This window comes from Lepisma saccharinum, chromosome 26, assembly GCF_977018435.1.
Source record: "Lepisma saccharinum chromosome 26, izLepSacc3.1, whole genome shotgun sequence".
Lineage (NCBI taxonomy): Eukaryota > Metazoa > Arthropoda > Insecta > Zygentoma > Lepismatidae > Lepisma > Lepisma saccharinum.
The window spans coordinates 27,550,590-27,622,678 of record NC_139254.1 but is presented as its reverse complement, the minus strand read 5'-3'; the positions used below and the strand labels follow the sequence as shown (position 1 = coordinate 27,622,678).

General features: G+C 38.7%; 2 protein-coding genes across 2 annotated transcripts; both read left to right on the top strand.

Moving 5' to 3' along the window:
- The first annotated feature begins 47,770 nt into the window (after positions 1 to 47,770).
- Positions 47,771 to 59,086, top strand: LOC145979606 (doublesex- and mab-3-related transcription factor 2-like). Its single transcript, XM_083112571.1, has 2 exons — positions 47,771 to 47,991; positions 58,942 to 59,086. Exons 1-2 carry the CDS (start codon positions 47,783 to 47,785, stop codon positions 59,084 to 59,086), a joined length of 354 nt encoding a protein of 117 aa, XP_082968697.1. The 5' UTR covers positions 47,771 to 47,782.
- Positions 59,087 to 60,092: 1,006 nt separating this feature from the next.
- LOC145979689 (uncharacterized) lies at positions 60,093 to 70,411 on the top strand. Its single transcript, XM_083112661.1, has 2 exons — positions 60,093 to 60,164; positions 69,721 to 70,411. Exon 2 carries the CDS (start codon positions 69,780 to 69,782, stop codon positions 70,374 to 70,376), a length of 597 nt encoding a protein of 198 aa, XP_082968787.1. The 5' UTR covers positions 60,093 to 60,164; positions 69,721 to 69,779; the 3' UTR covers positions 70,377 to 70,411.
- The last annotated feature ends 1,678 nt before the right edge of the window (positions 70,412 to 72,089 follow it).

The following is a 72,089-nucleotide window of genomic DNA, read 5'->3' as shown; positions in this document are numbered from 1 at the left end:
TCTCTGGGTATGACGCCATATTGTCTATCTTACCATAGGGCTGGAACAACGGATATAGTAACAAATTCGCATATGATACAAGTCCTTTAATTCACTTGGTATTATATAATAATTAAATATGTTTGCACACTGAAGAAATACAAAAAGGCCCACATCCGATAGGCTAGTTGAAATGTTCTCCCGCTGCCGCGAGCCGACATGCACCATGCCGTGCGTTCGAATATCACGCTCCCAGAATTCCGAGTTCTTGCACGAAGCTCCCAGCGGGAGTAAAATAAAAACAAATGAGGAGCGGAAAGCAATATACTATTTACAATCTTCAACAATTATAGAATAATTTGCGTTTTATTATATGTATATACAAATAATACTATATGGTGGGTCAAAAAACAAAACAATCGGAACATGGAAATGAGATAAAGTTGGTGATTTATGTTAGTGCACAGGGAGAAAATCATCGTCCTGTTTCATGCAGATTCACAGACATTTTGTGATCTGAATAATCTGGATTTCCATCAGCAAGTCTTCCAGCAAGATGGTGCCAACACACACATAGGCCTCGGGAACAGAGCTCTGTTAGAGGAACTGTTTCCAGAACGTCTAGTGTCCAGAGGGACTCTTTCCAGAACGTCTAGTGTCCAGAGGGACTGTTTCCAGAACGTCTAGTGTCCAGAAGGACTGCCTTCCCTTTTCCTCGGAGTAGTCCGGACCTAACGATGTGTGATGCGTTTCTGTGGGGAATGTTGAAGGAAAAATGTTTCTCACCAGTACCACGAACTCTGAAACAACTACGTGAGAACATTGACTCAGTGCTGGGAGATGTATTTCCTGAACAGTGCTCCCATATGGTGTCTAAACTCATCGAACGCAAGGAACTTGTTATTTGCAATGACGGCAAGCATGTGGAACATGTCATTGTGCGATGAATACACTCTCCTCACGGACATGACTTTGGTTAACTTATTTTTTGCCCCACCCTGTACATACATACATACATATATATATACGACGCTCTTCATGTAGAATATAAAGGCTACATACGAAGTATTAATGTTAAATATAAGGTATCCCCAAACCCAAAGCAGGCAAACCGTCCAACCAACAGCCATTGAGGAGGCCAAGACCTACTGACTGAATGGCGCCTAGTTAACGTGTCGAGTCTCATCATTGCTTTCGGGTTTCTGCACAGGATAATAATATTTGCACCAATAGAACATCCAAGGTTAAAGAATACTTATTATTTTTTTTCACAATTTTCATTGTCGACAGGAACCTGTGCAGATAGAAAATCGACGCACAAAATTTTGCACACAGAATTTGCCTCAAGTTATTTGGAAAAACAAGACATTTCTCAGCCTGACAGTTTATCACCTTATTTAATATGACCAGTTAGTTGAATGTGTATAGTTCGGGATTTCACGATTTCCCCGAGTGCGATATATACGAGGAAGCGGGAGGGGGCAAAATGCCCTTGTATCGGATGCAAGTAAAACTGTAGGACCGTTCCCGAAAACATGCGTCTGTAAAAGAAGACAAACTTGACCAAAAACTTTCACGGCGTATAGCTTCCACTCCTTCAGTCGCCGTTTATCCATGAGCTGCGGGTCTTTTGCCAGTGCAAACGGGAAGGGGGAGGCACACGCCCCCATTCAGGCGAGATGGCGGACTCGATCACTCTACCATTTCCGCTTGGTTCGGAGGCGTCGTTGGAAGTTCCACCTCGAAGAGGCTCTACGTGCCCCGTGGTGTGATAGTACACGAAGGTTCTCCGAACTGGAATTAGCCCTTCGGCACTTGAATCCTTCCCCATCGGGAAGGTCTTGCATTTCACTCAGCATCCGTTTGTTGTTTTGCTAAGGTAACACTGATGAACTTGCCACAGTGTGATTATAATTTCTCTCCCACTTTCTTTAATGTTACAAATTTCGAATGTGCATTTGATATTGTGAGTAAACCATAAAGCCTAAATGCTTCGTACTCGTACAATTACTAGCACGTGTATCCTTATTTTTCGTTTCAATGTCTGCAGTCGACCAACTTGGGTTTTTCCTATATCATTTCAGGCAAATGTTTGTATGCAATGTAAGCTCATGTACACAAGTCTTCCTTTTGGGTCTGCGAGATAACTCAAGCTACAGGGTGTTCCAGTTAAAAGTAGCCAGATTCCGATCAACAGTTACATGCCAAGGATCATGAAAAGAAATGAAGTGTGTGTACTTACTGATTACAGAAGATGCTGAAAATGATGGCCTGCAGAATCAATACACATCTGCTGCACCTTATGCAATTCTGGCACTACAATACCTCGGATGGTACGGCGTATGTTTTCCTTCAGGTCATCGAACGTGTGTAGGTTGGTGGCGTAAGCCCTGGATTTCAAATTGCCCCAGAGATAAAAGTCGCACGTCGGCAAGTCACAAATCTGTGCTCACTGTTCGTTCTGCAAGGGGTCCCGGTTTCGACACCCTGTGGAGGCACGTAGTGTTAGGGGTTCGGATCCCACTTTAAACTGTAGGTCCAGTCCCTATTAGCCTTACTGTGCATAAAGTGAACTTAAACATCAAATCAATGTTCGTTCTGCAGAGAATGTATCATGAATTGATGGAACACTTCTGCCAGGAAACGTGTTGATGAAGATGCCCTGTGTTTCCTTAAATGAACTGGAACGCACGAATGCCTCCACAATGGCAATTCTCTCTTGCAGTGAACGATGATACCATTCCTCCACCTCAAACCACTCTGCTCCACTGAATGACTGCAAACACGGCACATACAGTTCCTGTGCCTGGCAACACTCATCACGACTGTGCGACGCCAGTGCCTGATTGTGTACTGATGCTCTTGAGTACCTACCACGGTTCACGTTACAATGGACTATTCCATTTCACTGGTGCAATATAGCCGTCATTTGTCCTTGAGCCGGGCTACTTTTAACTGAGACACCCAGTAGTAGGTTAGGGTAGGGAGCCGATATTCCAATGGGCTTTCTGTAAAGTATTCATATATTTTAGCAGTTGCAGACTCAAAACGAAATATTAATTCATGTTGTATAACAAGATCCGTCGCCGTGAAAAGAAAGCGTGGATCTTGCCATACACATATGCAGTCGACATATGTCTGTCCGTTGCGGTTGGTTCTCCGGCGCAAGGCTGTACGGTACAAATGACCTTGCGTCCCTCTACCAACTAAAAAAAAGAGGCCCTCACATATGGTAGAGACGTTGACGGCGTTGTGGGGCTTTCCACCAACATCTACCTGTACCAAAAGTGTAGATATCATTACAGGAGCCAACCTAGCAGTTTCTCGCCTGAAGCAAATCAACATCTTTCAGCAGACGTGTAAGAGGAAAAACCTCACAAGTCACAAACTCGGATGTGCAGTACATAGCGGCGGAGATCTTTGTCAACAATCAAATAACATAATTGTGGTGAACAGGTGTGCGTCAAAAGTTTATTTGCAATGTTTTATCCCATCTAAATATGAATACAAATATTAAATCCGCGTAATTCGCTTTTCCATTTCGTTGCCGACACTGAGACAGCCAATGGAATGGGAGGAGGGTATGGGGTAACATGCAGCTTCAAAGGTGACGGCGACTGCTAGCATAAGTACGTGTAATGACCGTACAAGTCAGAGGCGTACCCAGGATTATGAAAAGGGACTTTTTTTTACTAGTCAGCCCTCATTTTGCTATATTTTACTGCGTTTGACGTTCTTTCTTTAAAAATACTTGACCAAAAGAAGGAGGGGTTATAACCCCCCCCCCCTTGGGTATAACCACCATTTTTGAGGATATTAAATTTTGAAAACCTGCACGTTATACGCTCAGAAATATGATGTATTTTATTCTTATACAAGATTTTTCACCGCAAAATGTTTTGAAATCCGCAATAAAGGCGACAGTTTGCATTTTATGGGAAATTCGCGTTATTTCACGATATTGAATGTATGAAAAATGTGTTTAGAACATGTCACTATACATACATAAACTTTTTTTTTGCAACAAAAATATTTGTCTGTGGTAAAAATTACCAACAACAGAGGAGACTTCCCCCTCATTCCCCTTCAAATACCGCATACGCTTATTATCATCAAGAGGATGGCAAGATTTCAGATTTGCACACTCATCTACAAGACAACAGTTTATATAAATATCGGCTGGGTAAGATCGTCGGCATTTTATCTTCATGCACTTGTGTTTGATTGCGTTGATATTTCTTATTCCCGTGGAACTTAAGTGCTGGCTCATCTCTCGCAAGAGTTATTAATTCACAAAGGAGTAAAAAATAAACGATCCCTGAACTTTCTGAGATGTTTCTTCCTATTTGCTGCATGTAACCGCGACCGAAATGCCTTATTTCCACGCCCACAAGTTCATCTGCTTCTCATCATAGAGAGTTTCTCTTCCGAGAAGCTACACGTTTCTGTCGACAGGTGGCACGCAGATCGCTCCGCAAATGTATTTTTCCTTGACAATGATGGACGAGAGCATAAATCATTAATAACCATCCCGGCTGAATTGGAAGGGATCCATGCTTGTCCTTCGAGCTATGTTTTACCCCTTCCAGAGCATAAAATACCAGATTGAACTCAAAACATGGACGATGTAATCAATCAGTAACATGTGCTACGACGAAATGTTTAAAATGGTCATGATCACTTATTGAATTACAAATTAAACTGTTCGGAACATGTGCAAGAAATCCTGAAGATATATACAACTGGCACTACAAGCCCAGTTAACGATTTTGTAAATAAGCCACTGGACCAGTGGCTTGCCAACCGGGGGGATTGTGGGACCATTATGACAGCCTGTCAGAAATAGTTCTAGTTTGACGGAACCTGGCTATTAATCTTGCCACTGTGTCGTGTTTTGTTAAGACAATTCTTACTGGTAATCACAAAACAAACCATATTTGTAAATTTGATATCTGATTGTTTGCGAAACACTTTCGCCTAGGCTTAAACCGATTGCGTGTCTGCTGACATTCTAATGTGCTTTGATATGTCAAATGACTGTCTCGCCGATGGCGTAGTGGTAACGTCGTCGCCTTGTAATCAAGGTGTCCCGGGTTCGATACCCGGTGGGGCACATGCAGATCCTACTTTAAACTGTAAACTGTAGGTCCAGTCCCGATTAGCCTTTCTGTGTATAAAGTAGACTTAAGACAACAATTCAATCAATATGTCACATGACTCCACCCTTCCATTCCAATTCACAAAATTCAACCCACATCCAAGATGGCAGACTTCAAGATGAGGGCGGTTACTTTGTGTGTCCTCCACTATGACGATACATCGAGATTGTTCGTAACTATACGCGTCCTCACACGCTCTGGTTAGAGAGGGGGGAAGGGAGTTGGGATGAAAACTTAGACGTATTTAATATTGTTGGTTGCGCCATCTTAGATAACACTCTTTCACACTAATAATATCTCACAGGAAAAGCAGCAAATATTCAGCACTTTACAAAAAATTGTATGTGTTGCATTTGAGGCAGTGTCTGTGTGTCAGAATCATAGATAAGGAATAGAAGGAATAAGCGCTAAAAGTTTAAGCACAAAATTAAGTAAGAGCGAAAGGAACAACTGCGAAACGGATTAATAGCGAAACCAAAATTAAAAACAGACTTATGCGCGAAAGGAACAACCGCGAAACGAATTAAGCGCGAAACTAAAATTTAAAATCGAATGAAGCGCGAAAGGAATAACCGCGAAACAGATTAAGCGCAAATGGAATTAGAGCGAAACGGACTAAGCGCGAACGGAATATGAGCGAAGGAATAACAGCGAAACGGATTAAGCGCGAAAAGTTTAGGGGGTGGTGGAATAACCGCGAAAGGGAATAAGCGCGAAAAGTTTAACCGCGAAACGGATTAACCGCGAACAGAATAAACGCGAAGGAATAAGAGCGAAAATTTTAAGCGCAAAATTAAATAAGAGCGAAAGGAACAACTGCGAAACGGATTAATCGCGAAATCAAAATTTAAAATCGAATGAAGCGCGAAAGGAATAACCGCGAAACAGATTAAGCGTGAAAGGGATTAAAAGCGAACGGAATAACCGCGAAGGAATAAGCGCGAAAGGAACAACCGCGAAACGGATTAAGCGCGAAAATTTCGCTTTCGCGCTTAATCCCTTTCGCGTTTGTTCAGGCGACCCATTAGGAGTTGGATATGGAATTTAAATATGAGACAATATCTCCAAATATATCACGAATTGAAATATTCTCATGTGCAAAAGCAGTCCATTTGTGGTTGAGGCTATTTCTTAATAGCTACTATTATACTCTTTCTAATTAATCTCTGGAGCAAAGTCACGCATAATGGTAGAGAAGGGGAAAAGCGAGTGGGCGCAGCGATCACTAGCTCCAGAGATTCCCTGGACGGAGTATAGGGATTGCAGTGCCTTTGCGCACGCCTGCAATATCTAAACAAGACCACACATAACGACAAAGGAGGGGGAAAATGAGTGGGCGGATTAAAGCAGTACGCACTGCTGCAAACGACTGGTAGCTACAGTCGCGTTGTCCCTCCATGCACTCACTTTCATTCTCACGCGTTCTTTGATCTAGTCCTCTCGAGTCTACTTGAGTAGAGGACGTTTTCGTACGCTTGCTATAGATATTTCCGGGACAGATTGTATGTCCGTAAGTATTCATATTTGAGAACTAGAAAGACTGCCAATGAACTTGTGAATCACCCTGTATTCCCCAACAGTCAGAGCCAAGTAGTGATTTACCGCTTATTTTTCAAGATCCTGGGTCTCATTTCACACAGGCTCTTACGCCACACTCTGCTCTCTCACCTAAGAGTTGCTCAATCCCTTTCACAACCTCATGGCAGCCACCCAGCCAATAAACAAACGAGGAATCTAACCATTCAACGTCAGCCAATGAGAAAAGATGTATCGTCTCCGGAAGACATATTCCGAAGTATTCCTGTCAGAAATCAATGCAACAACAGAATACTTCGTTTGTCACGCTTCGTGGCTCTTGAGGTATCCTGTGACGGGCTCTTTTGTTTTGGCGCTTGTCGTCCAAACGAACAAGATGCCAAAATCCGAGCAGGAGGGAAGATCGGGTTTCCGCAGCAAATGGCCCGTTTCTCAGTGGAGCGTGACAGATTCCAGGGATGACACCGTCTGCAGCTTCCTTTTTGTCTTTGCCGCGTCAAGACAGCATCCTTCGTTGCCTCTGGCTAAAGATAGAGTCTTGGTGCATCCGAGAAGGCGGTGATGAAGTTCAACGTGAACCGGAAATCTGACGGTCAAAGTTGCCTTCATATTGTTTCTTTGCAGGATATTTGACCTGTATCTGAAAAGTAGATTTCCAAAATAACCTCTCCCTTCGAGAAATCAATCGACCTAAAAGGGATGAGGAGACAGCTGAGTGGAGAAGGTTACATAATTTAGAACTGCACAATTTGTATTCATGTCCAGATATTGTTAGAATGATTAAATCAAGAAGACTTAGGTGGGCAGGCCATGTGGCACGAATGGGAGAGGAAAGAAGAGTTTACAGGATTCTTGTTGGGAAACCTGACGGTAAGAGACCTGTAGGAAGGCCAAGACGAAGATGGAAGGATGAAGTTGAAATGGACCTAAAGGAAATCTGTAAGGATGGAAAAGATTGGATTGATCTTTCCCAGGATAGGGCCAGACGAAAGGCTTGTGTTGCTACAGGCATGAACCTTTCGGTTTAAGAAGGTTAGAGAGTTTGTTAGTTCGAGAGACCGCTATAATATTCCAAATTCTCAAAAACTACATATTTTCTTCCTCTCTAACGCTCTTAAGCTTTACAGACTGTTAGAATTCAATGGTATGGTTCAAGCCCTCATTGAAACGCCAGTACGGAATCTTTGACTTAGCTCGAGAGAAAGCTGACTGGACGGTTATCTGGTTTCCAGCCAGCGCCTGTTTTTCTGAGAAGCACTGTTGTCACTTTTACCTGCAACGACGTTGCACTCCCAATGTCTCCATATTGTATTTTAAAAATAGCACAACACAATAACACAACCCAGCAAGGATAACCGCAACCTCAAGTCATGAAATTCCTAAGGAATCTCAATTGGCAACATTTCATTTACTCCACATGGAAAGGTTTGAGGGGTGGGACTTGACATATGGTCGTCAGAGGAACTTTGTTAAAGTGCTGTTCCAATGACGTCTGGGACTATAGAATTTGTACAGTCACCAACAATAACAATTGGGCACTTGAATCCCGAAACACTCGCCTTATTGCATGGCGTTATGCCTATTGCCTAACTATACGTCGATGAAGGAACCTCAATACCAAATATTCAAGAGAAAACGCGCTCCGCCTTAGGGTTAGGCAACAAACATAACACATAATGCAGGGAAGCGAACATTTCAGGATCTACAAGTGCCTCAATACTTATAACGTCGTTGTGTTGTAATCAAGGAATCCCGGGTTCAATACTGGTTGAGGCACATATAAGTGGTTCGGATCCAACCGGTCCATCCATACTAGCCTCTGCATAAGTGGGCTTAAAAACAAACTCAACAACAGCAAAGTCTAACAATGTAGATGAGAAATTGTTATTTTTATAATCTCCCCCCTCTCTAACACACATACATACACACATACATAGCCACATAGATACACACACCCCTATATACACACCGTGGGTCAAAAGCCACGGTCGTACATGAATAGTGCAAAGAAGGTATTATTTGCAAGCGAAGTTCACGTTGAGAGGTATGTTAGAAGGAATCCTCGTCACATACGTTGTGTGGGAATAATTCGTCTATTTTCCGATAGAAGTTAGTCAATCCCAATACAATGGTTAGGAGTAGTGTTGGGCGATATATATCGTCCAAACGATATATCGCGATATTGAAAAAAAATCGTCCATCAGATAACAACTAAACGATACATCGTCACGATAGTTTGACCATATATATCGTGTCGTCGATATATCGTCACGATATTTGGCGATATATATCGTGGAGACGATATATCGCCGATATCACGATGCGGAAAAAACAAGTTAGGAGTCAGGTTTTTCCATAGAGGCCCGTTGGAATGCTGCGGTTAAAAGCAACGTTGTGTGGCGTGCGTTATTTATGCGTTTGGTTATTTGCCTTGTGTTTCCGAGGTGACCGTTATTTTGTGTGTTAAAAACAATGGAGGATACAAGCGATTTAAAAATGATCGTCAACATACTGAAATTGGACCTTGCCTTGGGAGCTGCACTGCCATTAATCTTAGATACATTCTCGTCCTATTTCACTCCTTAATGTATCTTGTTCGGTTCAATACAGTTTCCGATTGATTACCACAATTTTCTTTCACAATAATAAAGGGTGGCGCACGAAAAACCGTACCCTGCCACGAGCAGATACAAACAAGAAATAAAATAAATAAAACAAATAAGAAATGCAAAGGTCTGCACTCTCATCTTTCTTTCTTTTTTCCTTCTCTGAGAGAAAGAAGGAAGGAAAGAAAGAGAGAAAGGAAGAAGAAGGAAGGAAAGAAAGAGAGAAAGGAAGGAGAAAGAAGGAAAGAAAGTAAAAAAGGAAAGCAGCTTCTTTCCTTCTTTTTCTTTCCTTCTTTCTCTCTTTCCTTCTTTCTTTTCTTTCTAGAGAGAGAGAGAGAGAGAGATAGAGAGAGAAGAGGGAGTTCTTTGTTTCCTCTTTTTGTTTCAGAGAGAGGAGAGAGAGACAAAAAGAGAAAGAGAAAGAGAAAGAGAAAGAAGGAAAGAAAGAGAAAGAAAGAAGACAGAGATGAGAGAGAGGGAAAAGAGTAGAGAGAAAAGGAAAAAGCATCCCTAGGGGTGGGTGTGGGAAGGGGGTGGTGACTCTCTCTCTCTAGAAAGAAGGAAATAAAAGAGAGAGGGGGTGGGAAAGAGAGAGAAAGAGAGGAAGAAGGAAAGAAGGAGAGAAGGAAGAAAGGAGAGAAGGAAGATAGGAGAGAGAGAGAGAGGGAGAAGGCATTCTCTCCTTCTTTCTTTCTTTCCTTCGAGAAAGAAAGAAGAAGAGAGAGAGACTTTCTTTTTTATTTCTTTCCTTTCTCTCATTCTTTCCTTCCTTCTTCTTCCTTTCTCTCTTTCTTTCCTTCCTTCTTCCTCTCAGAGAAGGAAAAAAGAAAGAAAGATGAGAGTGCAGACCTTTGCATTTCTTATTTGTTTTATTTATTTTATTTCTTGTTTGTATCTGCTCGTGGCAGGGTTCGGTTTTTCGTGCGCCACCCGTCATAATATCAGTATGAGATCCTGATTTCTGGCCCACGCTGTACAGTGTACTGTCACCGGTAATAAAGATAGGACACGTAGATCTTGTAATACTCGCTTCTCTGCAAGGCGTTGTGTGTGCTGCCTAACACTACGACGGTGGTAGAGTTGCTATTGAAAATTTGCTATTAAGGCGAGGAGATACAGTTACGCACCGTATGTGCTTCTATTTGAATATCGTCGGAATGCGCAATGCTACTGAAGAAAAACGTGAGGGTACAAGAGAGTATGAATTTCTCCACACGTGGCAGGTCGAAGCGTTTTTCAAAGTTGATCATTAAGCTAGATACGACCTGTAAAAATATGACGAAAATAATTTTCGGAATCCCATGTATTCCTTATGGGGAATGAACTTCAACATCAAGTTACGGCTAATCAAATGGAAGTTTCGACTTTTCTGCTGGGAAATCACTTCTTCAAGCTGCCCTCTTCCCTTTGATATCATTTTCTATTCCATCGGAAGTTTGATATTTCCAAGATAACAAATCAAAAAATATGCCCAATGCATTTCTTCTTGCTTCCTGGCAGTGTTGCCAAACCTGGTGCGCATAAAAGAGCTAAATTTCACCTTAAATGGAGTTAAAACTGACATTTAAGGAGCTAGATTTACGAAGTGCTTCCTAGATTAATGTTAGTTGTCAAAAGGGAGGAGCGCTGCTATTACCGTTAACTCTAAATTGATGACAATTTATTCTTAGTTTTCACCATCTAGATCCGGCGGCATCACGCATCTCATGGTCGTACGAAATCGAAAATAAAGGATTCTTTGATAACAATATTATGCCAATATCACGTCAACACGGCGCTATAAAAAATAGTAGCTGGGGATATAAGAGGGGATGTGGCGACGCAGCCAATATAACAATATCACGTTACGTGCAAAATGTATAATCATGGCAAAAGTTGGTCTATGTGGGCCGGAACCAGTGATGGTATCATAGTGAGGCAGGGCGCCCCAGTTCACAGGCAAACGAGTGCACGAAAGAGCCAGATCTGGCTCCAAGATAGCTAAGTTGGCAACACTGACTCGGAGGGAAAAGCCGGGCGGAGACTGTCTCACATGCCCTTAAAATCCACTTATCGCCTCAGTTAAGCAACATACCTAGAAAGGAAGCGAGGATTTCAGGATCTAGGTTTCCTATTTTTATGTCGCTGACTGTATATAAATATCATAATAAAGACCAATTTGGAGACAACACAACGGAACATGTTCCTGCCAGTGATATGTAAAAACCAAAGTACAAACGTGTATATGGTTAAACATAAATACATTTCTACGCGAAGAAAAAGTTCTAGTTTGAAAACACCAACAGGTAATTACGGGGTTTGAAGTTGCTTGAGAAGATTGAGTGATGTCATGCTTATCATTTCTCACGATGATTCATGATCTTCGCCGCTTCTATTGTCTTTTCTTGTAACTCGGTCCACTTTCAGAATCGGAAGACGAATAGTCCCTACGTAAGAAAACAGCCTATGTTTTTCTTGGAACAAGTGTGTGGATATTTTTTGCAGAGCTAAGGGAAGGTGCAAATACCTAAACCATTGCTTAGAAATCAAGACCAGTACAAGACCAGATCCTTGGAGACTCGTAGCGATGAGAATGAGAACGAGAGGGGCGTCTGTTACGTCGAGACAAATTTTAGTCTCATCTTGTTCAACGCTTTTAGTAAAGCGCATTGCAAATCATATGAAAATATGTCCTAAACAAGGATTTAAAACCCTGAAACATCTTCGAAATAAAAGCACTTTGTGAATTAAGCTTTTTTGCTGAAGGGAGGATGCATACTTAGTGACGTATTGGCAGGGGTGCCCGTCCCCCCCCCCCCAGGGCCAATGGCGCACCCCCCCCCAAATCATATCATTCGAGCCCTCAAACCATACATCGTAATCCCCACAACGTATTTAATTACGACAGAGTGTCTTCCAAAAGTAACTTTCTCCTTAGCTTTACTGAACACTATACTTGATCTGCCCCTCGTCCCTAAACAGGGGGCCCATCACTCAAGAACACCCCTAAAATCGTGCATCATAATCGAGAATATCGCTTGTCTTGTAATGCAGGTATAGTAGAAAACTTCACATTCACTTCTTTAAAGCGGCAAACACGCATTCTAGTAACAGATAAATGCGAGCGAAGCGAGCAAGAAAATTTTTACATCCATGTCTTTGCAGGCTTTCAAGAATATTAATTTAATGGGATGTCAATATTTTCTTAACATCCGGAGATATTTAGTCTTTTCTAGCTTCCCTTTTGGCACTTTCGGGGTCGAAAACGTGTAGATGCCATATCCCTAAATACAGTCTCCAAATTTTCGAACTCTCTCTCCACTACAGAAATCCCTTGACAATCTAAGATTTAACACTTTATCAAGAGCTTTCTATCTTCCCCTTTAAATTTAATACTCAATCCTCCCACCAAAGTTTCCAGGCCAATTTTAGGCTTACTGTTGATATTGAAGAGTGGATATTGCCCCCTCCAAAAAATTAATTCTGTCTCCACACCAGAATTTTCGCAACAGTCTAAGACAATAGTAATATACAATAATTGGATACCCCCTCAATTTAAGGCTCAATCCCCCCTCTAACTAAAATACCCCCAATAATCTAAGACCTAGAGTTGGATACTGTTTCCCCCAAAGTTTAATTTAGAATCCCCCCCAAAACCCACGTGTCAATTAAGGCCTAATATGTAATATGTAAGATATTTCTCCCCCCTCCCCCTTCGATAATATCCTTAAACACTTTCTTTTCTTCATCTAATGGATTAAATATGGTACATTTAAGGTGTGAAATTTTTACATATATTTTGGAAAAAGATATAAATGTTGAATTTTATACTATTTGAAGGAAAAAATCCCCCCCCAAAATCTCGATGGCGCAACCTGTGACATAATCCCCCTCTCTGGGCACCCCTGCGTATTTATCATTTCATTTTTGGTGAAGGCTTTTTGGAATGCAAATTTGTATGTATGTTACCAGTGAGTAAAATAAACTATTGACTTGCTGTCCTAAGTACAGGTACTACAGCCAACAGCAAAGATAATAGTAGGCAAATTCTCCATTGCTATTTTCATTAATTAATTCTACATCTTGTGTTGTTTAAAGGAATGGATTTCTGTTCAATTCATTATCATCACAGTGTGGAAAACAAACTGAATGCAAATAATGATGGACAATTCGCCTACTGTTTCTTTTGCCGTTGGGTGTACCTTACAACATTGGTTCTAACCTGGGCCATTAAATCTTATAACATTTACACGTAATTTAGAAATATTTACTATATTTACATTCTCCCAAGCTCATGCACAAAAAAGCTTTCTAACTAGTAACATCGAGAACTTGACAAAAATTTTTATCACCAAGTTCAAACGTAATGTCCATCCACAGATAAAGGTATATAAGCAGATCTTCCTATAAGACAGGAAAACTGGTGCACGGACTTTTCATTGGGAATCGCCATTCGCAAGAAGTTTTGTAATAAACCGCTAAGAGGCGCTGAGAGCACCAGTCGCACTTTTGCTTCCACTTCTACTACCAAACAGAGTAAGAGATGTCGCTGCTGAATTGCACCGCTGTCTAGGTCAAAAACTGACGTCACCAAACTCCCCCTCCCCGGATATACATTTATCTGTGGTCCATCTAACCCACCTACAAGTTTCTTGTGAACATTTTAATACAAGTAAACCATCTGCAGCACTATGCCATGAAAACTTAAAGCAGAAAACAGCATGCTGTTGTCTCTACTCGTTGAGGTTGGCCAGTTGCAGAATGGTGTCCTCCTTTTAATCCACAAGGCTGCATGGTTTTTGTCAGGGAAATCTGTGATGACTGGACCATTAATGAACCGAATTATATACTACCATTTGTTTTTGCGAATTTTGAGGGGTGCATATTATGCCCTTTTAATTCAATTTAATTAAAACGTAGACTTTAATGTTTAAATTTCGTTTCATAATGTTTCTAGTCCAAAAATGATTTTTTTATAGTGCCTATAAATACATATTTTACGGGTTAGTGTGCCTATTTTGCGTAATCGTGCCTAAAATACCTATTCGCCATTTTTGCTTACTTCAGTTTTTTAAACGCGCCTTTGGCTTCCCCTATATTGAGAAGGTAAGCCTTTATTTATGATAAACTGACTGAAAGACTGCAAGATTTGAGAGTCTCAATGGATGTCATTGAATCAGTATAAGCAAATTAGACAACAGGTTGGTGACTCAAACTTGGGCAAAACGATTACAACCCCCCGTTTTATCCAACCTGAAAACTTGTAGGAGTCAATCAGTACTCATTTCCTTTATTGCGTGTGTGTGAAAGGAAGTAGGTAGTTAGTTATATGTGGAGATGATTCAAAATGCCAAATCACAAGAGGACCAGAAGTACATCAATTAAATAATGGATTCATGCTGAATCTTGTTTTACCACTGACGGGAAATTTTATTTTTGTTATTCAACGTTGCTTTTCTCCACGTTTGTCTAATCGCAACGATGAGAATGAGTGATAATGAAATTGATGAAGGTTACACTAACAAAGGACACCCATGCCAAGGTCGCGTTTCGAACCCGGGATCCCAGGCATCAGTGGCGACGTTTAGGGGGCGTAGGAGGCAGTTGCTCCCACTTTTTGCCACTTTTGCCCCCCGCACTATGGCCTCTTAACGCTAAGCTCTGTCTACCAAGAAAAGCAAACTGTCCTCCCCCCTCCAAATTTTCTCACCAAATCGCTGCTACTCCCTGGTAACGTAGGAGTGCTGTACTAACCATTCTGCCAAGGAGGTTGGCCTCACTTACAGAACAGTAATTTTCCGTGAAGCAGTTTTACATAATGGCCTCGTTCGATAGCCGGTGGAGGCACATAGTGGTTCGGATTCCACTTTAAACTGTAGGTCCAGTCCCGATTACCCTTTCTGTGTATAAAGTGGACTTAAAACACATTTAAATTCAAGTACCGGTGGAGGCACAAAGTGGTTCGGATTCCACTTTAAACTGTATGTCCAGTCCCGATTACCCTTTCTGTGTATAAAGTGGTCTTACAGTAATTTCTGGCTTCCCTGAAAATATTTTTCTACCTCTCGCGCAGGTACGTATCTACAAGGGAAGGATTCAAACCAATTGTCTCAGGAATAATAATAATAAATCTTTAATTAAAATGATTATATTGCAATTATATTATACTAAATAAATACTAAATAAAATATAAAAATTGAAGCATTCCACCGAATAACGCTGCATGGCACTGGGAATGTGCTGAATTACCAGTGGAATCATTCTGCGGCTACAGGCTACAAGCCAGTCACAAGGTCGGATGTTGCTCAAAGATTGGTACTGTGCTTGCCTAAGGTTTTATGTTTTTTTCTATTGTAATACAATAACATACTACAAGTTTTATCCGTTGTTCTCGCAATCGCTGAAATTTGCCATACAGCGTTATTCGGTGGAATGCTTCAAATAACTAATATTATATTGTTATTATTACAAGAATAGATAAACAGACGGTGTAAGAATATAGACATAACAGCACGTATTCATTATCTACATGATATTTCACCACTTCACCTGTAGTTAAGATCGTCATAACTTGTATAAAACAAATACCCTGACAAAAAAAAAACTTGTGATAAAGTGATAACTATCGATTATACAACAAATGCTAAAGAAATATATTCTCCTCATTTAATTTTAAAACTCAGTAAGTCTTTCGGGAGGTCAGGACCCCCTGGGCCTGGATCTCCCCTAAATACGTCCTTGTTCTCGCCTTATTCGAAGCAACGATAAATAGTGAACAACTGTGTCGAGACCTAATCTTACATTACCTCAGTTCGGAATACAATAATGCTATGTCAAAAACTTAGTGGCCTTGTGTTGCATTAGAGAATTATACTATTAAGCAGCGTTTGAAGTGGAATATGTTAGCTGGAGAGATGTTTAGTCGAGACTTAGGGTTAGCTGGGAGGATTCTCCTATGATCTAACATAGTGACATCCTCCTGCATCCCCCTCACTTCGAGCGTCAAACGATGTTATTTATTCTAAACTTTCATGTGCATAAACAGATAAGCACCTCACATACTCGTGAAAATAAAAACTTATGCAAGTGTTAAAAAATGTTTCATTTGTGGTCTTAAATTTACCTTATACAAAGAAGGCTAATCGGGACTGGACCTACAGTTTATAGTGGGATCCGAACCACTGTTACATGTGCCTCCAGTGGGTATCGAACTCTGAACCACTTGATTTCAAATGAGAATTTGATTCAAATTATTGTCAATTGATTGTGGAACATTTATGTGCAATTGTAGTACAATGTTAACACAATTCTCTTTCTTCAGAGAAATGTTTATTGGAGCATCCTTCAAAATATATATTTTATTTTAATGGTGGAATTTCTTTTTTCATCAGTTATTAACAATTATGCACACATCAGACGCGAGCAAAAGTTCTTTTTGTGAGAGTTACTGATTATTTCCCGCAAATGTGAATTTCAATCAAAATAATATTAATAAATGGTGAATCGTTAGCCTACTTATATATAATGTTAATAAAGTATAAATGTAAATTGCAAGAAGAAAATTGAAATAAGTTCATGTTCAATGCCTGTTTGAATATACTTTTCTCTTAATTTAGGGTGCCTTTTAAGTGCCTATTTCAATCATTTTTGGTGCCTATTTGACTGCCTATAAACCCGCACCCTAGTTATTAAATAAGCAAAGCATGGAATATTTTTCACGATTACACATTAAAACAATGGTGTGTCAAGAAGGGGTGAACATTCGAACTATCTTCGAATTTTTGGTTTTAGGGAGTTTTTTGCCACCTCAGTGGCCGAGCGCGTTCAGTGATCAGGTCACGATCTCGCCACCGAAGTTTTGGGTTCGAGTCCTGGCTCGGACAGGGTCTTTCTTTGTGTGAGTCTCATCATAGTTTTGCTCTAATCAGTATTTTTACCCATGTTCGTAATTAGTCTAAAAAAGAGCAATTGAAAGCTGTGTGGGTTAAGTAAAAGAAATAATAAAGACAGAACTGTGTTACGCAGCCTGTTATTCGTGACAACATCATGTCTGTTCCAACTTCCAACTCAACCTTTGATTCATTTTTTATTACTTAGCGTCGCTTTCTGGCACTTTTTGCTAATCGCGAATAGAATGAGTGATATTGTGATGAAATTCATGGGAGGACACTCACAAATAACACTCATACTAGGTTCAGAACCCCTGGCGGCATACAAAGCCACCCTTTATATTCATGTTAAAAAGGAAATTTTAACGTGGTGGGAATTCTTCCTGTTTTAAGTAGTACAGCGTGTAACAAAAGTCCGGGAACACTTTAAAAATATATATTGTAGCCAAACGAGTAGGCTTACAAAGTGACAAAGTACATCATTTCAAATAGTAAAGTTGTAAGTTTTTCTCATTGCAGGTGTTACGTGTAGTTCCATATATCGTCGCTAGGTGGTGTCATAATCAAGATGGCGCTTTCTGGAGCTGAAAAGGCTTTCTGCGTGCTAGAATTTGACAAAACAAAGAGTGCAATGGATGTCCAACGAAAATTTAGGATGAAGTAGGCGAAAACAGCACCAACCAGGAAGGCAATTTACAATTGGCATGTAAAGTTTGTTGAAACTGGGTGTTTGTGTGTCAAGAAGAGAAGTGGTCTGCCAGGTGTGAGTGAAAATGACATTGAGCGAGTGAGAGAAGCTTTCACAAGGAGTCCGAGAAAATCTATACACAGAGCTTCACGTGAGTTGGAAATGTCAACAATGACTGTGTGGCGTGTTTTGCGTAAAAAAATTAAACATGAAACCGTGCAGACTACAGTTAGTGCAAAAGTTATATCCTAAAGACAAAGACCAGCTCCAGAAAGCGCCACCTTGATTATGACACCACCTAGTGCCGATATATGGAACTACACGTAACACCTGCAATGAGAAAAAACTTACAACTTTACTCTTTGAAATGATGTACTTTGTTACTTTGTAACGTTTCTCGTTTAGCTACAATATATTTTTTAAAAGTGTTCCCGGACTTTTGTTACACGCTGTATATACTATTTTTTAGAATTTATGCAATTGTTCGACACCCCAATTTTCTTTAGGGAGCTTGGCGAATATATATCTTGCTTTTTTCCCACCTCCAAGCTCATTGTGTTTAGATCTTCCTGTGTACGATATCATGTGTGAAATTAAAAATTCAGTACAGTAGATAGTTAATTTTGGTAAGTATAAAAGCAAGAAGGATTTCTATTGCGGAAGGATATATATAACTGGTTCTGCTCACTCACCTAATATTATTTGCCTATTTCATTATGGTATTCGTCATTGTTGTGTCAAACGAAATTAGCAGTGACGTCAGAGGGTTTCTCGGATATGAACATTAAAAAAGTAGGTGTAAGGAGTGACCTTCCACGTAGAACACCCAATTGTCAACCTTACTTCCACTTTTTAAAGACTAACGAGGCTCTGGCGACTGGCTCTATAATTCTGTGCGTTGTCCGGTTTTTTGTCTTTATGTGTGCTGAGTGCTCCTTTACAGCCTCAGCTTTTAACCTAAGTCAGAATGTTTTACGATTTTAGTTATGCGACATTACAGCTATGCTATTGTTATGGTAAGGGGCTGGACCCTGTACATCGTGACGGGTGCAAAATAACCTAAATTCAAACATTAAAAATGTAATTATTTAGCACGTCTAGTTTCAAGATTAGAGTTCCCGCGTAGACAAATTGTTAGTACTCACACCTGTTGTGCGAGGTGTCCGTGGTTCGATCAACCCTGTGGGAGAAAAATTCACTGTCGACCCATCACACACGGGATGCTACTTGAATGTAATACTATTAATACTACTTGACATCGGTATTCAAAGCAAGAGCACAGCGACAAAGAGACTCGATGCGCTGACCAGGCGTTCATCTGAGAAAACCCGCTTGTCAGGACTTAGTCCACAAAAGACTTGTTACGCCAAGGAACAACAATTATTCGAAGGAAATAAAATTTTATAATTTCAATTTCTGCATATTTTGAGAGAGATATACACAGTTCTCTCTTTATTATTTCTTTTACTTAACCCACATAGCTCTTAGTTGCTTTTTTTAGACTAATTGCGAACTGATTAGAGTAAAATTAAGAGACTCACAAAAAGAAAGAACCTGTCTAGGCCAGGACTCGAACCCAAAACTTCGGTGGCGAGATTGTGAGCTGATCACTGAACGAGCTCGGCCACTGAGGTGGCAAATAAAACACCTTAAAACGCTTTCTTTCTCATCCTTAAAGACACAAATTTTAAATGCCCTACGAATGTACACCATTTCTTCTCGCACCCTTGTTTCAATGTCTAATCGTGAAAAGTATTTCATGTCTTGTTGATTGATTGAGTGATTTAGTTTATTTTACTTCTCTTTTCTGCCATTTTTAGCTAATCGCGAAGATAAGCATAATTGATGATATGATGGAATTGATGAAGGAACCCTCACAAGGAACACCCGGGCCGGGATTCTAATCCGGGACACCTGATCTTGTAGCGCGTTGTGCTAACCAGTCCGCTGCGGAGGCCGGTCCCATATCATGTTTTATTTCATAACAACTCCAAATCCGCAAAAGCAAATATCCATGCTACGGATAGATATTAGAATGTGTAATTGCTCATTAATGTCGTCTTGGCCGGTTGAATGGCTAGACCTAAGTGCGAAACGAAAATATGCGTCCCAAAGAGAAAGAGAGTAAGTGGTCAGTTCAACCGCTGGAAACAGCGTTGTCGGCAGAAAACAGCTTGTTGCTTTCTGTTTCTGCGCGGGTGGGCAGAACAACCGCGAAAGGGATTAAGGCGAGGAGGGACAATTTCCCCTTGGTCTTTCTCGCTGGGGCAGCTGCTGATCACTGTTGCCAACTTCGCTCTTTTGAAGCCAGATCTGGCTCTTTCGTGCACTCGTTTGACTGTGAACTGTGGCACCCGCACTCTGCCCCACTATGATGCCACCACTGGCTCCGGCCCATAAATACCAACTTTTGCCATGAGTGTACATTTTGCACGTGACGTGATATTCGTATAGCTATAGGCTGCGTCACCCACCTTTTGTTTCCTCCCCATGAATTTTTATATATAGCGCTGTGGCTAAGATGAAGATGACAATTTTGTTATCCGGGAACCCTTTCTTTTCGATTTTATATTAACATCATTGGATTATTGAGATGGGTGATGCCGCCAAATCTAGGCGGTGAAAACTAAGAAAGAATAAATTGCCATCACTTAAAAGTTAACGGTAATAGCAGCACCCCTACCCCTCTGACAACTAAAATTACCCTAGTAGGCACTTTATGCAGCCTTCGTTAATCTAGCTCCTTGAAAGTCCTCTTTAGCTATATTAATGGTGAAATTTAGATCTATTATGCACATCAGGTTTGGCAACACTGCCAGGATGGCCGTAGGAGGCAAGGAGAAATGCACTAGGCTTATGGGACCGTTATTTTATTCGTTCTCTCGGGAATATCAAACATCCGATGACGTAGAAAAGTACATGGACGGAAAAAGGACACGTAGAACTATGTCATAGCAGTAGGAAAAGTCGAAACTCCCATTTGTTGAGCCGTAACTTAAAGTTGAAGTTGATGTCCCATAAGTAATACATGGGATTCGGTAAATACTAATTCATCATATTTTTCAAAAATCGTATAAGGCTTAATAATCAACTTAGGAAACCGCTTCCACTTGCCACATGGGGAGAAATTCATACTCTTCATTTCTGGCGGAGATCTTTTTAGTAGCATTGCTCATTCCGACGATATTGGTATAAATGCATGCCTGGTGCGTAATTGTCCCTCTTCGCCTTAAGCACGAAAATGTAATTCGTTAATGCGTTTCGCTGTAATTCCTTTTGCGTTAATTCCATTCCGCGCTTAAACCTTTTTCGCTTATTCCGGTCGCGCTTAAAGACAGGCAAAAAGGCATTTATAATGTGGAATATAGGCACCAAAAAGCGAAAAATAGGCACATTAAACTGGAAAAGGTGGTAAATTTTAACTCACTTATAATTTCATTTAAAAAGTTAAACATGCAAATAGCCTAACATTTTCACTTTTCTTTGTCGTCTTGATTGAGCATAACCACTGGGTATTTCTTTCAACATTCATAGATAGGTGTCTGCCAGAAAGAATTCAGAACCGAAAACAAAACAATCTGTCTATACTTGGACAAAATTCGTTGGAGCATAGGTCTACATGAAACAGACTATTGCAACCGGATTCATACCGTCAAGAAATGATTTTGCACCTTTAAGAATGTGACAAATTGTTGTCAATTACACATTTGAATGGCTTATTGCAGAAAGGGACCTGAGTCACTTTTGCACAATTCTGAGAAAAAAACAAGAAAAATCGTATAATATTGATAGTGTAAGAAAGAAATGTGCCGTTGTTGGCTCACATTTTCAGCATAATGAATAGTTAATTTTGCAACCCTCAATGCGCCCCCCTGCAGTATGCTGCTAGCGACAGTGGAGATGAAAAGGTTGTAACTCCGATACCTCAAAAATGTGACTCAGGTCCCTTTCTGCAATAATCCATTCATTTGCACTTATCTGCGACAGCCTATTTTTTATGTTTTACTTCAATCACCTGCTGCACGATTTCTCGAGGATATCCGTGGATGATATAACAGTTTCACCCCTTTTTTCAAGCTTTGTAATTGTCTCTGATAAATAACGCTTTTGAACTAAAAATAAGTCACACACAATTTATTAAAAACATTCTAAAATTTCATTGAAGGTTGTAAAAAAGGCATTAAAAATAAAAATAAGCAGTAGGGTACAAAATAGGTAAAATGATAAAGTTTCCAAGACATTAGCAACAACATAAAACATACTATGTCAAGAAAGATTTTATCAATAAACGTAGCAGCAAAAAAAAGTCATTTTTGTCAAGCTTCCGGACTCTAATTATAAGCGTCGGAAATTTAAAGAAAATTTTCAAACTTTTATTTGCAGAAATACGGGAGCAACCACTTCACAGAACTGGAAATTTTCATATACATACACGCAGGCTTGTATTTGAAGGGGGATAAGGGTAATATTATTATGTTACAACCCTCACCAGACATGACAATGTACAAAAACCAAAAACAAGGCAACGATTCAAGTATCACACGAGTCCAAGATTGTATAATTGAGATGGAGACTCGTGCCGCAGACACTAGCGACATCTTCCAGCTGGGTCGATTGAGATATTACAGGGCTATCTTTTGTGAGCCCGGCGGCAGCTTTGATGACGTAACTGTATCTTGCAGCAGGCGCCACTGGTCTCTTCTTGGTTGCTGAAAGTAAACACAACCCTTGACGGTTTAGGATGAGTAATGATTTCATTCCCTCAGTCACTTCGCACGTTGAGAAATCAAACTGCAGAACATTCCGAGGAAAGGCTATGCAGAAATCATTTTTCACTTGTTTCTTCCATGATGTCTTCCTTTTTTTCTTCCTAGAGGGAGCTAAGAGATCATTAACAAACTTCCGGTGGTACACTTTGTCGTGTTGATTGGCGTCATCCGCTACATTTCCAGGGTTGCAAACTATCCACCAATAATTTCTACCACATTACATGTCTCCTATATAACGTTTCCAAAAACTATTGAGGAAATAGCAGTTTCGTGGAGAAGGCACTGCGGCTTCACTCCTGAGACTTCTCGCACCTTCTAGACAAGACATGCTTCAACCCTCGCTTCCTCCTTTCGTTCTGTTTCGATTATTTACGTCGCTTTTTTAGCATCTTGAGTTAATCGCGACGATGATAATGTAATTTGGTCACACATGCCTCACCCGGATTAGAGCTTGGAACCTCTGTCTTCGTAGCGTGTTACGCTGACCACTCCACCATAGACGTCGACGAGTTTCAACTCCCGTAAATAGCCTACCTGCATTTACTAAACAACTAACTAAATAATGTAGGATGTGCGTCTTTCCTCATCTTCACCGTGAGGTTTTTCTCATATCAGTATCCTGGTGAAATCTGTGCCAAACATGAGAGCCGAGATTTTCGAGCTTGCTTGATTTATCCTCGGGACTTCCTTTGTCTGTGTTCTTGCAGTCTTTTTTTCCCATTACGTTTCCGATTTTTATCAAAATATTCTACCTGGACAAAAAACAGAATAAACAGTGTGAATAGTTATCGGGTGTTAACGTCTCTTCCCGTGTACTTGTGCTATTTCATGATGAGCTACGTGTGTAACTTTCACGTCTTCATCCTTGGCTCTTGGTGTGAACTGAAAAATGTCCACTTTTCCGAACTATCAGCATTGACATCAACCAACTAGGTGAGCATTGGTTTTGCTGATGCCAGAAAGGTGTAACGAAGATAAAGCAGCATGGAAATACATGTACTTTTCATTCTAACATATTACGTTTCTACTTCCATCACTTTGTGAACTGACGAACTCAACTATTGTAAAAACATCAACATGTATATGCATCATTTGATGCATCAGAGTGCATCAAGTTCACTTTAGGTTCTGTGTGTATAGTGCCCCTGCCCTTCGGTTGAGACGCCCCTGGATGGAGATAATTCGATATTAATGAACATATTCGGGCGAGCTTGTTCATTCATCACTGCTATCAGGCGCCACGCCACAGTGCTCGTCAGATGGTTCTGACTTTCCTTTCGGATGCTGAAATAATGTCTAAATATAAATTATACTCCGAGCACAAAAATTCATATTACTAAACCAGGAACTTTTTCATGGGGTTGGAAACACCGAAATAGCAATACCCCATTTTTTTCTTCTTCAAGAACGCATGCAGAAACACTATACAAGAATCGTAATCCGACACCACCACAGCATCGAGCGTAGCAGGTTTGTTTACGTGGCCCCTGAGAGGAGTCGCTGTCTTCGTGCGCCCGAATCATCCATCACTGTCCTCCTGCAGACACGGATACCTCCATGTAAACCCTCATCTGTGCATCCTGGCCGATTTAAGTGATGCATTACTACATAAATAATAATAAGCGCTCGACTCCTCCCATGTGGAATCCGTCCGCCGCGGAGGAGGCCAAAATGTTGGCGGCCATTTGCCTTCCGGTGCTCCGGTCTTCATATGCACATTGGTAATTGCCAAAGGATGGGGCAACGGTTCCAATTTTGGATTTCCACAAGGTCCTTCAGGCAGTTAATACTTCTTCGCAGATCTGGCTGTTACAGAAAACCAATGGAATTTTGCCTAAAGTTCCAAATCAGTTAAATCTTATCTTTCAGTTGTGCTTGTGGATCTTCCGCAACAACAGCCTTGGTCCGTCTGTTCTCTTCTACTGATTTTACTCTTTCTGTGAAATATGATCCCTTCCTGTCAGAGAGTGTCCAGAGTTTCGTAAAGAATCGAAGTATGGCCTCTTTCTTTTATTAGTCAGTGCTATATTTTACGGTCTTGAACGTATCCGATGTTATTTATATGTTTAGAAGAGTAGCATACAAGAATTAAGTAGGTGGACGGCGAGAGACAGAGGAGCTTCAGAAAGAGAGAGAAGTGAGAAACAGAACAGATGCAAAGCTGATGAAAAGATAAGAGCAGAGATAGAAAGAGAGAGGGGGATAGGAGTAGGACACACAGAAAGAGAGAAAAGAGAGAGAGAGAGAGAGAGAGAGAGAGAGAGAGAGGAAAGAGGGCACAGAGAGTGAGTGAGTCCACTTTATGCGCAGTAAGGCTAATCGGGACTGGACCTACAGTTTAAAGTGGGATCCGAACCACTATGTGCCTCCACCGGGTATCGAACCCGGGACCCTTTGATTACAAGACGACAGAGAAAGAGGGGGGAAGGGAAGTAGGACCACCGCCCACACACACAGAGTGAGAGAGAGAGAGGAAGAACAGACCCACAGTGTTGCCACAATATGAGTGCACAATTTCCCGTTCCAAGGGGGAAAATTTCCCTTTTTGGACCAATTTTTCCCTTCATCTAAGCAAATCATACAATAATAAAGATAATAATAAGTATTATTAGTGGTAGTAGCAGTAACTGTAATTATAATTATAATTATAATAATAATTATTATTATTAGTGGTGGTGGTGGAAGCAGCAGTAGTAGTATTTCCATTGGTCCATGTCCGTGTGAATAAAAAATGTTAAATTTTTCGCATAAATGTCACTTTCATCGCTTCCTAACCAGATGTTCCAGGTTTGGATCCTGGTCAGGAATCCATTTAATTGGTAATCTACATCGTTACTATTATCCTCCGAAGGTGCAGAAAAGCGATGTACTCAACAGAAATATACTAAATAGATGCACGCTATATTCAAGGGAGCAGAAAAAATAACAGAAAAAATGAGAATGTGAATATGAAACTGGAACTTAACATAAACAGTAATAATGTAGTCAGATGTCTTAAAATTTCCCTAAAATTGTGGTATTTTTTATCGAAATTCCCTTTTCCCTTTTGGATAAAATTTCGGACCAAATTTCCCTTCATGTAGCAACACTGCAGCCCCGTAACTCAGTGGAGTCGCCGTACTAACCGGTGTGCCTGCAATCACAGTGCAGAACGGTTATTTTGAAAATTCTTGTGTCCTTACTGGCTGCTTTGTGGAGGGGGAATATTAACGTCGTCGGTTCTTGCAAAAGCGGTGGGGCTAATTGTCTGTTTGACCAACCGGGAGTTCCTTCACAGGTAAATGCGACAACTTTAGATACTTTGGCTCCCGAGGAAGGATTATGCCCCCCCCCCCCTCCCTCACTGCCAAATACCGACATTTTATGTGTGTCCTTAGATATTTCCTTTATTCCATGGTTTGTGATATTTAACCCCTACAAAATTTGAAATGAGTAAACAAAGAAAAAATATTAAAAAATAATATAGATTACATTTAAAGATTTGTAGTTTGCATTTATGATTTCAAAAATTAGCATATTTAAGAATACCACTTTGGGAAACAGAAAATTCCAGGAGTGTGTTACCAGAAAATACCTCTGCGAAGTGTAAATTTCTCTGTCGTATATTATTTGTTGTCTTAAGAAAAAAACAACATTGAATGGCGCCCTAAGCTTCAGCCACCCCTCTAAACGGGCCTGAGAGAGAATGAAGAGAGAAAGATGACAGAGTGAGTGAGTGAGTGAGCGAGAGGGAGGGAGGGAAAGAGAGAAAGACATATTATTTCGACATGAATGGAGTTAAAGGATGTGAGAAAGTTTTCTACTTTGAACTAAACTTTATCTTGTTTCGTTTTTCACTGTTTTTCACACAGTGGTGTTCACAATGTTTCAAGAGCAAAATCAACAGAGGTAACTGAAAGGCCATCGGAATAGAGATACGCAAAGGAAACCTTTCATGTTCAGGAAATTAGAAACTTTTATAAGAAGCCTATTGCGTTCGTCGAAATGTTATGGAGTACAATTTCGATCAAAAAATTTACGGAATATTGTACCACCATTCAAAAATGTTTTTTTGGAAGAGGGTCATGAAATCCTGCAGAATGTTTTTGTTTTTTTTAAGTTCGAATATGTTGAGAATCATGAATCATACAGAGGATATCTAAATACACAACTTGTTTTAATATCACTTATTGTCGTTGGTGTGTCCTTTCGGCTCTACGAATGTTTAAATAAAGCCCATATACGAGTACTGGTAACCCGATCAAACATTTGACCGCATCTGTGTCGTTTCTTTCTGTTGTGAAGGGACGTGTGGCACTGTTGCAAGGAACAACACACAGATATTCTACGAAAATGAGAAGCCACGAAACAACTTCATTTGTTTTAAAACGTAGCGAAGAATGTGTTCAGAGCTCCAACGGAAAGTAAACCAATGATACGAAGAACGATGGAAAAATGACATTTTCAAAACGAAGTGGAATCTGAGGTAGAAGGAAAAGAAACGAAATTGGCTTTTTTTCTTAAATATGTACATTTTATAGAGTGTCAATTATACAAACACAAAAGAGTCCCTGACGGTACATAAATAGATGAACTGTTTAATCTAATTCTTTCGCCATCATTGCATGCGAAATTTCGCATCTCACTCATGAACGGTTAAATTTCGAAATGTGGTTTTCCTACTTTCCGACAGGACACAAAAAAGTACAAACTATCCTAATCTATAAAGTATTATTTATATCAGTAAGATTAACTACAATTTACGTGTATAAGCTTCAATAATTCTTTCTCAGATTGCTTGAAAGGGAACAAAAATAAAATTTTAGTCCAATATTAAGTGCTGTTGCACAAAGTTTCGTGCTTTTTTGCCAATGTGGAAAGTTTACATAATTGTTTTGCATGTTTCCTCAAAACGTTCTAAAGCCGTAAGAAATCGTTAGTTCTAAGTGAGGTGTCAGGCGATTTCAACTTAATTGTTATCAAAGTGCAATTTATTTTATTTCATCTTTTGCAGGAGGGGGGATTTATAAAATTTAGGACAATCCTTCGTTTTGGGCCATGCCAACATCATCATCACTATTATTATTATTATTAATAATAATAATAATAATAATATTTATTAACGGTTTTGTTATGGTATTTCACTTCCACTAATTGGATGCTCTGTATTAATAGCACTTATAAACTTTAAAATATGGACGCATTTGATTAAAAATTAAAAAGATTAAATTAAATTAAACATTTACAGTACTAAAAATAGGATTATGATGTAAGAAGTTATTGAAACGCTAGCAATTATCCTTCCTTGTATCTTCTTTCATGAAATATTCAAGTAAAAAGACTTGACATAATGTTTATTTATTTATAGTCAATAGTTTTTGTCACTTCTGCCCCTTCAGCGTCTCATTTTGGTGGAACTGGAACCCTCCTGAATTTGCGGCTCTGTTATATGAAATTTAGCTGGTCATTCAGAAGTTGACAATTAGAGAGATTTCAGATAGAAGCGACACGCGATAGGCGACAAACGGACATTCCGAAGCGATACGACAAGCTGCACGTGTAGCTTGGACTGCGTCGTTTTCTCAATGGTGCTCATCGTGTCGCCTCGGCCTGTTGTTCACGCATGCGCGGTGAATGCCTGCTTAGACTAAATGGGCCTTTGTCACTTTGGTGTGAACCTCTGCTGTCGCACATCGCTTGTCGCCTGTCGCTTTGGTCTGAATTCTCTTTCAAAGATGTTTTTTCCCCGAAACGTTACAGAAATCTACGTTTGAACTTACGTTTTCAGCATGATGATAGAATCCTCTGTAATTTATTCGATCTTTTTATCGTATGAGATTTTGTACTTCACTGCATTATTTTTCGGAATTTTTAAAGCGTTATAAAAGTTTAAGGTTACTGATCCTGAAAGTGAGGTTATAGTTCTATTAGTTTTTTCTGTGAAATCATATGTTTATTCGCCCTGATTCCCAACGAATAGTTTTAAAAATATTTTTGTAATTTTTAAAAAAATGTTAAAAATTGGTAAAATAGTCGAATGCAAAGTTCTTTTACATCAGATTTTTAACTATCATTTAAAATATATGTGTAATATTTTTATTTCAATCATAATTCAACCAGAGTGAATGATGATGTTGTCATTTCATATCTTGATTTTTTTTAATATAGAATTTTCGAGGTTATTTTATATAAAAAAAAATTGAAACTTAGTTACAATTAGTACAAAATTCGTACTCTAAAACTGCAGAATATTCAGTTGTATCTGCGTTTATGATATTCAGTCCTTAACTTGTAACTAGTGTTGCCACGAGACGAGACTTTGGCCTGTCTCGTCTCGTGGAAATGCTGTCTCGTCTCGAAAATATTCGTTTGTCGCGGGACACATGGTCAATCTCGTCTCGTCTCGAATTTTTAAAAGCCTGCCCCGTCTCGTCCCGTGGAGAACACTACTTGTAACTAAAAATATTCCCACCTTTCTGGCTGTTTCCTATGAGCACAAAAACTTTAAATATCTGCACAATATAGTGTAAAAGTTGTACAATGTTTTGATATGTGTAACACAGCTGGAAACCAATAATGAGGTTCAGACGTTATACCATGAAAACCCAAAATTGACTTTTCTTATTTATTATTTTTTTCAATAGTATAAAAATAGTACAATATTTTGCGCAAAAGAGGTTCTAATGGTACAAAGCTATGGGTTTTCCATGTAACGGAGCCTTCTAAAACTGGTAAGAGAAATACAGGCATACAAAACCAAACAATAATTCAGGCGCCAGCCTTTTTTTGATTTCAGGAGGAAAGTTTTTTCTTGTTTTGTTTTTGCAAATATGGGCTAAGAATGACCATGAATCTAAAGATAAAGTTATACATTTGAAATGAGGCCTTAAAATACCTAATTTATTAATTAATACAAATTGGATAAAAAGTAAATAATTTTTAAGTGACATATCGAAATAGCCTTTTCGCTTCCAGTCATCATTGGTGTGTACATGGACGTTCGCAGATTTTTTTCCAGAGAGGGCAAGGAAGGTATTTTTTTTCCAGGGATGGCACATTTACCGCAATAATAGTGTTGTTTCCTCAAAAAATATTGCTTAAATTTGAATTTATCATGTTCGTGCAATAATTAATACACGTATTATTGTGGCTGAAATGAAATTTTTGGTTGACTCTCATTTTCCAGGGAAAGGGCCACGCCCCCTTGCCCCTCCTTCCGGACACCCATGTGTGTGTGTATTTGATTTTCCACCAAAATACAGAAAACACACAAACAAAAACATATACTGTACTCCGCCAGGGGTCCTAGTTCCAAGTGTTGCTGTCCCCTACATATTTTTAATGTGAAAAATTTTAAGCTTCAAACCTGGCTATACGTTTAGATTCAACGTGATTCACAAAAAAATAGAACAATTGCTTCAGCAGTTCCTAATTTACAAAGCTCCATAGCCAGTTTTTTGGACGATCGATTTATGCGGTCGACTTCCGATCACGTCACCGAAGTTTCCGGGTTCGAATTCCGCCAGGTCATGGGTGTTTATTGTGAGTGTTCCTTCATCGTATCATCGCTCATCCTCACAGTGGCGTAAATAACACCCCCGCGACCCCCGCGGCGCGGGGGAGGGGGCACGAACTTTGGGGGCGCAGTAAGAGTGATAAACATATATTTTTATGTTCCTACAACTGCCAACAGAAAATATTAATCACTAGAAAAGTAGGAAGTGAATTACCAAATTAGAAGAAAGCCATTAGCTGAGTAGTTCAAGTCATTGAAGGGTAGACGACAGGGAAGAAAATGCGCTGGCAACTCTACAACGAGATTTGCAAATAATTTGACATCTGAGATACATAATCAGATACCTTTTCAATACCTTGCTTTCCTACCATTTTTCGTACGGTTGGTTCACTTCCCGTTGGTCACCTGGACGCGTTCGTCGCTTCGTTTTACGACACATAATTTTTCACAAAATTTGTGTGTTCCTTGCAACCGTGCACTGTTTCACAGCAAAAAGTGACGTTACCGATGCGATGTTGAGTTGCCAGCATGCAAGCGGCAAAACAGTCTTTTTTTTTTTAAAATACTAGATCACTGAAATGACGCACCAACAACCGACAAAAGTTGTCTGCATTATTAAAATGACCCTGTATAATTTTTTACAGTTTGTCTGTTGCATTAACCTTTCGTACCAGTTTTTACATTGATTCAAATTACATGTATGTATTTTCATATTAGTATGTAATAGGCTGTATAGAAGGGAAAGCATTTTTTTTTAAGCGACTGAAAGTTTCGGTGGGGCCCACAGCGTGTTAGTGGCTACTGCATTCTTTCTTACCCTTTGCGATTAATCAAAAGTAGCTAAAAAGCTAAGTAAGCCAAAGCAAATCAATATGCTGTACTCGTTATGAAAATTTGTCAACGCGAACTCGATATGGAACCTATTTATAAAATATTTTTAAAACTATTTTTTTAAAATTCAGGAGCCAGGTAAAAATTGCGACAAGGCGTCCTGTGTTTTTCTACCCCTGAATATAGGGAAAAGATAAAAGCTGAAAAGTGATATAAATAATAAAAATATGAAGAAAAACATTTTGTTCTTACTCTGGGAGGGGGGGGGGGGTGCGGGTGCAACTGCTCTTTATGCATCTTCCACGAAATTAATTTCAAATAAGTCGACAGCCGTCAAGAATACAAAGTTGGTGTCCTCATAGGAAAATAAAACAAGGCATAAATTGCTCCGTATGGTTCATACCACGCCCCTTGTCGCTGAGGGCACGTGCCCAACTGAGACCCGCCCACATTCAGCCTCTGTAAACGCCAGGAGCTTTTTTTTCAGCCAATGACGATCGTCCAAGCTCCGCCCAGATCTTCAGGGTCTAAGCGGGCTACATCTGAGCGTTCCGTTCAGTATCTTGGTGATTTGTGTACGTGTTGGTTGGTTGTCGAAATTCTCCGTGGAGAAAAGGGAAGGAGACTGTGCCGAATTGCGCACTGGATATTTTTAACTTGAAAGGTAAAGTATACGGTTTTTTTCTTTTAATTATGGCTAGTGTAACCTCTTAGAGGTATCTCGGTATTTTTTTTTTCAAAATGTTCTCATTTCTCAGTATAGGAGCCAGACATTTCCAACTGCCGGCTGGATTCGCGTGTTCGAATCCAAGCCTGGGCATGGGTGCTCCTTGTGAGTGTCCTTTCATCATTTACATCTTATCATCACTCATCCTCATCATCGCAGTGAACCAAAAGTGAGCGGAAAAGACACGAAAACACGAAAAAAAAAGTGGCATACAACTATTCTGCATGCACTTCAATAACAAAGTAGATGTAAACAATACCATGTGACGTGTGCAAAAATAGTTAATTTTTCTGGGTTAATTCCTAATTCCGCCTTATACCTACAATAATATTACCCTACACCTACACACAGAACCCAAAACGTGTCAATTGACACATATACATTTTGATTAGTGTTGCTCACGGGACGGGACATGTCCCGTCTCGTCTCGTGTCTCGTTTCGTTTTCGAGACGAGACACGAGACGGGACAAGCATTTTGAAATTCGAGACGGGACGAGACGGAATGCCTTTCTCGTCTCGTTTTCGAGACGAGACACGAGACGGGACGGGACGGCTTTTGAAAAGTCTCGTCTCATCTCGAATGTCTCGAAAAAATAAAAGCAAAATTTTTAATCAGTTGCAAATACTTGTTTGCTTGGAATAAAATATTTCAATTAGAAACGTTGATAAGCGTATATTAAGTCAAAAGAAGACTACTCGTATTCTAGACAGAGTAATGAATGAAAACCTAAACTTATTTTCAATACTCTTTCAAAACACAGCATTACTCCCCATTTTTGTTTTTCAATTTATTCCAGGTTAATAACTTTATATTACGATAGTACTCCAGATACTAATACAATTCTGAATAACATCAAGTAAAAGGGCAGGTAGAGAAGGTGGAAGGAGGGGCCAAAAGATCGTGGAATGTCTGTGTCCGAGATTTATCTTGTAAACATAGTCTCAGCTCTATAGGTTGGAAAGATAAACGGACCGACGGATATGGCTTATTTTTATTATTTATTTTTTACATCAAAGGGTGTACAGAAGTGATTGTTATTAGGAAGTAGGAAAAGCATTGTAGGAAACATGGCAGTACAAATTGATAAGGAGTTGTTGGGAAAGTTATTAAGGAGTCCAAGTTATAAGCAAGACTAAGAGAAGGAGATAATTAGGGACAAATAATCTTGCATTATCCCACTCCGAACAGCTGAGAGCTAAAGAGGAGGAGAAAATACAGGAAATATGGAAATAAGTAATTTAGCGATTTTAGTGTTTACAGGGAACCACGACAAGATTTTACCACATGATTATTTGCACGGGTTGCGAAATCATTAGAATGTTATGGAAATTTCGGATATGTCTTTGTTGAGAAAATTCTTGTTGTTTCCCTCAGGCATTCTACAGGTGGTTGGATTGGATTTTTTTACGTCCGTTTGAAGATTATTTCCAATGCTTTTTTTATTTCTTTATTTCTTATTTAAGGAGAATACTATTCCTTGGATTGGAATAACGAAATACTGAGGCTGATATAGAATAATTTCAAATGAAGGAAGGGCACTAAGTTCTGTATAATAGTCGAACGAGGACACTTTGTTCTATGAGGGTGCTCTCCGATGGTACAGAGGTAGCGTCGTCGCCTTGTAATCAAGGGGTCCCGGGTTCGATACCCGGTGAAGGCACATTGTGATTTGAATCCCACTTTAAACTGTGGATCCAGTCCTGATTAGCCTTTCTGTAAATGAGATGAAGAAATGTTGTAGCTGTTCTTTTTATTCTGTAAATTTAGCCTTCAAGTTTATGAGCAAAATACATGTAGTATCTACTGTCTACATTTTCACTCGTTACTAAACACATTTCACAAAGTAGTTTTATCGAACTTCAAAGGGAAGCTGACAGCAATATCAGGGTGACGGGAGCTTGTTTACGGCCAGGGTGTATTCCGAGACTATTTTTCGCCGTTCCCCACTGACAGAAGTTTCGCTTTGAACAATGGACACCGTTGCTTCAGGGGGCAAACACCAAACATAGGGCGAGGTTGACCTGCAGTAGCGGTTACGTGCCATAAATCCAGGCCTAAAGTAGGAATGAAAGTTGATGCAAGGGAGGGGCAATAAAAATTCTGTAATTTGGTTTGCTTGCTGACAGGAAGTTTTGCACGACAAGCTGAAAAGGAAAACGGCAGACTTTGAATGAAAGAGGGATAGTGAACACAACTTCTTTGTATTATTCGCCGACACACAAGCTTCCATTTCGAAGGTGAGGCTATCAGCAGCGAAGTTATTAGAGGGTTGGAAGCAGTGACGACGCCAGAGGGGGGCAGGGGGACGCCCCAGGTCAGACACTTCGCCCCCCCTCACCCGAGCCCCCCAACTGAAGTTAATTAAATATCGAATAATAAGAGAGTTCATTTATAAGAGTATGACGATTTTCACCTTTTCAAAGTGGTGTATTCTGCATGATATCATTTTCCTGCTTATAATACCAACTTGATTAACAAATATTAATTTTTTTCGTCCAAGATTCGAGCGCCGACCTGGGCATAGGTGATTTCTCATTCATTTATGTCCGGTAATAGCCGAGATTAACCTAAGCTTTAACCAGACTTAAGAATTGGGAAAAAGTGTTGAATGTGGATGGTTTTAAAACATCACGAATATTTTCAGGACCACAAGACATCATCTGTAGTACGGGCAAATTATTCTAATCGTGGTTGTTAGTGACAACGCTAATTATTAAAAGACATTCAAAGTTGATTCAAGATTTGGTTAGTTGGTTGATTGATTTGGTGTTTTAAGTCCACTTTATACACAGTAAGGCTAATCGGGACTGGACTTATAGTTTAAAGTGCCTCCACTGGGCATCGAACCCAGGACCAAAGGTGATCGAAGAAAACCCGACACTACATGTCAGTTGTTGTGGATTCATCGCGGTTTCTTACTATTCACGGACTTGAATTTCGAGATGATGAGTCTGAGGAAACCTTAACAAAGGGAATTTCTTCGATACTCTTGAAGCTAATGAGGGGATATTATTTGGAAATGTATTGAACGTGAACATTAAAATGCAAATTACACTTAAAATTCGATTCAAAACATATCGCGGGCAGGTAAAAGAACGCTTATTAGGATTTGCCACTCTTCAATCATTAGATGCAGGTTCGCTCTTTCTCGTACATATCAAAATCGAAGAACTTTCATCCCACGAACTCCATAGGTGCCTGTAATTGGGTAGCACAGACATGCGTTGGAGTGGTAGAGTAAGAGTAAGTAATGCAGGGTCAGAATATTTCTTGAATTATGAGATAACTGTAACCTTTGATTTTTTATCCTCTGATAACATTTCCCTGAAAGGTGAAACACAAATTTTGACCAAAACTCTTCAGCGTTACGAAGATGGTTGTCCTTAAAATCTTTAAAAAGGCTTGCTCGAAACAGGATGCTGGATGCAAACTGCCTCATTTGGCTGTTCTTGCCATTGAGAAGAAATGTCAAGTCCTGGACGTACCAAAGGTGGGCAATATGTTCTCCAAAGCACACAGAGCAGAATTCTCCTACAGGAGAATTGCACTTCACTAAGTGCCTCACATTGTTTCTAATACTTAAGAAGATTCATTTCTTCAAACGTCACGTTTATTTTGCAAGAAAATTAAACTCTTCGAAGCATTATTTTTATCATTTATATTATTATCTTATAACTTAAATATTTAGGTATATCAGTAGTTTCATCTCAAGAAAGACGATGAATTATAAAATTATGAATGTCTTTCAATACTGAAATAGGCCACTAGAGACAACGCAACTTACCAATAAAAAAAATAATGTCTTTATTAAAACGAATCATGTGGAGATAAACTCGTAATCAAGAAGTAAATTTAGGCAGCAAACGTCCACTCTAAATAAAAGACAAACACAAAACACCATACATGAATATAATAATAATTATAATAATAATAATTATTATTATTATAAGTATTATTATATAAGTATATATATGTGTAGTGTTTTCGGGCGTTTTAATGTGACTGCCCCCTTACAATATTTTGTTGCCAGCCTTCCCTCCACCAGTCATATTTCCCTGGCGCCGTCACTGGTTGGAAGTAAATTTATTAGGACGAGGAAAGTAACATTAGCTGTTGACAGTGTTGCACCAAAGGACGTGATATGTGCTACTGTTTGTATAAATGATAGGAAATTTAAGCAAAAATTTATAATTGTTGAGACTTGAGAGTTGTTTCCTTCATTTGATCGTAGGAAGAGGTTTTCTGAGACAGAGTGGGATTATTTTCCACATACATGGGAAAGGGTGGTTGTTTAAAGATAGAGACGTATTTTGCACATTTTTTAAAAGTTCAGATAAAACGAGAATTTAGCCTTACTGTTATGAAAAGAAATAACGCAGTACAAGGAAATAATAACTTCACATTTCTCGCACCTGGTGGGATGCAACACAAGAGTATTGCATGAAGTCTATGAACGAGGATGAAGAGGGATATGTGAAATTTGACTTACCTGCGGGTGAATTAGTGGATTCTAATATTCTTAAGGTTGATATTGTTTTTTTTAGTTTTTTTTAAGTCCACTTGATTCACAAATAGGCTAAATCGCGAACCGACCTACAGTTTAAAGTGCGACCCGATCCACTTTGTGCCTCCATTAGGTATCGAACGGGAGGGACCCTTGATTACAAGACCTCGACGTTATTACTACGACATCGGGGAGGCACCCAATTTACACAAATATGTTGATTCCAATAACACGTTATATGCATAATCTGATAATGATGCACTTTCGGTGCATCTAAACATATTTTTTTCAACTATAGCATGTCTAAAAGAATCATTGACGTTGGGATTTTTATAACTTCAGGAGGCACGGCTCTGTAAATGTGCGATATAAAATAAATGCAGGTTTGCCTTCCATACGTGGTGATTTTGTCACGGTTCTTCGCTTCGTAAAACATACTTTTGCAGGAACGGCTTCTTGCATCCTCCTGGGGCCTTGCTCTAGCTAAACAAAAAATATATTTGTTTAGCATAATCGAGGGTTACATATTCCTGCCGAACTTACTAGAAAACAAAGATTCTATTGGGATCATACTGCTTTGAATGAATATTTATGTACGCTACGCTACTACTTATAATAATGAGCATAAAATATTAATCAGGAACTTTATTTTTCGTCAACTGGATGTAACATATTTTTTTGTTATTCAGCAAATATTCAATTCATCACCTTTTTTTACATTAATTTTCTTGCCAGGACAGCTGTTTTTATGCAGATTTTGACGATCTTAACTACACGTAAGCTAGATATTAGCTAATATTCGTGCTGTTATATTACTATTCTTCTACCATCTTTGTAACATTTCATGCAATAACAATAATAGAATTGATTATTTTACATATTCAAGTGAATAGACCTATGAATTATATTAATGTATTAATTTAAACATTTGCTTAATTGTTGTCGTTAATGTTGTTATTATATTTTTTTCTGAAACACTTGGCTCGGACACCCTCCCCCGACATATATTTCTAGATGCGTGCCTGCCGAAGGATAAATTAGATCAAGCGGTGGTGGTACCGGACTTAGAGGCTAAAGGGAAAACAAAGAAGTATGTGCGTCATAAGCTGAGCATAAGAAACAGCACAATATAACAAAGAAACACTTTTTGAAACTTATGTCATAGAAGATGTTTAACAATATTAAGAACAATAAATGCTTTCTATTTGTAATATACTAAGTATTGAAATTTTAAATAGTATTTTGTGTTCGTACAACATATTTAAAAACTTTTTTGTTGCTCCCAAGCGAAAAGCTTAGAATTTAAAGAAAAAATGTACAAGTTCGACATTCAGAAAGAAAGAAGGTCTATTGGAAAACATTTCAAGACTTCCAAAAGGTATAGCAGTAATGAAAAAGAGCACTCACTTATACCGTGTTTGTTACAACCTGTCCCGCTTCCCACGCTAGCTGATTGCTGGCTTTTCTAGCATAAACCAAGCGGTGTTGCTGCTGAAGACCGCCTGAACTCCGTGCTGGGGAAAGCCAAAGCCAGGCAGCAAATTAAAGTACGCAACGTGACAACAGCGTCTACGTAAGCTCCTCTCTTCTGGCTTCCATTCGCTCCTCGCTGCTCAGCAGACGACTTTTTTTCTCGTTTCTCATTGGCACCAAAACTGTCGAGCGATCGCTAGCGCGGGAAACGGGACAGGTTCTAACAAACTCGGTATAAATGTACGATGGATAGACAGTTGTATGAAGCGAGAAAAACCACAAGGTAGATTTCATAAGATACCTAGCAATCAGTAACCAACAAACTGCATTTTTAATATTAATATCCTCATGATTAACGAACCTTATATATTCTCACCACGCAATGGGTAAAATATTTGGAGCTTTATACCATTTTCCGGAAAAATATTTCGTGTTTCTGCTACTTTTGGCTTTTGTTGGCATGATATCCCGGATCACTTTTACGAGACGAGACGAGACAAAACGAGACGGGACGAGACGAGACGAGACAGAACCCTTCGAGACGGGACACGAGACGGGACAAACGAATATTTTCGAGACGAGACACGAGACGAGACAGCATTTTCACGAGACGGGACGGGACAGACCAAAGTCTCGTCTCGTCTCGTCTCGTGGGCAACACTAATTTTGATTTCAATAACACGTTAACGTGTATAAACTGCAAATGATGCACCCTTTAGTGTGTCAAAATACACATTGGAATGTATTAAAGGGTACTTTTATGAGATGAAGTTCCGTGTGATGCACTAAAATGCATCGGAAGATCAGACAAGATCATTTCGAAGATAACAAACTTTCACTTTTAATGCATCAATTGACACAGCTAAATGTGTAATTTTCTTATCTTCGAAATGATCTTGCATGAACTTCCAAATTGATGCATTTTAGTTTATCACACGGATAAATCTCATATCATCTCATAAAAATACCCTGTAATACATTCCAATGTGTATTTTGACCCACTAAAAGGTGCATCATTTGCAGTTTATGCACGTTAACGTGTTATTGAAATCAAAATGTATGTGTCAATTGACACGTTTTGGGTTCTGTGTGTACTTTGGCTAAGTGGTACTATTCCATCATGCACATACGTACCAGAAACCTCGTCTTGTAATCAAGGGGTCTCGGGTTTGATAACCGGCGGATGCACGTTACACAGTGGTTTGGATACCATTTTAAACTGTAGGTCCAGTCCCGATTAGCCTATCTGTGCATAAAGTGGACTTAAAATATCAAGTCGAAATTTAATTTAAAAACTTACAAGAAACCTGTTTCATTTAGAATTAACCGAAAGGAATAATCAAAAGTCATATTGATTTCGGAACTTACTAATTGCTTTCGTAAAAAAAAAAAAGTTTAAGTCCACTTTACGTTCGCGTGTGCTAATTGGGACGGGACGTATAGTTTAAAATGGCGTCTGAATCATTGCGCAATGTACAGTCAGCTGCAATAAAAATGGGATACCTACATCCTGAAATTCTCGCTTCCGTGCAAGGCGTTGCGTGTGTTGCCTAAATCTATTGCGATAAGTGGATTTTAATAGTAAATTCTCAATGGCAAATTCTACCACCGCCGTAGGGTTAGGCAACACACATAACGCCTTGGGAGCTAGTATTTCAGGTTGTAGGTATCCCATTTTTATTGACGGTGACTGTACCTTTACCGGTATGGAAATGGACCCGGGGCACCTTCATTACAAGGCAACTGATTGCTTTTAGTCTTACTGGATGAGGGAGGAGCCCCCCTTTTGGATAGTTGCATTCACCCCCCGGTTGCAATTTCTATTATAAAATTATGTATAAACCTGAAAACGGTATTTTTGAGTGTGTATGCACACAAAACCCAAAACGTGTCAATTTACACATAAGTGTTGATTCCAATAACACATTGACGTGCATAAACTTCACATGATGCACTTTTTGGAGTGTCGAAATACACACAGGAATGCAAAAAACAGGTAATTTTATCAGCCGGTGTTTCGTGTGATGCACTGGGTATGCATCAATTGGGAAGATTACACAAGATCATTCAAAGATAAAAAAAAAAAGCTTTTAATGCATCAATTAACGCAGTTAAATGTGTGATTTTTTTTCAATGTTTTTGTCTGATTTTCCCAGTTGACACATTTTTAGTGCATCGCACGCAGACCCGTAGCCAGAATTTTATTTCGGGGAGGGGGCTCATCCCTTATCAGCACGGGCGTCGCCAGAAATATTTGTAGAGGGGGTCAGGTCATAGATAAAATTTGATTAGTACAAATAATAATGACAATAATAATTATTGTTGTTTTTCAATAATTACTATTATAAGTTATTAAAAACATACGAATTTCAATCCAAATTTATTGTTATTATTACATAATTGGAGAGACTTTGCTACTCGACCCACCGTATCAGTGAATATCCAACACAATTGTTGTCCGTTATTTTTCTTATATTTTGTACAGTTAGTGTACTGAAAATCATAGATATTGTATTTTGTTACTAACTTTTACACAATCGTTCAAAAAAGTGTTTAACAGTTGGTTGTAAATTTTACTCATAAAGTTTATATTCTGTGACCTCTCACAAACAAAACTATAAGTTTTGGAAGCTGTGGATCCATTTACTCTTCGGATTAAATGGTAGAATTTAAAAATATCACTTGAGTCCTCTTTTATTATACAGTAAACCATTTTCTATGTAATGCAGTTTTTATTGTGGTTATAACTTAATTTTTGTTATTAACAATAAAAATAACATTTAAATTAGATATTTGTAGGATATCGGGGAGGGGCGGCTTCAGTCCCCTTAGCCCTCCCCCTGGCTGCGTGCCTGAGTTACATCATGTGCAGTTTATGCACATTAATTTGTTTTTGGAGTCAACATTTATGTGTCAATTGACACGTTTTGGGTTCTGTGTGTGGGGTGGGGGTTGGGAGTAATCTACCGTTGAAATAAAATACGTAGGAGATAGTTTTTTCCACGTGAGCACAGGCGCATTCATGACGTCACCTCACTGTGCTGTGGCAGGAATGAGAAGTAAACATGTCAAAACAAAAGACACACACTCATACATGAAATGTATACAGGTCTATACAGCATTGAGACATCCGAGAGAAAAAAAATGAATATTAGAATGCAAAGAGAAGGCTAATGATTATATACGTATAAATTGCAGTTGTGTGCACCAAAATATATTTTTTAAAAAGGAATTCATCACTTTTACATTAATTATAGTTAACTAAACAGTACTACCCTTTGTCATTTTATTTATAGTTGTTGGACGGCAGTGAAAATTGACTGTCATAAACCGAAATTTTTCAATCAACATTTTACAGTGTAGAAGATCCTATACATCGGGGATGAGAATAGATTTTTCTTCCCCTGCACCGAATTCGCCCTCACCTATTGGTATTTGACAACACTATGTTTTTCAAGGGGTACCGGGTTTGATACCCGGTGGAGGCACATAGTGGTTCGGAAGCAGTAGGCCCAATCCTGATGAACCTATATGTGTGCATATTGTGGACTTAAAAACTTAAACAAACAAATCGCTTCGAGTATATACATACTTGTTGAATTGGAGTTTTAAGTCCACTTTGTGCACAGTAAGGCTAATCAGGACTGGACCTACAGTTTAAAGTAGGATCCGATCCTCTATGTGCCTCCGTCGGATATCGATCCCGGAGTATACATGTGTTTGACATGTTGGGAACGGTCTTGCACCTTTAATTCCACGTAAATACACCACTGCATTCAGGGATGGAAATGGGGGTTGTTTGGCGGTTTGTGTGGTTATAATTAGGGCTCGAATTTTGATGATCTTGCGTCTTCCGGGTAATCCAAAAATGCCATACTTACTTGTTTGCGACCAATTAAGGCTTTCACGGTGAATTTGTTGGCGCAGTTTTGGTCCAATAAGGCATTTTTTGACATTTGAGGTGATTCTCCTTCATTTTTTTACTTCTGAAGTTTAAATAGTTTTATATTTAATGACTTATTAAAATGTTGATTTTTCCTGTGCCAGTTGATGCTGATCGCAGCTTTTCTATGTGTGAAAGTGTGCTGGATGACAATCGTCGGTCACATCTTTTTGAAAATTGCAGAAAATCTTAGTAACACACTGCAGCTCAAAGTTAAAAACACTGAACTCGGATGGTGGGCGTAGATGCAACTATAATTTTATCTGCAGTGGTAATCGAAAGGATAATTTTCATTCATAAATTATATATGTGTGTATATATATATATATATATATATATATATATATATATATATATATATATATATATATATATATATATATATATATATAGGACACTACATTTTAGGTCATAAATTTTGAGTTCGAAAGGAGAAAAATATTTTAGGATTTTTTTTTTCAGTTCTTTTGGTCAGTGTTCAAAATCTTTTAGACCATAAAATGTTTTTGGTAATTTATTAGTCAACAAAAATCCTAACCCTAGTTATAATCCCATTTGGTCCAGCGTAATAACATAAATGCAAACATCTGGACACTATAAACGTTGTTTATATATTAGGAAAACACGAAAGACGGCAAACTAAAACACTTTAGAAGTAACGTTTCAACCCTATATCAGACTAAGAACCAAAGTAAAAAAATCTATAGTTTTTAATTTTTACTTTGGTTCTTAATTTGAGAAAGACCCTGATATAGGGTTGAAGCCAATGGTGGATCTATAGCGGGAGGGACACGTGCCCCTCCCAAAATGAATAACTAAATTTATAATAAGTATTGACATCATTATATTACAACGATCATTATATGTTCGAGCAATCCATTCCAGATAGTAAAAGAATAAAGCAAAGCTATCACAAATACGTTAATCTGGACTAGAGTTACTAGACATTTACGTCAAGGCCCTGGTTTCGTTTCCATGGGGAGTTACATTACAAAGTGGTTCGGATTTCACATTGAATGTCCAGTCCCGTTTACTTTATCTCACCACAAATTGAACCTAAAACGAACCCTTGTAACTGTCTTGATGTGAATACACCCCCACAAACACCGCACACGTATATATTTATGCTGTGTTTAATATGTCAAAAAAATCTGCACATTATATTAATTTAAGTGTTACATCTTATGTGCTTATAGCATAATTTTGTTCCGCCTATGGCTGAAACCTTACTTGTAAAGTGTTTTAGTTCATAATGAATACTGCCTTGGTCAACATATCTAGTGTTTTTATACGAACAGATGGCAAAATATAGAGCTGACTAGTAAAAAAAGGCATTACCAGGGTTAGACAAATCCAGGGCGCCTTGTCGATTGAAAATTTTCACCCAGTGCCTGAAATTTCAAATTCAATTTTTTTTTTTTCAAATATCTTGAGTTCGCGTGTGGAAATTTCCATTACTTTTTTTCATAAAAATAAGCAGTACAACGTTTTTAATGTTTGTATGTCTTGTGTATCACGCGTATCATTATATCAGAAAAATAAGCATGTAGCTATCACAATTTCTTGCATAGTTGCTAGCCGAATCTTAAAATCTTCAGCACTGTGGTAGAGTTGGTCATATGTGAGAATGTATTGCATAGTTATTCATGCTGTTACCGGTAGAGCCTTCTCCGGCGCAGGAATTAATTACTTTTTATCCAAACTTGTATTAATTATTAAATTAAATGTTTTAAGAAAATATTTCACAATGTGTAGCTTTGCCTCAGTTGGATTCATGGCGTTCTTAGCCTGTACTTATTTGAAAAAAAGATCTTTCGAAGGATAATAAAACACATTGGTAACAGTTCGTTATATCGGAGACACATTTCTTCATTTTTACAGAAGAAACTACTTACGGAAATGAGTTTCTCCAAGCTTTCCAACGTTTGTGGAGGTATTTTCTTTCATCGTGGAATCTATTTGACCGGCAAATCATATATTTTTCAAGAGAAATATCCCACCGACGCACAAAGGACATGCTTCCCGTACGTGAACTGCATGCTCCGCACGTTCGATGACGTAACCACTGTCAGTGTTTCAAACTTTTTTTTTTTACTATGCTTGCCTAACCCAACCAAACCTAACCTAACCTTATGGAAATGGTTCGTGGGGCTATCCGTGAATGGTCCGTGAGGCTATCCGTGAATGGTTCGTGGGACTATCCGTGAATGGCTCGTGGGGCTAATCGTCAGCTACCGTGCATAATGGTTCGTGGAGCTATCCGTGAATAGTTCATGGGACTCTCTGTGAATGGTTCGTGGGGCTATCCGTCAGCTACCCGTGCATAATGTATAATTTCCACCGGTGACGTACAGGATAGTAGGTATTTTTCGGTGAGAAGGTTGAAACACTGCATACCCAAAACGTGAGTCAAGATGTGCCCGCTATATTGTGTGTTCCGGAAGCGAAGAAAGGAATATAAAAAAGTCACTCTGTATCAGTGGCGATTTCTCTGGGTGTGTAAGTCGTGTGTCAACGGCCAAAGGAAAATGAAATAAAGAAGAAAGTATCTGTACTTTTATAAATTACGATTTTGAGCGCCCGGTAGTTTTCGAACGCGGCGCAGCGCGCAGTGGTTGTCAGGCAGGCAGATCGGTCCGTGACGGGCAGGGCGTTGCGAGGAAATCCAACGTCTTACCATGCGCACCCTGCCACCCACCAGCATGGTTACCTTCTCAAGGCTTTGTATTTGTTCCCAACGATTTGGCTTTCATTCACCCCGCGTTCCGCGTTGTTTTGCTCCTGATTGTTGTGCATTATTTTTTAAACGTGTGGTGTGAAGTGATGTGATTATTTTAAGATGGAGAATAGTGAAAGTGTTGTGCAAAAGTATTTAAATAATTTATTTTCTTCGCTTTCGTATTCAGAGAAGAAACAAGTGATTGACAATGGTCGACCATGTTCGAATCTCACGATGTCAACATGTGTTAAAGGAAAAAGTTGTGTTGGAAAAGGTTTTGAGAGACATTTTCGAAAAGAACTCTATGAAATTTCAGACTGGCTTTGCGGGTGTGATGTGGCGAATAAATTTTACTGTTGGACATGTTTATTATTCTAGACTAAAAAAGGTGTTGGGAATTATTAAGGGTATGCGGATTTGAATCATCTCAATCCTGCAGTGAGAAAACACAGCGAGTCTGAATTGCATCTTTATAATAAAGTTTCTTTAAATTTAGTAGTTTTGTTGCCACCCCTACTAGAATTGACGTTCTTTTGGATACTCCACGAAAAGCTGAAATAGAGCTACACAATGAAAAAGTAAAAGAGAACAGGGAAATATTAAAGAGGTTGATTAACGCCGTCTGCTATTTAGCAAAGCAAGAACTGCCATTCCGAGGCCATGAGGAAAATGCAGCATCTCTCAATAAGGGCAATTACATGGAATTCCTTATTGCAAGTGCCGAGTTTGATCCCTCATTAAAATAACATTTATTAAATTCTAGTTTTTCGCGGTACTTCGGCAGGCATTCAAAATGATTTAATAAATTCAGTTTCGGATGTTCTGAGAGATGAAATCTACAATGAAATTTAAAACACAGACTTTGTTGCTATCATGGTCGATGAAACATCAGACATTAGCAAAAAATCTCAGGTCTCAACAGTGTTACGTTTTTTCTCGGCCTCACAGAAAAAAAGTCATTGAAAGATTTCTTGGATTTCATGACATGAGCGCCGATAAAACTGCAGGAGCTCTTTTTAGTCACGTGACTGAAATAATGGATAAATATAAGTGTGGGGATAAATTAATTGCCCAGACATACGATGAGTATTCTGTAATGAGTGGTCATTTGAATGGCCTTTAAAGTAAAGTTTTGGAAAATTATCCGAAAGCTTTTTATACGCATTGTTATGTTCATGTAATGAACTTGGTGCTGCAACAATCGTTAGAATGTAACAAAGAGCTTAAGGTGTTCTTTTGTGGTCTTAAATCACTTAAACCTCATTCTCCAAAGAGGTTACACGAACTTTCTGCTTTCATGTCCAGAAAGCTCCCGTCATTAGCTCCTACCAGATGAAATTTTACCTCTAGGCTAGTGTGGACAGTCAATGACAACAGAGAAGCACTGCTTATGTTTTTTGAACATGTTAGTGAAAGTGGAGACTTCGATCATTTGACTGCAATAACTCCAGAGGATTTTCTAGCTTCTTGAAGGACTTCGACAATATATTTTTAAAAAAGGCTTTATCCAACTTGCTTGCCTTTTCAGACGTATTATTCAGTATATTGCAGTCTAAAAATGTTGATATTTTGTATTGCAGTAATAAAATAACTGAATTTCAACAACAGCTGAAAAAGGAAAGTGAGAATTTCGAAACACTATGTAATTCTATAACTGGTGCAGTAGAAGAGGAAGAGATTGTTGAAATGAAAAGGAGGCGACTGAACAACGAATCACAGAAACACAACTGCCGGAGGGTTTACTTTGAAATCATTGATAATATCAGCAACCAGATAACAATTAGATTCGCATCATTTGAAAAATTGCAATATTTCGATTTACTAAATCCCACAAAACCTGAATAAAACTTGAATAAAAGAGAAAACTTTCCTCACCATCTCGTACATAAATTGTAGGACATTTATGGCAGTGTGTTTAATTTAACCAAACTGCAGAAGAATGAACTTTATGTTTGATATGCTTCCACTGAAGGATCAGAGAAAACACCAATTGAGATTGTAAATCATCACGAATCTAGTGGGTGAGTTTACATAAATACATAAATTAGCAGTGTTGATCGCAACAATTCCTTCCACGGCGTCATCTGTCGAGAGATCGTTCTCAACCTCAGAACCGGATGACGAATTTAAGTCTTATCTCCATCCAGAAAGAATTACTTTCTAAGCTGCGAGAAGGGGATAAATCCAAATTTTATGAGGCGGTGATCAGCGCATTTCTCTCTAAAGAAAGAAGAATAGACTGGAATTCAAGTAACTAAGTAATGAGCAGTTGATTTTTCAAATTTTACTTTTTGGAAGGATAAATGAAGGGTAAGGGGAAAAACCGGGAATGTGCATTTTAGCGATTTTTCAATGAACGGGTCATTCTTATGTCCACGGTGTTTTTATATGGGTGATAGGTAGGAGTTCCACCAACCCCTCTGGTTGCAAACTCGTGCTTTAAAAATTAATTGTATGGCAAAGTATTGAACATATTAAATGTCTCCTTAACCTTCAAATATATTAATACTTTAAATGAAGTATTTACTTCATTTAAAATAATTTATGTAATTTAATGTTTTTCTAAATATTTATAAATTTACACCAAAAAGGTACGGAGAACATTTGTAATATTGGTTCACAGAAATGAGAGGGGGAGGGGTTAACATTCCTTCTTTGCCAACGCCTGAAGTTCAGGGTCAGGAGACGCCACTGCTCTGTATGTGAAAAATTGTGTTTGTTTTCATGTAAAAAGCATAATGGCACTTTCAACTATGTTCCGCAATACACAATTGGTAAGTACGAACCATGCGAAACACAAAATATCCGATTTAAATGTGTCTCCGATATAACGAACTGTTACCAACACATTTTTTCACTAATTTCAATCAAAGTTATCCTTATTTGTGTTACTAAAACTTATGTTTGTTTTACATTTGAGTCACACTGCCATCTAGTGTACGCTGCAGGAAATATAAGCTTTTGTGTTTTATTCACATTGGAATTCGTTCCACTGTATTTCGGTTTTATTTAATTTTGTCACTATTGTTTATGTTTAATAAGGATCTCTGTTGTTATATTAAATGGTTGTGTATATTGTTTTATTTTATTTTTTTAAAAAAAATACATCTAATCACGCTAGGTATCACATGCATCAAGCTTACGTCCAGCATGGCATATCAAGCTTGCTTTGACAAGCTATAAGGAAGCTATCGTAAGCTTGCCACAAGCTTATGTGCTATCTGGGTAGCACCTGGGGATAGGGGGTTGGCTATTGAATTAGTTTTAATTTTGTCTACCCCTGGCCAAACCCCCCATTACGGTCACATCTTCCCTTTCAAAAATCCTTGGTGCGCCACTCACTTCATTCCTATTCCGTAACAATCTCTCAATATTGATAGGATCTTAATCTCTACAATGCAATGTACAAACAATGAACATAATTGATCTCAGTACCATGGTTTTCCCTTGCCTTCTTCCAGAAGAACGATGGCCACCAAGGCCATGGCTACCAGTGAGAACAAGAAGTCAGGGGAGAAGCAGAGCAGGAGGCTCCTGAGGACCCCAAAGTGCGCCCGCTGCAGGAACCACGGGGTCATCTCGTGCCTGAAGGGACACAAGAAGCTCTGCAGGTGGAGGGAGTGTCAGTGCCCCAACTGCCTCCTGGTCGTCGAGAGGCAAAGAGTTATGGCTGCACAGGTGGCACTGAGAAGGTAGGTCTTCTTCAGTAGCATCAATAGAGACATGGGTAGACGCTGTATATTACGTATAAATAGAACAAGACATTGAATGACCTAAAAATTGCTAAAGAAAAATGCATGCATGATCTGAAAGTAGTAAAATATGACGCAGTGTATTAAATAATTGACCAATATTTTTTTTAGAACATTTCCCTATTACTTAATTCCTTAACATCAAAAGTTAACAATGTTTACTGAAGAGACGATGTAAAACTCAGTGATTCCTGGACATTTTATCAATAACATTGAATGTAGAAAAATTGAAAATTAAGAAATCACATGTCATATTTCTAATAGTAGTAGTAGGGTCATGGGCGTATATATAGCTCACGTAAGGGGTTTCAACTTTTGGTTCAATTAGGGTTCCTATATTTCATAAGTGAAAATGCGGGACCGGTAGCTTGTTAGGGAGCGGGGGGGGGGAGGGGGCTGGACCAGATAAAGTTGTATGTATGTATGTACAACATAATTGTAATTTACTTGAAAACTGCGGATTGAACAGATAGGCACCCAAGCACTGACTCCTTGTAGTAAGCAGGTTACTATACAATGGAAGAGAATCGTAACTGAAATTCAGCACTGCTAGGAGATGGCGGCGCCATCGTGAACTCAAAGATGTTTGCAGTACCGTCTGCGTTAACTCTTGTATTATGGAGAGGGAGTGGTTCAATGTAGAGTTAGATTGTTTTGTAAAATGAGCATTTTAAAATTACGTCCACGCATTTAAATATAAAAAAAAGTTCAGGAAAGTATAGTCTTATCTTAATCATTTCTTCTTTCCCACCCGATTCCAGGACATTTGTGCATCCCGAAGAAACTATTCGGAACACGGACAAATGATACCATTCCTGGATTGTCCATGAAAATCCGGGACGTATAATGTCCCTAGGTCCCTATGATCTGGCTATCAAAATCCACTCTGCCACCATACGAAAGGTCACACATTTATTAAATTAAGTCTATCTACGAACTTCTAACTTTTCTACATAAAATGAGCAGAAAATGCTTTTGAAAAAGCTAATCCCAGTTTCTCTTTAAAAAAGAATTACAATGTTAGAATTAGTATTTTCCTCCTTGCTACAAAATTGAAAATAACATCATCGGTGTTATTTTAATATCCGTATGTATGTGTACGTACACTTAACAGTGCAGGGTCCATTAGTCGAGGATCTCCCGTTGAATTGCGAGGATATTATTTCAACCTCCTTAATGTTAAACACATCCCCTCGGGTGTTGAAGATCAAACTGGTAGTGTAGCCAAGATCACCAACAATTTGTGCATATTTGAGTACAAGAGCTTGTCACAATTTTCTACTGCTAACAATGCAGACCTTGGACATGTATTTTCAATTACTGTTTGCCACATTCAGATTTGAAAATGTACAAAATATCAACCAGGCCATCCAACATTTTGACACACTGTTCCAATGAATGAGTCATAGGCATTTCATATTGGAATAAGTTGTAATTTTTCAATGTGTTGACTGTGTTCAGAGAAACTTGGGTTCATTTCTACTACAAAATGGTCCAGAAATGGACAACAGTAAAGTCTCTACTATTAGTGTATACGACTTCAGAAGTCAATGAGTATTGATACTTTTCTGTCCATCTTGTGTCAAACAACTTGAGAACGTTACAGAACTTCCCTAGCTATCTTGCACTGCATTTTTTTACAATCAAATTACTTCGAGAAGATTGATTGATTTATTTGCATTATTTTACTTCGCTTTTTGTGCCACTTTTGGCTAATTTCTGAAGATCGGGATAAGTAATGACATGATGAAATTGATGAATGGACACCCACAAACGCCCATGCCCATTCCGGGTTTCGAACCTGGGACCCACGATGTGCTAACCATGTGGGGCTGATCCTTTGAGAATACTCGAGGGGGGGGGGAATTATAACTGATTTGACAGTCTCAATATCGCAGAAATTCCACAGAAATGGGCAAAAGCCAGGGTTAAAATATGTGCTGAACAATGTACGAAAATTGCTTTTCGACACTTCTCTGAAATTATCTATCTATCTCACCCCTTAATTCTACCACCCATTACATCAGCACCATCATATTCTTCACCAACTATTTTTTTTTTAAATCCACATTCACTCAACCCAGAGAGGGTAGAAGTACTAATAGCTGAAGCTAACCCAGATGCAGTTACAATCTCCAATAGGGACAAGTTTCCCATTCCGATCTAAAGTTTGGAAAATGGTTTATCGACTTTCGACAGTTGGGAAATTTCAAATTTTCAAAGAATTAGAACCTAAGGAATACTTAAATCTTGATTGGTAACAAACCATATCGGGAACTTCTAATGAAATTATAATGTTCGTGCTATAAGTTCACAAGCAGCTGCTTCGGGCAGAAATTACATGTGACATTATATAATTTGTGAAATGTCAGGAGTTTTCTGAGTATTTTCCAGAGAAATTCCGAAATTATCAGGAAATTGCAGACATTTGCTTTGTAGTCCCATCTGGTGTGTACATAAAAACCAGTACCACGGACATAATGAAACCATGGTTTGTGTGGCTTGAATTCAGCAAATGATATTTATGATTCTCGAACTGTTACAAGTTCATGCGACACCAATGAAACATTCATTCAAAATTTTCTCCTTTACTCTAGGGCAGGGGCGGCGCCAGAAATTTTCGACCGGGTGGGCAGAAGCTCCATATTGATAGATTAGGGTGGGCAGTATAAATGTAAGACCATGATATATAGTATATATGTGTATGTAAGACGTATGTATCCCCCTCTCTCTTACACTCCCGACTTTCCTCTTACTTCTTTTCCTTTTCTTTTTCTTGTTTTCCTCTTTATCATTTTCTAATCTATTGTCGCATCTTGTTCCATTTCCTTTCGCTTTGTCTCTGATGGACAGAATTATTTCAAGGAAGTGTTTACCCATGCACAGCCATACATTCTAATCACATTCTTTCATGCATGTTAATACAGTGAAATAAATGTGAATTAGGTTTAAGCTTGTGTTGCAAATACAAGGCACATACTTGATTTTATGTATTCGGCGACAATGATAGATAGTGCAACGGTAGATAATAGTGAAGTTTCTCGTCATTTAAATGCATGTTCCTGAGCATAGTATTTTCATCGTATGAGTTTTTGACTGAAAGAGTTTTCTTACTCCTTGGGGGCCACTTTTCTTAGCTTACAAGGTTTGTACAACTGAGAAATCTATCTGAATGTTTGTTGCAGCGGCGATTGGGTGCCAACATTTGAGAGGCAAGGACAATATACTTTTTCTTGGTAGAAAAGGCTTAGCATAAAAAGGCCATAGTGTGGGGGGCAAAAAGTGGCAACATTTGGCGAGGGAACTGCATCCCCCACTTCCCGGTCCTCCTAATCACCGCCACTGAATGTTTGGGTTAAAATGAACGTCATATTAGGAATGATTTAAAACACACACGGAAATCAAATTCTTTGTTCATTGTCCATGAAGTATTCCTAGGCTAATGAAAGGCTATTTTGACAGAATATCACTCACAAACAGGTAAGATCGAAAAATCTGTTCAGAATTGAAGAGATTATTAGCTAAGTTGCTATTCGTTTTCTGAACTCTCATGTTACTAATGCGGCAGAAGCAACACACGTATGGTTGGTTACATGAACATATTTTTTGAGGTAACAAAATGATTTAGGACACAAGGAATTCATCGAAGTTGATCAGCGTGCCAGTAATTCATATATTTTTCATAATGACTTGGGTTGCATGGCGTGACCATTTCGAACACACTAGAATGTCAACCTCTATCCTGTGCAGCACACCCTGGAAACTTGATTTTTCAGGCAACGAGTCCCTGGTGCTTGGAACCACTGTCCAAGTAATAATTTAAGAGGGTTTGTATTTTGAGTGTCAGCTTGTGTTTGTTTTCGCCCCTTCGTTACTTTCATCTAATCACCATTCAACCTTATCGTCGTCATTATCAAAATTAGCAGAAAAATGATTTTAACCTTTAAACAGTGAATGGGTCATATATGACCCATGGTGCCGATTACAACATTCACGTGCTTTTAGGACCTTCATACATAAATGTGAGGTTGTAAACGCTGACAGATGTTGAGACAAGACATTGAAATGTCATGTGGAAGAAAACCCACCCCCTCCCTCGCTTTCTCTAATATGCAAATTAGCTATTTTTAGCCAAAATGCAAATTGTACATATTGCGTCATATTTCAGCTTGTATGAGAACTAGAACTTGAAACATGTTTCACTTTGTTGCAAAAGGTCTACTCTTTGAAAACAATGCAAATGTTTGCGCCCTTTTTCCAAAATAACTGGAGAAGAGGGGGCGAACGCCAGATTTTTTTTTCATTGAAATTTGGGGACTTGGCCCCTCCCAACCCAGGTTTTCTCAGTTGGGCTTTCTGAATTGTACACGGTCGCGTGCTCCGATGTTTTTGCTTTCTAACAAAAGCTATCCGAAGTAGATTGCTCAAATAGTCTCCGAGATATACTAATTTATTCTCTAATATGCAAATTAGCCATTTTTGCCAAAATGCAGGATTGTACATATTGCTTCATACTATTTCAGTCTGTATGAGGGCTAGAGACTTGAAAGAAGTTTCCCTTTGTTGCAAAAAGTCTATTCTTTGAAAACAATGCAAAAGTTTGCGCACTTTTCCAAAATAACGGGAGAGGAGGGGGCAAACGTCAGATTTTTTCATTGAAATTTGGGGACTTGGCCCCTCTCAACCCCGTTTTTCTCACTTGGGCTTTCTAAATTGTACACGGTCGCGTGCTCCGATGTTTTTGTTTTCAAACAAAAGTTATCCGAAGTAGATTGCTCAAATAGTCTCCGAGATATAACATTTTTCTGAAATAAGTGTAAAAATTTAAAAATCGCGAGCAAAGGCCACGGCGAGAGAGGGGTTACTTTCGAAAATCGGCTCGGCTGTTTAAAGGTTAAATATAACAAATCAACCACAACTTACTCTTCCAAAAATGGAGTTGAATTAGTTCATACCTCTTAGAAAGTTGAGATGGTAGTTTCAATTGCACAGCGTTTCATTAGTGGATCAAGTCAAGGCAGCTAATTCCGTGAACAATGATGTTGTTTTCCGAAAGTCTCAAATATTTGTCTCAGGCAATCACCCTCCTAAAATGGACGCATCTTCTATGGTGATAAAATGCCACGTTTGGTGCGAGTTCTTTCTGTATATTTTTCCCCAAAGGCATAACGCTGTCGCATTATATTGAAGACGTCCCGTGTTCGACTCCACCCTCCTCTGGTGGAAGCACAATGCACACTGGTTCCACGTTAAACTGTAGGTTTAGTCCCGATTAGCCTATCTGAGCATGAAAGTGGATTTAAAAACAAACTAATAAAATCGTCTTCTGGATACTTCGTGACATAACTTTTTTTCTTTACTTCAGCTGCATATACAGATTCTGTTGACATTTTCGGCTGATTCATGTGGCAAAATTTATGTATGGAACGAGGATTTCTAAATAGGATAAGCCACTCATTAGCAATTGAATAATTCTGTAGCTTTTTCCATACATAACTGGTTTATTAAAATTTATTCAGTATTGTAGTGATTATTGTGATTCCTTCTTATTAGTAAAATGAATATAAAGTTGATATTTCGCATACCATATTGATATTTGAAGATAACAAGTATATAAAAATTGTAATGAAATAAAAAAAGGGACACTTCTGGAATTTTAATGCAGAGCTAATTAAAACTATATTATACTCTCTCGCATAATTTAACCCGAAGGTTTATGGCTTCAGCAAAAGAAGCCTTCCATCTGTCCCTATTCGGGGCAAGATGAATCCAATCTTTTCGATCCTTGCCGATTTCTTTTAGGTCCATCTCAACATTATCCCTCCATCCTCGTCTTGGCCTTCCTACTGATCTCTTACCATCAGGTTTCCCAACAAGAATCCTGTAACCTATTTTTTCCTCAGCCATTCATGTCATATGGCCTGCCCATCTAAGTCTTCTTGATTAAATTATTCTAATAATAATAATAATAATAATTAAAAAGTCAAAATAATGTATTGTGTTGCCGGAGGAAGTAACGCTAAGATGATGATTTTATTTGTTTATTTAGAGATTATTTTAACCATACCCAGGCCGGCGTATGTGGAGGCCCGGAGCTGCAGTCCTCAAGTTCACCCTAAATTCTGATCTAATCTTGATCATACCCTGCATAATTTTGAGCCTCCTACGCCTGCTAACTGCTTTTAATCATGGAAGTATTCATTTGATCACAGTTTTTGTTTCAATAGCTCTAGTATTTACTTTCACTTTCTAATGACAAAATTGGCTTTTTATGGGTTGATATGTGAATATTTCTAGCATAGATAATATTCACAAGTAAAATATAATTGTTATTAACACCAGAATACACTTATTTATCGAATTATTCATATATCTCCAAGTATATGTACTTATTGAATTTGATTGGGTGGGCAATCGGGTGGGCACAGGAATTTTTGGGTGGGCGCTTGCCCACCCGTGCCCACCCCTGGCGCCGTCCCTGCTCTAGGGAGAAGATCGGTATTAGTATACAATGATAAGCCCGTAATATTTGGAAGGCGCGCTCCTTTCTTTGCACAATAATCAACATGTGAATTGCCTGTAATATTAATATGTGCTTTAACCCAAGTATAAATCATGATTTCGAACATTCTTGTGCATTTCGGTAACCAAAGTATTTTTTGAAATAATGCTGGATATTCTACTCTCTTTCCTGTTTCCATAGAAACTGATATATAATTATATTCGGTGATTTCTCTGAACGTGAAATATTTAACTTTCTGCAAGTTATATTCAACAAATGTTGTCTTTTTAAGAAAAAAATAGTCGGGAATATACATTATATTACAACAATACATTATCGAACAAATATCGTTTCCTGAAACTGAAAAAGAAACTAGGAAAGTTATATGAGACCAGTACAATGCATCAGCTCTTGAAACGATTATTTCTCATTGAAATTCAGAAAGTACGCAAGAAATCAGGTATTTGAAAATGAGTAGTGATTATTTTACAAATTATAATTAACAGTATTGATTTCGTCAAGAAACATGTTAAAATGATTATGTAATGGTGAAATTAGTATAAAAGCAGTTTCTGTGCATGGAAAGCACATTTCATAGTACTTATTTTCCCTGTTCTTTTAGGGTGACACACTGCAAATGTCTTACCATGTAGTATATGCATTACAATTATTACAGCATGCATAGAATCGTAAGTAAAACAGAACTGTAAAAATGACGCATGTTCTTTATAATATTTATAAAAAGGCGAGATGAAGTAGACTTATTATTTTATAATTGATATATTTCAAAGTACAACTAAAACAATTAAATCAAGAACAACATGTTTTTTAAAACAGAGAATCATGTATCTAAATTTCCTTACAATGATTATTATAATGCATTTTGCGCCAAACAGAATAATTTAATACTGTAATGTTCAGGTTACCTCATCATTAACTAGGTTTAAAATCTTATGTATCCTAGTTTTATGATAATTTGTGTCTCTTCTTTTAGATTAAATGTGTTTTAATTTCATGTCAAAAGTTATATCTGCCATATTATCATGCAAAAACTACTGTAAGAAAGCTCTGTAAGCTGTTTTTAAACTCTTATATAAAAGTACACCTTAATTCAAATTACATTTACACTTTCAAAGTTCTACAAATCTTAAAACTGTCAAATGTTTCATATCCATAGACAATCAATGTGGGAACTGTCACGCAACGTGTCCAAAACGTCTTTTACAGAACAGTGACTGAATTTGCCTTGTAGAACTCCGTTACTCAAAATATCTTTTCCACCTGGGTTAGTAGTTACTTTCCGTTAAATGTTAAGAGATTGCCTGTTAACCTTTACTCTGCCGAGGGGATCGTCAGAAAGTAACCCCTGTTTCGCCTAGGCCTTTGGCGCGAATTTTAAATTCGTACACTTATTTGACATAAAATGTTATAACTCGTAGACTATTTGACCAATCTACTTCGGGTAACTTTTGTTTTGTATCAAAAACATCAGGGCATGCAACCGTGTAGAAAAAAGCACCAAAGCTAATAAGAGCGGTTGGGTGGGCCGCGGCTCCCAACTTTCAATGAAAAAATCATAAAAATGGGGAGTTTGTTTTACATATTCGATAATGTAATGCACCCAGGAACATGAAATGACTACCATTCCGTTGAGAAAGAAAAACATTTTTTGAAAATAAGGCTAAAGTTTGCGTCCCCTTCCAAAAATAGCGGGGGAAGAGGGGGCAAACTCCCCATTTTTATGATTTTTTCATTGAAAGTTGGGGGCCGCGGCCCACCCAACCCCTCTTATTGACTTTGGCGTTTTGATTTCTACACGGTTGCATGCCCTGATGTTTTAGCTGAAAAACAAAAGTTACCCGAAGTAGATTGGTCAAATAGTCTACCAGTTATAACATTTTTTGTCAAATAAGAGTACGAATTTAAAATTCGCGCCAACTTCCATACGTAACTTTGGACTTGGGGGAGGGGGAGGGGGGTGCATCCACATGACGTGCCAAAGCTTCGTTTAACCTACTGTAAGTGTTTCCGACTGAACAGAAAAGTATCAAGATAATAAAAAAAACAGGAATTTTGTAATCAGCTACATGGTCAATTTTGAGCCAAATTACGAGTAGCACCTTATATTCGATGGTCGAAAAATCGACCAAAATACGAGTAAAGGTTAATTTGCAGAAAGGAACGCAAGGTTTTTTTGGGGGCGGGGGACGCTGTGCTGTGGCTAAAATAGGAAGTAACCACGATGTAGGTAACCGCTTGTAATAGACACAATTTTAGCCTTGCGTTTTTCGCATTTTAAGGGAGGTGAAATCTATACATTTTCTCTCATCTCAAAAAAAGCCAAAGGATGAGATGAATAAGAAGAAAATTCTAATTTTACACAAAAAATATTTTTTCCGCAGGTCATGAGGTAGTTCATTGGTCGAGCACTATCGAGTCACTACTTGCATAGATGATTCTTGGTATATTTCGAATCTAAGCAATTTTTTTGCAAGAAAAGCACGAATATGCTCTTCAATTTTCCTTGTATGTTTATTCATGGCAATAGCCGAATAGATTACAAAAATTAAATTTTAACATTTCGCAAAATTCGCGTGGGAATTTTTCAGCATACCCCCCCACCCCCCAAAAAGACCTCTGGCACCCAGACGGACAACTAGCGCAATCCTCTCTCGGACCAGTACCCAGGGAAGGGACCATGCCCCCCTCCCCTTTGATCTATGAAATATTTAAATGTGAACCAATAAGAAGCTACGAAAGTAACACCGACGATTTTTCAAATTCGTAAATATTTCGATTTTGTCCTTGCAAAAATGAATGTGTTTGTTGTGGAGAGAGGCAGGCTTCAGAACCTTGCAGTCTGCAAGTTTTAGTTGTATAACCAGATGCTCCGATTTAGTCGGGACAGTCCATTCCAATGTATATGATTTTGTTCCTATTGTATTTTATTGTACTTTCTTGATCAATTTCTTTGTAATCTGAATTTAATTTTAATTTTTATTTTTTATCTGTTCTATTGTATGAGATTTTATTACATTTGTATTTTATTGTACTTTCTTGTTCATTTTCTTTGTAATCTTGAATTTTATTTTATTTTTATTTTAATCTGTACTTTTTGGGGTTAGGTGGTAGACCAGCAACCGCTGAACCTCGCCCGGCAATAAAGTCAATTCAACTCAATTCAATTTTAATCCCTGTCCCGACGTTATCGAAACAATCGTGATGCGAAAAAGTATTTTCTTGTTAACTCACATTTATACATGTTCTATATCACAATATTAATTGCTAATACCTATAATTTAATTTATAAATACATTATTTTCTAAACATAGAATTATCATGGCTGTTGTTCAATGGCGCTGGTGTAAGAAAATTAAAGGGCATTTGAAAACATTGTTAATTTGCGGTGTTATCGGTGATCGGCGAGTTGAGTTTTTCCCGTTACTTTGGATCATAATATTGCAACTCTACAATTGTACTTTTAGCTGCAATATCACCATACCATTGGTGCTCACACCTAATACTCAAACAGAATTTCGCCAACCACCGTTGCGCTGCGATGCCAGGGGTCCCGGTTCCTTCTAGGTTCCGGACATGGTTGTTCTTTGTGTGTGTGTTTCTTTATCAATTTCATCATATAATCACTCATCCTGATTGTCGCCACTAGACAAACTTGACCGAAAATAACCTAATTCAATTAACCCCATAGCAATTCGGATTTTCCTCTTTGTTCCACATTTTCGGATCTGGCCCCCTCCTAAAGAAATCCTTGGTACGGGCCTGTCGTCTGTGGTGTTGCGTGTTGTTCCGTGTCTTGTTTATAAGGTATGGTGGGTGTCTCTAACCAACCGTAACTTTTATTAAAGGCGTGTTCTAAGATACCCGATAAGACCCCATAACATTCATTTTAGTTAAGGTACGAACAGTAAAACCGCGTTAATTCGGACTAATGGGGGGGATCAGTTGACCGGTTAAACGAAAGTCCGGATTAACTGAAATAACCTAAAAGAGAAATAGAAAGTGCATTAAAACTCGGTTTATAAAAACAAAACACGATTATTATGGTGTATTTAAAGGGCATAGGCCTATATACACTATACAGTACAGTGCAAGCTCTGCGGGAAACAGAATTTCATCAGTGGTTGACTGCCTTTTCTTTGGGAAGTTCTCTTGTTGACTTCTAACCACATTTAAAATCTTGCATTCTGCTTTTTTTTTTTGCCTTTTGGCTGTCCGGCTTATCGGGATCCGGATTAACGAGGTTTTACTGTATTTGCAAATGGCCCCTGTACTGAAGCATCCATAACAATTTTATTAATGGAATGAAATGTACAAAAGTGAAGTTTTCTTTTACCCTGTTGATAACAATGGTTTGTTCCTGCTTCCAGGCAACAGTCGAATGAAGATGGACGAGACAGCAGGTCACGTGTTCAATCAGCAGAAGCTCTATTGGCTCAGAAGAGGCTGTATCAGAAGCACTTGCGGAGTTTACAACAGAGTACCTTAGCTCGTGATATATTACAAGGTGAGTAGAGAATACTAGACATATACTCTGTCCTGGGAATCTGTGGAGCAATGCTGCGCATAACGGTAGAGAGGAGGTAAAAGCGACTGGGCGGAGCGAAGCAGTATACGCGCTGCTGCTAACAGCTAGTAGCTGCAGCCAGATTTTCCTCCTCATGCACACCCTTTCCCTCTCACGAATTCTTTGTTTGAGCTCTCTCGAGTCACTATATCCTGACTCAGTTATCTCTGGAGCAAGGCCGCGCATAGCAGCAGAGAAGGGGAGAAATCGAGTGAACAGAGCGAAGCAGTACACGCTGCTAGGAAGGCTGGTAACTGCAGTCGCTTTTCCCCCTCCACGTTCCTTTTCGTGTTCATTGGTGGAGCCGTCTCTCGTCACTACTTGCGCAGAGACTTGTTTCCGTTCACCTGCTCCAGAGATAACTGAGACAGAGTGTACTTGCGCAGAGGACTTATCTTCATTCGTTTGCTCCAGAGATTCCCGGGATAGAGTATAGATTGTGTGGATTATGTATCGTCGCAGACACATCGAAAGAAAAGCATGCTACATCGCCAGGGGTTCCGGGTTCGAATCCAGCATGAACATGGTTGTCCTTTGTGAGTGTCCCTTCTTCAATTTCATCATATCATTACTCATCCTCATATTCGCAATTAGCCAACAGTGGCAGAAGAGCGAAGTAAAATAAACCAAATCGAACAAGAAATCAAATCTTGTATGTATAGTGGATGTTTTTCTAGTGTTTTACATGCGCAAGTTCAAAATAACACAACAAAATATGTTTCCTTCTGAAAAATTGGCGGGCCTCCATGTTAAAGGTTTAATTTGCTAATTTTTAAAATAAATACTTGTGTCATTGTATGACGTCATAACTTGTTTGACGCAATTTTGTAACCTTTGCAATGGTTATATACTAACCTAAAAATTTCAGTTCCGGTTGCTAACTAATATGAATTATTGATTAGAAAGATGATGTTAGTTTATTTTTAAAATGTATGAGTTTTTTAGTGTAATCAAGCAAAGATTTTCAAGATTCATACAGCTTGTGTGGAATTAATATTAGCCGAAGATTTAAGGAGTCCTGACTGTGTAAGTTGATGATATTTTTTTATAAATAAGCCTTAAATTGCTTCCCAGGTCTGAGGTAGCCTCACTAGGCTGGAACGTCTTTTGTTCTCCGAGAAGGAGTAAGAGTAAATTTATTTCGAGTGATAAAGATCGGGCACGTAACTAAAAAAATCCTCGAGTTCTGAATTTATCAAGGCAACACAAAATAAGAAATACAGTAATATAATAGTATAGGCCTATTCCAAATGCAGACAGGCAGGGGGTGTCAGGGTGATGTCACAGATATCCATGAAACTGAAATATATTATTCTAGATACAAAATTATGAGACACATATTTTTTTGTTTCGCAATAAAAAAAAATTGGCCGTCTTAGGCTGCTTCAAAGTCTGGGGCCAAATTTTCACAAGTTTTGGTGCCAAAAAATGTAAACGGCTGTTTCTCAGGAACCATTAAAGATATTTGGATTCTGTTTTTTTTTATCTGAAAGTTTATTGAAAGCCTTTTCAAATGCATATACAACGAACTTTATATGCAGCTTTTGGGGTGTGCTATGAATGAAATTTTAAAAAATTAGCCCCCTTTTGGACCCCCCAAAATCTCGAAAAAGCCACCCTAAAAAATTTTCAAAATTTCAGGGCAATTAACAGCAATACCTCAAGTTGAACATACGTAAATTTCACGGGGTGTATATGCCTGGTTGTAGTTTTACACAATATTTTAATAAGCACATTGACAAGCTGAAAACTTAAACGTAAGACATTTTTTATGTAAGCTATGCGATGTGAACTCCCAGTACCGGCATTGCATATGTTAGTTCTGTTCATGAGAGCTTTTTCTACACAGGCAGTTTCAGTATTAGAGATGGCATGCAGTCTTCCAGATTGTCCAAGGGGGTGTGGTGGAGAAAGAACTTGCAGAATATTTTGCAAAGGTATCACGTACTGATGTTAGTGTTGCCTAATTCTATCAGGAAAATTATAGCCCTTTGCAGGTCCATGTGGCAGCATGAAATTTACATGCACTTCCTGCATCTCGAAGTACACTTTAGTTGCTTCTTCAACCCACCAGCAGTCATCATACATAACAGCCAAAAACGTTCTCACTTTGATGTCGTGAATTTTACAATACTGCATAACATGTGAGCTGTTTCCAATAGTAACATTCACTTCTTGTTTCTCATTCTGGGCAGTTCTTGCAATGGAAACTACAATATCATTTCCAGTTCCCTCTGCATGCCACACATGACTTTTATGAATCATTCGCACTGCCTGCACATGTTCCCACTCTTTGTGTTTCATATCACGGAATGTTTGAATCTCTGCAGATGGAATGTAAATCAGTGTAACACCTGATGTATATGTCTGAACAACAGTCTGAAATTATTCTGCAGTCTGAATGCACTTAATATGCTTTGCTGATAAATTGTGCCGTGTAGCAAGGTGCTTAACTGTGTAACGATCCTGCGTGAACATATGTTCAAGTTGTCTGAACTTCCAACTCTTGCTTTGATATAAACATTTTTTATGCCTGTTCTCAAACCAGGTCACTTTATTCTTTTCTCAGAAAACACTGCTTTTCCACTTGTAAACATCTTCCTAATGACTCAAAACTCAAGCTCAGAAGGAATTAACAGCAATTTGTCTCAAACGAAAAGAAACAAATGAACATGTGAACATGAAAAACAAATGACTTCTAGTATGTTCTATAAATAAGAAATGTTGAATATGATCAGCAATATCATGATATATACCAATTACATGAATTATTTGGTTATGGACTCTTATGATTTGTATATTGTTTACCAATAATAGCCTGATGAAATAAGGTTTGTCTCCTTCAATATTACGATTGTGTTTAAGTTTTCAGCTTGTCAATTTGCTTATTAAAATATTGTGTAAAACTACAACCAGGCATATACACCCCGTGAAATTTATATATGTTCAACTTGAGGTATTGCTGTTAATTGCCCTGAAATTTTGAAAATTTTTTAGGGTGGCTTTTTCGAGATTTTGGGGGGTTCAAAAGGGGGCTAATTTTTTAAAATTTCATTCATAGCACACCCCAAAAGCTGCATATAAAGTTCGTTGTATATGCATTTGAAAAGGCTTTCAATAAACTTTCAGATAAAAAAACAGAATCCAAATATCTTTAATAGTTCCTGAGAAACAGCCGTTTACATTTTTTGGCACCAAAACTTGTGAAAATTTGGCCCCAAACTTCGAAGCAGCCTAAGACGGGCAAAAAATTTTTTATTGCGAAACAAAAAAATATGTCTCTCATAATTTTGTATCTAGAATAATATATTTCAGTTTCATGGATATCTGTGACATCACCCTGACAGATTTTCTCAAATCTGCCTGAATTGAAATGGATTTGCCCTATAACACCATTAAGCCTTGTTTCCATGATATGAAAACTCAATATGCTGACCAAGGCAGAAGTTTATTTTACTATAAAACAAAAACTAAACGTAACGTTTCAACACTCTAGCAAGGTCTTCTTCAAACAAAGGATGGAGGAAGGTGTTAGAAAGAGTGGAAAGGACAAGAGAGAAATAGGAGAGAAGAAGGAAGAAGAATGAAGGAAAAATAGCGTGAGATAAAGAGTCCAACCACATTCACTTTTAGGTGAAAGTACAGTTGACAAGGGAAAGCCACCTGCTAGAATGTTCCAGAACAACTTTCTAATAGTCTGGAGGGGAGTAATGTTTGTGTATATATATCGTCCTGTTTTGTACCTTGTTACATTTGTACTTGGTGCAGAGTCTGAAGAAGACCTTGCTAGAAGGTTGAAACGTTACGTTTAGTTTATGTTTTATAATATAATAAACTTGTACCTTGGTCAGCATATTGAGTTCTTCATATAATGGTATATTTCATGGCGTGTCTCAAGGATACAATCAGTTCTATTTCCTTAGCATAGTCAATCAGAAGCGACCTCTGGGTCACGGGTGCAAATGTAATGGCGGCCGAGTAAGATTTAAACAACATATCACATCACATTTTTAAAAGCCGATAACTATTCAACCGAGATGAATAACGTTTCCTATAAAAGAGGTAGTAGGTACAAATCAATGGCGCTGCTTAAATACATACTTTATAACGTGTACAGTACACGCATGGAAGAATATTTTAGTTGTTTCAATTGTAGACACCGTGCACGCACACATGGTGTAACTCAACGTTAGTGTTGTCCACGGGACGAGACGGGGCAGGCTTTTAAAAATTCGAGACGAGACGAGATTATCATGTATCCCGAGACAAATGAATATTTTCGAGACGAGACAGCATTTCCACGAGACGAGACAGCATTTCCACGAGACGAGACAGGCCAAAGTCTCGTCTCGTGGGCAACACTACTCAACGTGCCTTTCGTGTTGTATATACAACGACAACGTTGTATTATACATTGTAATCGCAAAAGCTGACCGAAATGTTACATGAATTGCTTCAGGGAAAGTACTATCTGCTATAAGCAGTGACGACTCGTGGCTTTTTCGGAGTGTAGGAAGAAGTTTTGGTAAACCGAGAAAGGTTTGAAAAAGGGGTTCAATTACATTAATACGTTTTGCTTGTACTATCCTTTGCATTTAGAGTGTTAGCTGCAGGCCATGCTCAAGGTGTGGCACGGGGCCCTTGCTCCTCACTTTGAATTACGAAATATTTAAATGTGAACCTATAAAAATCGACGAAAATAACATTGACGATTTTTCAGATTTTGCAAGAATTTATATTTCCTTTCCCTTCCCTATCGTGTGGATAGACGATAATAAAAAGTGTTGCTAAAACTTTGAATTTATGCTAAATACTTCTAAATTGTGGTAGGACTTATTATTAAATATTTTTTCGGATAATTGTAATTCTACATCTGAAACACATGTTATGTAATAGTGTAAATTTCCCCCCAAAATTGTTTAAAATGGTGCAACAAACGACATGGGTTCAACATCGAACTTAAAAGGGTTTGAGAAAATTGTTTACCCTCAACTTTCTACCGATTTCCTACCATAAAATCTTCTGATGAACTAAATCGGGCAGGATGAAAAAGAGACATAGGATAGATCGTGGCATGGTTGTAAAAAAGTTTTCCGCTGGATCGGCATACTCCCTTTCGTTTGAAACATGTCCGCTGGTGAAGTAGAAATAAGATTTGGACATAATTTTATTTTTATTTCCTGAAAAGATATTTCTTTGAATTCGATTTCCCTCTCCCAGGGATTGGCGTTTGCAGATTATGCTAGAAACGGTGCTAAGTGCCAACAAAGATCAAATTGTGCTTGGTTTAGTAACATTTTGTTGGGGTTGGCATCGCTGTTTGAGGAAAGTCTTGCTGGTTCCTCGATCCTCGCCGATCTTCGTAACCTTTCCCCACTCCCTTGCACTGCCCCTTCCACCCCCCACCCCCCATCTGTCTGTAGGATGACCGCCGAGATTCCTCAGCGAGCGGCAGAAAAGCCCGTGTCCATCGTCTTTGGACTGCTACTGGGGGTGCCAGACTGGAAGATATTACTAAACAGAAAATTTTGGCAGAATGCGACGCAAAAATATCGTTAACAGCAGCGAAAATAGTGGATACGGATCGAGAATGGGAAGGAGGAACTACGTGGATTTGTGTGGGGCAAAATAAAGGTCAGGATTGGCCTGGTTCAGACTGGGGGGTTGGGCACAAGTTAAACTGAAACGGGAGGACGGGAGCGTAGAATGCCCGCTATGTGGGGAAGACGAGACGAAATTTCACATTCTCCTCCAGTGCAAAGAAACAGGGGAGGCAAGACAAAAATATATCAGGGAAATAAATGAAGCTAACATTGACAAGCGTTATTAGGAGGGAGAGACCGAGAGGGGGGGGGGGGGAGGCGCAAATAAGGAATATGGGAACTTTCCTACACTACGCCTGGGTAAAGAGAGCAAAGAAGCTCAGTGGGGATAGCGAACATGTGTGAAAGGGGGGACGGTTGCTAAATAAATAAATTAGTAAATAAATGTGAGAAAATGTAGGAATCACTCAGTTAACAGTGCAAGTATAGGGAAAGAGTTGAAATGAAATAGTGTGAATGTGGAAGTAGACTAAGAGGAGGAATGGTGTAGGGAAAGTGCACTAAATTTTTTCACTTGTATGGTATGTATAGGTGTAAAGGCTCATACTTGAAATAAATTCTATTCTATTCTATTCTATTCTATTCTATTCTATTCTACTGGGGCAAGCGAGAGCAGTCAACTCTTGACAGTAGACAACCTAGGCAATCGTACGTACATTGCTCTCATAATTTTATAACACGCATTAAACTCCTAAAAGGTAGAGAACTCGAAATAAGTACAAATGGACTGTAGGAAGTTCCTCACTTCCTACATGCAGGAATCGCCCCTGGCTATAAGAATTTTGGAAGCATTTACAATTGCTAGAAAAATGCTAAAGGAAATGCTTCCGTCTAATGCGGCCCTTCCAAATACCTATGTTATTTCGGTAACGTGTTACTCAAGCAATTACTAAAAAGAGTAACGCTACTCTCCAACTATGGTTATCTATTAGGTTGAGATTTTATCTTCGGGGCGATTGCTTAACTTTAGATATCAAGAGGGCGATCATCATTTTATCTGACGTTCACTGACGATTAAATCTTAGTTTTTTAGGATTCGGAAGGCGACCACCCCCTCAATCCGCCAACGGTGGGGCATGTCATGCAGAGCCAAGACATCTGCGTTGAAAGGAGGCAAATGACCCCTGTTTGCGGCTTTGGAAACAAACGGAGCCTTTCACATTGTTCTCTCGCGTGAAGAACCAGAGAAGATGGCTTCCCCGCCAGATACAAGGAAGTTGAGATCGCTTCCTCCCAGACTGCGTGTCTCTGCTCCCATGCCATATGTGGTGCATCTGAGGAGAGACCTTTGACCTTCAGATCAAGGTCACAGTCTGCCATATGGTCGTTGTGCATGGCGTGGGCAGCGTTGCCACATGAAGGGAAATTTCCCATTTACAAGGAAATTCGGACCGAAACTTTAGCCAAAAGGGTAAAGGGAATTTCGATGAAAAATACCACAATTGCAGGGAAATTTTAAGGTCATCTGGCTACATTATTACAGTTTATGTTAATTTCGAATTTCATATCCACATTATTATGTTATTTATTTATTTTGCTATTCCTACTTGTTTCTGCTCCTTTAAGGTTATTGTACGTTGCTTTTATGCATCTTTGGATAAATTCTAACGATGAGGATTAACGATTAAATGGATTCCTGACCAGGAGTCAGACCTGGGACATCTGGTCAGGAAGTCATGAAACTGAAATGTGATATTTTTAAAATATTTTTTATTCAAACGAATAATAAATTCAAAGGAATACTTAACTACGTACTACTACTGCTTCGACCACCACCACTAATAATGCTGCTACTTCTACTACTACTAATTATTATTATATAATTTACTTAGGTGAAGGGAAAAATTGGTGCAAAAAGGGAAACTTTGCCCCTTGGAACGGGAAATTGTGCCCTCATATTGTGGCAACACTGGGCGTGGGGGAAGCGTCGAGGAAGCTCCTCTTGCCTTCTGGTTCTCTACAATAAAGTGGACTGTTGTTGAGCCCCTCTTTGGTAGCCCATCAAGCGTTTTGAACATGAAGCGTATTGGAATGTTGCAGGTTGAAATCCTGTAATGTCAATTTGACTGAGCTTCTGCTGTGATTTCCTTCAATCATAAAATAGGCCAGAAGATGTATTACATGAGTCAAATTAAAAGCTAGAAAGTTCGACAAGAATTACAGAACAGACTATATACAGCTGAAATTTATATGAGGTACCAACTGTTATTTAAATTTTCATTTGCTGTTATTTATGAGACAATCTCATGATCAAGTCACAAGTAAGATTCGAAATGCATTCTTGTCATTTTAAAGATGGCGTCTCCTGTACACACTTGCACCAGCGATGAGGCGTGGTTTCTTGCCCTCTGTCAGCCTAAAAACTTACAGAAATTTCTCGGTAAATAAAAATTCAATATATCTGTCCATGCTTACCACGCCAGCAAGTTTACTAATGGAGGAGAAAGTTCGCCAATGGCCTCAGTTTGCAGGCAGATGGGTGGAAAGGCTTTCGCAGTGGCTCATAAGTGACTGCAGTGAACCCCAAAGACTTATTCTTCTTAAGGTACACAGGCACTAACTCAGATTTGAAAATATATGTAGATCAGCAATAGCTCTGTGCTAAAATGCAGCACACTCGTGCAACCCTACACACAGAAATCTACGAAGTAAGAAACAAAAGAAATGAATGTTTTTTAGGTACAAAGCAATGGCGCTGCTTAAATACATTGTATATTAGTACAGTTCGCACCATTAATAAGTGATCTGTTGTGTCGTGGAATCGGTCATTCAACGAAGACCAGGGAATCCAACATTCATATCATCTTGCTTCGATTATCCTCTAACTTCTCCAAGATTAAATTAATGGTATGTACAGTCGGGAATATTTAATGCTATAAAATTAATGAAACACACGATTTATACAATTTTCTTGAATATAACAGACATACAAATAAACTTTCAGTAAAGAATACAAATTGTGTGAATTTCAGCGCCTGTTTCAATAACTCGATAACAATTCTAAATTTCTCCTGATTCTACTGTACCATTTGCGAAGATCAGGATGAGTGATGATATGATGAAATTGATGAATAGACACTCACAAACATCCATGCCCAGGCCAAGATTCGAACCCGGGACGCCTGGCGTTGTAGCGCGATGTGCTAACCACTCCGCCACGGGGCCGGCACCTCCTCGTTTGATTCTCACTTCTTCCTTCCTTCCTAATTCGAATGGCGCTTCTTCCCTTAACTCCAAATTTGATTCTCACTTGTTTCTCTCCTTCCTCATACGAATGGCGATTGTTCATCTCCCTCCCCACTCGATTCGCGATTGTTCCTCTCCCTCCTTATTTGATTCGCACTTGTTCTTGTCCTTTCTCATTCGATTCTCACTTGTTAATCTCCCTCCCCATTCGATTCGTCTTGTTGCTTTCCATCCTCATTTGATTCTCACTTGTTGAGCTCCCTCCTTATTTGATTCGCACTTGTTCCTGTCCTTTTCCATTCGATTCATTCTTGTTTCTCTACTTCCCGATTCGAATGGCGCTTGTTCCTCTCCCTCCTCTTTCGATTCGCTCTTGTTCCTCTCGCGTTTTATTCCATTCGCGTGTGTAAATCTCGTTTTTCTTTTCCTGTCACGCTTTTACTGACTTCATGAATGTTTAAATATATCCAAAATTACTGAAATCATATTCTGAACGAAGTACTGCATAAAAAACTATCAGTTGAATCAAAATTAATTATTCGTTTAATTATAGAATAAAATCATGGAGTGAAAAGGTTGTTTTACATGAAATAATGTAAATTCACTATATAGCGTTAAAATTCTAAGAAAAGCAAACAAATGCGAATTATGATATAGAATGTTCTTGGATATGATTTAAAATTTCAACTTTGATAGTTAAATAATAATTTGATATTGAACATACCCAGTTTTGTACGTCGTGCCAGTGACACATCGGAAATAAGAATAAACCCCAATTTTGCAACTTTCATTAGCCTCCCATAATTCTTCGTTTTTATCTTCAAAGCGTTCTGTTTATTGCTCTTCTGTAATAATACGAAATATATAAATGAATTGTTTATTAATTGCAAAATTGTTTATATTGTGATTGCATAGAGCACCTGTATTTCAGACTAAGGAAGAAAAATCTGATATTTTCAGGACTGAAAAATTCTGGTTATAGGCCTCGGGTATGTTACTGGTTATAGGGCTGTGCCTGCCATTGTGCGTCACAGAAGAGGTTTTGACAACCCAAACGGCGAGTAGGTGGCAGCTACGGAAATATCCCGCCTTCTCTCTCTCTCTGCGCGGAGTAGCCAAGGTTCCCCGCAAAAATACAGCTCAACTTTAGTTAACTTTCAATCCCAAGCTATTCATTAACCCTAGCTTTCCGGTCAGGCCCACCACCTCTATTTTTTCGATTTTTCAACTGTGAAAATTTTTATAAAAAAATGAAAATAAATCACATTGTTCCCTAGGGTGTTCCCAATATTCCTTATTAGTTTTTTTCATAAAAAAACATACATGTAATGTAGATGGAAGGCAAAATGCACTTGGTGCGCGTATCAGGCGCCATCTTTGAATGCGTGTTATTCGAGACACTCATACCAGTGAGAGTGTTCAATTGGTTGGTAATGATGGTATTTTTCATAATTATTATAATTAATAAACAACTGGCCCTCTATAAACAAAGAAACATTAATAAAAATATTATTTTTTGTGAGTTTTAGCAAATGGTAAATATGTGTGTGACACTGATACAATAATTGTTTTTTTAATTAATGATGATAATTTTTGTATTGATTATAATTAATAAATAACCGAAATTTATATAAACAAGAAAGCAAGCAGTGATTCAATACCAAAATGGTTTCTTGAATTTTAGTAATTAAAAAAGTGTTGACCTGAGAGCCCCTCCCCCTCAGGTCAGGTATTTAATTCTATACAGTTTTTTTTTTTTTCAGAAATATAATTTTGTTTTATCTTTTCGCTAGGTTACAGACAGCGACTGTCTCGGTATTCGGCACCACTGGCTCCACTGCTCAGCGACAGAATGAGAAAGAGGAGAGCTTTCGCCGACAAAGAGCTGGAGGCCACCATGTTGGCAAGGGAAAGCGAGGAAATGCTCAGGAGGATAGGAAGCAGCACCTTCCTCCCGTTGGTTCCACACATAGGACTCCACATGCTCGGAAACCACTCCGGCACCAACATCCATCCAGCTCACACCCACCACCATCACAATATTCCACTAACCCTCCTCTGGCAGTGCGGGGAATCGCCGCCTTTGCAGACGGCGCATCCACCGGCGCTGTCTCTTCAGTTCCATCGACTTTCTCTCGGGGCTCAGAGGACATCCGATGAGGTCAAAGGCGGTCTTGAGCTGCGGAAGTCCTCACCGATGGATGCCCACACTGCAAAGACATCTTCAAGACCAACGGAGATGTCATCGAAGAATAGCCAGTCCACAAGAGGAACAGCGAAACCACTTTATACACCCAAATCTGCATTCAGAGCTGTGAAGACATCCTCCGATCACGGTAGACTCTCTCCAGATATCCCTGAAAGCCAAGACAACACTGTATTAGCTTGTGACCGGCCTCTGAAAACGCGCCTATCCTTCTCTGTCGAATCAATCATTGGTGCAAAGTAAAAAAGTAAAGGAACAGTGCCACAATCTATACCATACGTCCACGGTTCTATTCTCAAGCTAGTCAGCGTGCCTAGTACAAAGCATTTTGGGGCGGAGCGTGAGTAACGGCATGCGCTGTAGACTTCCGCGTCTGCATCTAGCCAATGGAAAGCAGCGAGTGGGAGGAGCTAATCGTACAACGTTAGTTTATGACTCGCTTTCTACTTGCACAATATGAACTCCAGTGCTGAGGAGGTTAAATTAAGAACTGTAAATAAATATATAAGTTTTGTATATTTACGTATTTGTAAAAATATAATTTATTGGTATTTTCAGTTGTTATAGTGTTTCTTATTACTGGTCAGGATATGTGTGCACAACACAACTAACTTGCACAATTCGTTGAGGACATCCATATCAATCACTATTACTGCCAAAGTTTGCTCACCAAGGTCTCGTTTCGATGCGACGAGCCTCCGAAAAAATACACCTTTCTTATCTTACTTTTATGCAGTCGTGTATCTCAGATTCATGGTTGCCACTGTCAGTTGTATTATCTGCTCGTAAATGAAAACATGTTTAGTTTTGAATGGACAGACCATGTAACCAATCAGCGCCTAGGGACAAAACGTGAGGAAATCCTCCTTTAAAGCAAGAAAACATAAATCAGGGTATGCAACATGTGTAGGTATGGATGGTGATATTTGCATGATTTAAGGGGGAGGTATTGAATCTTACAATTTTACACTGCTGCTGGCATGATAATGTTTTCATAGCACGCTATCGCTTTTAGTACTTTTGCGACAGGATAAAAATGACAGTGGCAACCATGAATCTGTGATGCATGGCTGCATACATGCAAGATAAAAACAGCCCATGTTTTAGTGCTCGTAGAGTCGAAACGAGATCTCAACGAACAAAATGTTATCGAGAAAAGCAGTTCGTCTGGATTTCTTCTAAGTAATGTGAAAGTTTGTCCGTGTTGTACTGCGATACTTTGTATGTATGTTGTTAGTGAGTACGTTCGTTTTAGTCGACTTTATGCACAGGAAGGCCAATCGGGATAGGAGTCATTGGACCTACAATTTTAAAGGGGATGCTAACCACCATCGGGTTTCAAACCCGTGAGATCTTACAGGAATTGGACAGAATAATATAACCCCGTTCTGTTTCTTTTCCTTGCATTGAGTTAAGTAACAATTGACATTAAGAGTTCTCTGCGCATTCAAATGTTCAGTGCTCTCCTTTATAGCGAGCTGTCCATAGATTAATTTTATTACTAAAAGCTATAATGTGTCAAGAAGGGGATGCCAGCCAGCCCTTAGTAAAAACAGAGTAACACGTATTTAACAAGAACAAATAATATGATGAATACTTATTTCAAGAACAAATATCTACCTCACATCCAGTGAGGTTCTGACACTTGAACTCGCAGCCTCTGTGGGGTTTGTGTTATGTCCCCTCAACCATTTCAGCTTATCGATATTCATCCCCATCGTCACGATTAACCAATGTGGCACAAATGCGTCATTTAATAAAGTAAATCAACCATTTATACGAACTAAGAACGAATTAAAACACATCGAATAATTAAAACCACTATAACCAAACTGATAAAAGCTGAGGGTGTGAGGGGGTACTCGGAGTACATGTGGGCGAGAGACAAGTCAACACGCACTATAATACTGAACGCAACTCCAACTGGCGGCTGGGAAACAGCGAATCAGCGATCAA

Excerpts from the sequence above, each read along its gene's own strand:
- LOC145979606 (XM_083112571.1), top strand. The coding sequence starts at position 47,783 with ATGGCTACCAGTGAGAACAAGAAGTCAGGGGAGAAGCAGAGCAGGAGG. Across the intron at positions 47,992-58,941 it reads GCACAGGTGGCACTGAGAAG|GCAACAGTCGAATGAAGATG; the intron begins GTAGGTCTTCTT and ends TCCTGCTTCCAG.
- LOC145979689 (XM_083112661.1), top strand. The coding sequence starts at position 69,780 with ATGAGAAAGAGGAGAGCTTTCGCCGACAAAGAGCTGGAGGCCACCATG.